At 34.8% G+C, this 71,206-nt stretch overlaps 1 protein-coding gene across 1 annotated transcript; it reads left to right on the forward strand.

Moving 5' to 3' along the window:
• The first annotated feature begins 10,238 nt into the window (after positions 1-10,238).
• Positions 10,239-44,333, forward strand: LOC110037841 (G patch domain-containing protein TGH). Its single transcript, XM_020742569.1, has 16 exons — positions 10,239-10,624; positions 15,890-15,980; positions 16,075-16,169; positions 16,514-16,617; positions 24,785-24,846; positions 24,941-25,015; positions 25,196-25,344; positions 31,364-31,439; positions 31,540-31,646; positions 31,714-31,834; positions 39,754-39,892; positions 40,801-41,284; positions 41,406-41,693; positions 41,876-42,004; positions 43,035-43,274; positions 43,366-44,333. Exons 1-16 carry the CDS (start codon positions 10,493-10,495, stop codon positions 44,131-44,133), a joined length of 3,060 nt encoding a protein of 1,019 aa, XP_020598228.1. The 5' UTR covers positions 10,239-10,492; the 3' UTR covers positions 44,134-44,333.
• The last annotated feature ends 26,873 nt before the right edge of the window (positions 44,334-71,206 follow it).

Consider the following 71,206-nt stretch of genomic DNA (forward strand, 5'->3'; position numbering starts at 1 on the left):
TATATATATATATATATAAACTTGATGAGTATTATTTCGAGCCAAAACGAGCCGAAAACGAACGAACACATCTTTGTTCGTGTTCGGCTCGTTAACTTATCGAACGAAATTAACGATCCGAACACGAGCTTCTTAACGAGCCGAACACGAGCTGTTCGCGAACAACGAGCCATTTTGACAACCCTAGTGTAGGGGGGCATTTTGGTGATTTTGATGATTGTTTGGGGATTTGGCAATTGGGGTATTTTTAAGTGGTTGAATATGATTTTTGGTGAAGAATTGGGAGTTTGGGCACTTCTGAGAATTTTAGGGTTTTAGGGGCTTTTTGGTAAATTTGAGAAAAATTAGGGGTAGAAGGCCAAAGTGAGATGTTTCAGTGGGATTGTAATCGACTAGACATGGTGACCATGCAAATCAGGGAAACCCCCCTAAGGCTATAAGACCAATGGGAGAGGTCATTTTGGATCCTCCACCTGATGGTCCTGAACATCCTAGCTAAATGTTAAGGGCTTGGGACCACCCACATGAGTTTCCAAAAGAGGCCCAAAAAAAGGAAAGTACAAGAGATTTGTAGTGTTAGGATGGGTGAGGAATTGTGGTGAGCTCAAATGTGTGTGCCCAAGACCAAGACACCCAGGGCTACCCTAAGGCTTGTAAGTCCTATGGGGACTCTCTTTGAGCTTCCTCATATTGGTTCCAATCTTCTAATTGCTAGAGGTTAAAACCATACATGTGAAACTCTAAAGAGAGCAAGGAAGTAGTTTTGATGTGGTTTCATCACTGGTCCTCTATGATAGTCAACATGAAAGTCTTATAGCTAGATCCTAGGCTCCTAAGAGAAGAAAACTAGATCTCATCAAAAGTGAGGTCAACAAATATTTATTAGGTAAATTAATTAATTTAATTAATATAATTATTTCAGTTTTATTCATTTATTTAATAAGTTAATCTTAAAGAAGGGAAAGTTTGGTTTCTTTCATTGAACTCCATTACTTATTTAATGAAAGGAGATTTGGATTTCTTACCTTGATGAAAGAAAGATTTCTTCTTCTATTTTGTAGTTGCATTTTAAAGTAAAGTTTTAAATTTAATTAACATATGATTGTGTATATAGAGCATGACAATTATTCAACACACCAACTTTGAACGCCCTATGGATTTAATAATAAAAAAAAGTATATCATTTAATATATCAAACATATTAGTAAGTGAAGCCTTAGGATTGCATAAAAAAATAATAATAAATAAAAAAATAAAAACACTCACACACATGCAATGTATAGAACATTAACATAAAGTTTGCACGTTAAAAAAGCCAAGCGATTTAAACAAAAAGTTGGAAGATTATTTAAAGTACATGAAGAAATTTCAAAGAGTAACATTTAAAATTGATGAACACATATGTCACTTTTAAATCCATGAAAAAATTTTAAAAAGGGAACATGAACATTGAGTAACATTTATAGCTTTGAAAAGAGATGATGATGAATAAGAAAGAAATTAATTTTACCCAAGCATATAAATTTTAACATGAAAAGGTTTCAAAGAGTAATATTTAAAATTGATGAAAGCACACGTCACATTCAAATACATTAATAAAATTTGAAAATGGATCATAAACATTGAGTAACATGTATGGATTTGAAAAGAAAACAGAGTGAATGAGAAAAAAAATAAATTTTACCCAAATTTCATGTTCAAAAGGTTAACATCGATCAAAAGAAGCAAGATAAAATAAGTTAGGATCCTTTACGTTGGCTCGCGAGATATGGGATTGAGATTTTTGGCCTTGAGAAAAAAAAGGGGAGGCAATACATTTCGGCTTGGATCCAAGGGGGAGAAGAGGGAATTTTTTTTTTGAAGAGGTGGCCTTGGGATTTCAATTTGGGGGGCAGAGTGGATTTCAAAAATTTCTGTTGTGGGGGCTAGTTATTTTCTACCAATGGAGTTTGGAGGGAAAATTATTATGCAAGGGGATTAATGCGGAGAGGGATTTGGGGAGAAGAATAAGGGATTTAAAAATATTCCCTCTTGGGCTTTAATTAGAGAGAAAATAGAAAATGAAACTATTAAAGTGGGCCTAGTTCGGTTTTGGATAGTTTAAAGGAGTCTAATGGGAGGGGAGGATGTGGATTGATGGTGAATTGATGACATAGGACAAGGAAGAGACTTGAATGGGGGTCAAATGGAGGGCTAAAATCAAATGGGTCCAAAAATGCTATTTTAGGCTTGTTTTCAAATATTTTGGCTAAGAAATTTATGGCAGGTGTAAAAAAAATGAAAGTTTATATCATTTCAAAGAGGACAAATCAAGGAATCTAATGGTTCAACCAATTTCAAAATTAGAGGTCTGTAGCTCGAGTTATAGTCGTTTGAAGTGACGAGCTAAATTAGGCAGGTTCTGAGCCTGTCGGGGGTCAATTATGGTTAAAAGTAAGCTTAGGCTCATTTGATAGGGAAGGACATGAGTATTTAAATGTTACAAGTGATTTTGATTAGATCAAGCACCTCGATGAGATATTGTCGGTCAAATTAGGTATAAATTCTGAAAGAGCAAAAAAAGGCAGGTTTTAAAGCTAGAAATTTTAATGGGTTTTATTGGATCAAAATATATATTTCTATATTCCAAAAGTCTCGAGCTTGATTTGAAGCCTTTTTTATGTGGTTTTAGCCAAATTGTTTTTTCTCTCTCCAAATTATCTACAGCTTGACATGTACCCAAACAAAGTTGGAATTGAGCATGGAAGGGCTCGTTAGAAAGGTTTTGATGAGAATAATGTAATGATTTTTTTCTTTTTTAAAAAATATAGGTTGTTGAAAGCTTTTTTACATGGGCCCACATTTCATGCACAGAAACCCTAAATGTACATATTGATATAAAAATGGTGTTTAATGACCACCGAGCTAGTTTACATGCTTCTCACATGTGATTGTGAAAGTAATGCACCTATCCAGATGTAATTTGGATCATCAGAAGGACTCGTCAAGAAAAATGATAAATTTTTTGAGTTTCATGGCAATGTTCGTGCATAAAAACTTTAAACTGAAGAATTTCATATAAAAATTGTTTCAAACCATCTTCAAAATTATTGGCATGGTCTTTAGATGTATCAATAACTATCATCCAATTTTCCAAGTGACATTTGAAACTCATGTAAGCACCATTGCATATATACATTCCTACGTGCATGCATGTGTGTCATTCACTACCTGCTCCACAAGTCAGTTACTTTGACTTGATCCTTAACATTTCGGGCCACAAAATCAAAATTGCCTACTGCCTGATACAACCTGACCAACTTTCCAACCACCACAAAAGTCCTTTATGGCCCGACTTGAACCAGTATTGCCCCCTCATCTATTGCATATCAAATACAAATCATCGCATGTTGCCGCTTGCCAATACTCAGCACTGCTACACTGTCGCAATGCTGCCTACCAGCCCCTAGCCACATCATTGTTGCTGCTACTCACTACCCACAATGCAAGCTTCATGCACAGTAGTAGGCATGTGCCCACACACATAATTGTACCATGCATGAGATTGTGTCTGTATGCCCTTATACATGCCAACTCAGCCCCTCACATGTTGTTGCCATCTTATTCACATTCGTGCTTACCTAGGGACCCCATTACATCTTTTAACATGTATTTGTGCTTATTTTCTTGCACGTACATCCATGTACACTCAAGTATGAATGTATATCCTCCAAAACTCCGAGTCGTCACTATTTGACTGCCACAAATGATATGATCTAGTATTTTTTTCAAAAAATATTTACTCACAATTTTTTAATATTTTAAATTCAAGTTAGCTATTTTGGAATCTCCACAAAGCATCAATATTAAAAAAAATTATTTTAATTTAGTGTGAGAGTTTTTTGGGGAATCAGGATGAAGTTTTTTATAGCGACTTAGACACTAATACCTAGAAATAGAGGGGCTATTGATGCAACATTAACTAATTTATCATTTAACATGAATCACCAGACATTTGACACAGATCTCGAGATATTTTGAGCAAGAATAATTCTAATTTATATCTATTCAAATCTTTAATTGTAAGTAAATGTATATTTAAACTAACTCACTCAATGATACAGACCAAATGATACCAAAATTGATCCAATCCAAGTCAAAGCAACCTTGAATTGAATCATTAAACCACTTTAAGAAGCTCTAGTATATTATTTGGGGGGGTTGGGGGGGAGGGGGGTCAAATGAACTCTAAATCTAATGTGTTTAAATTCAAATCATGTGTTTTAATGACTGACATCTAACAAGCCCAAAACCTTTGATTTGAAGGTCAACAAGGCCATCATATTATTAAAAAAAAATTTGATGATTAAGAGAAATCAATGTGGGCCATTAGATCGTGCAGTTATTGTGGCCATTTGCTAGATGATTTAAATTTGTGTCTTTTAGGGCCTATAAATTGACCACATCTCTTCACTTGGAGGAGAAAGGAGGAAGGAGTCCATTTCTAGTGTTGTTCTGGACTGAAAACCTAAATCTTGAACTCTATTGCTACCCATTGCCACTCGTTGGCCTCCTTTGACCACTGTCGGCCACCTCATGCTCACCATTATTGGTGGACTTTATGAATAATGAAATACCTTGCATAGTAAAGATGCATATTGCAGAGTAAGGAAATACTTTAATTAGTGACTAAATCTCATACATATTGAGTAATATAATGTTCTAAAAATTGTGCAAATACGTACCCTAAGTACGATGTATCAGAGACCGAGTGATAACTTCTAGTAGCAACTACTTTTAATTGTTATGAAGTGAACCTTTATGAATATGAACATTGTACTTGGAAAAATCTTGCAACCCTTTATAGGTTGTGGGATAAGTGTATCTTTGTATTTACAAACTTATATTAGATCATTTCAAGTAAGCTAAACCTCATAGATTTTTAACTCTCTGGGCTTTTTAGGTTTCGTGATTTTTTTCTTTTTCTGGGTTTTTTCACGTAAACATTCTCGGTATCTCCTCTGGTTTTGTTTTATTATCTACGTATGATGGATTTTGTACAATGCTGAGTTGTTAAATTATTACTCAAGCACATTAATTTTTTTAGCGTGCAACAAATACATTTTAGTGTTAACTATCTAGTACATTCTTATGTTTTTATTATTTTTATACATTGTGATTCATTGAAGTTGTAAAAGTGTGTTCAAATAAGTGATATAACTTTTATTTTAATTTGGTATAACTTTCTAATGGATTATCTATCGATAATAGTTGATAAATGCCATCAAAGAAAGAGTAAACTTAGCTTTGTTGGAAGATAATCTATTGATATATTTGATATATTATCTACTAGTAATATTAGGCATTCACCAAAACTTTTAAATCAGCCTTTTAGAATGACCTTTAACATTTTCTTAATAAATTATAATTTTTCTTTTCCAGAATTATTAGGGAATAACACTTTTGATTTATTATTTACTAGTTAAAATTTATTATCGGAGATTTTTTATGAATAGAAATCCACAAAAAAAAAGTATCTATAATTGAATTATTGATGTATTTTCCACCAAAAAGTAATTACCTTTTTATGTACTATTATAGAATTGAGATAAAATACATTTTAATTAAGTGTGATGATATTAATGATATTGATGCAATGATAAATGCACATGTAATAATATGAGTTCATACAAATATTAAAGTAGTGAATAAGATTATTGACCCATAGAGACTGTGACACTAATTATTAAAATTGCGTTAATTTATCTCTATTCAAAATTTCAAAATAGGGATTATGATCAAATAAAACTAAAATATATCATACACTAAAACTAACATAGAATAATTATAAAATGGTGAAAACTATAAAGATGGATTTTAATTAGCCTAAGGTGGAGGGACTAGGCTTTACCAATATGCATAGTTTAACTATTCTATTTTAAATTTATATCATAATACATACATATATATTTACTTCCTAGCCCCAGTGGGAGTAGTGACTAGCGTTATAGGTCGTTGGGCGGCCGGAAGGTTGCCATGAGTAAGGTTGGGAGACCGAAGGCAGTTTTCCGTCCGGACACGTAGCTTACCGAATCAGTTGCGACACGGATGGGAATGCATGCTACGAAAGACAGGGTCGAGTCTGATACATCAACCGTCGACTCCATATCCTTGTACGAGTCCACAATCACTACACGAGATGAACCTAGGTTTGGTGAATTGAAGTTGGCCTTAGGTGTAATAGGACTCCCAGTTACTGCGCGCGATCGTAGACTGAGGTGCTCCCCGTCGGTTGTTGGAACGACGCGAGCCGGGCGAAAGATGAAGGGACAGAGGCGCGAAGCGATTCCCCATCTCATTTGGGGCGGAAAACGAATCGACATCTCGATGTGATACAGCCCTTTCCATTTTCGTTGGGAAAGAACGGCGAAGTCCATCCGAACCGTCCAATGAAGAAATAAGAGGAGAGCAAAGCGCCAATGGCGCGCGAAGCGCATGCGGAACGGGCACGGAGACAAAAATCCAGAACAGAAGTGTGGAGGAGCCATTAGGCCACTCGACTGAAAGGAGAGGAGACCGAGCTCATTCCCTTCGCTTCCTGGGCCCAAAGCAGTGCTTTGTTTCCTGGCCAAATCAAGGATTTTGGGCTTCTTGCTGAATCTATATTCATCGAAAGATAGATCCATCCATCTATCCAGATATCTCAAAACAAATCATTCCACGTTTGATTCAAAGAACTGCGCTGAGCCCCCCCGCTCATGAAACGGCTCTGCTGCAATGGATGGCAGAGGGTCCGTAGTACCCGAAGCACTGGAGTGATCCAGTGGCCGGGAAGGGGCCTAGAAGTGCCTAATACTACACCACACTACACTTGGCTCTACACATTGACCCCTATCCAGCAGAACGTTGGGGGCTTCAATCCTGACTCCTTATCCCCATCTCAGCCCAGGCTAACGGAGCCTGACTTATTCAGGGGAGAGAGTGGAGCCTCGAGAAGTACTCCGGAGAGGAAGATCCTTGGCCCCTCTTCATTCTCTACAGGGGTCTCTGGCCACATGGAAGCGGGGCAGAGATGGAAAAGAGAAAACACGGGAATAAGAAGCAAGCTTGCCTTGATCATTTTTCTAGAGGGGGATGGATAAAGTGGACAAAACAGACTCACATTTTCCAGTCTGGGTTCCGTCTCGACAAAGAAATAATCATCTTGAAAACGCTCCTAACCCCTTCGTAGAGCCGTGTATTGTAAGTGATCCGAACCTGCCCGGAGCGAGCCCCTCTTAGAGGCAAGTTCAGTTGGTGAGCCGTATGATGGGCAACTATCTCCTGCGGTTCGGAGAGGACTCAGCTGTTAGTTAGTACCCGTTTCGGGGGTGGACCCTTTCACTCTATTTTATTATATACGCTTAGCGAAAAGAATGTTTTTTGATAGACCTAGGACATGGATTCTCTATGAACCAATGGATCGTGACAAGTCGTTACTACTAGCAATGACTTCCTCTTTCATTACTTCATCCTTTCCATATCCCTCTCCCTTGTTCGATCTTACTCATCAAATGGCACTCAGTTCATATCTTGAAGTTCGATCATTGACAAGGTTCAAAGAAAGGGTGGGCCATTCACCATGAAGGCTAAAAACAAGCGATATAGGCTTGACTGGACCACTACAATAAACTCCTGCATCAAATGCTCCTGTCAGTCGCACCTTGTAGTTTTTCAGCATCTAAGGCCCCATAGGTTTCACTTCACTCCAGTGTTTCAGCACACGTGCACGCTACTGGCCCAGCTCCGCCTAAGAGGACTGCCCCATTCCATAGAGTAAGGGCTCGTAGAGATCGCACATGAACACATGATCTTAGTGACCTTAACGGCTTACCGGTTGGTTAATTGCTTACCGGCTAGAGCAAAAAAGAGGGAACTGTACCGGCTTCAATAAAATTGACGAGGACTTAGGCCACTCTCTCCAAAGATTCTAGGGTTCGTTCAAAGCTCCTTTATTTCTTTTCCGGCTTGCTATTCAATTCGAGTTTCACGACCCGGACAAGACTTTTTGGGCTTTTTCTCGCTTGATGCCTTACTTACCGCGTTTCCTCCCCGGGCACAGCTTCTGAAAGAGAAAGAGAAGATTGAGCCTCCTGGCTAAGAGGTACTTTTGACTGGTTTTCTCACAGGTTGCTCCCAAAAGTCGCACCTTGACTGGTTTGAACTTGTCATGGAGTTAGTCTGACTTCGTCTTACTAGACTTTCAGAGTTTGAGAATAGTGAGGAATGGAGCTATAGACTTTCGGAAAAAAAAAACTACCATGTAAAGAAATCGATCGCTTGAAGAAGGCCTAAATGGTGAAGGACTCAAAATCTGACAAAACTCGCCTAGAAGCAAACTCCCTCGAAGTCATAAGAAGCTAGGTTTTTCTTAGATAGCCAGCCCTCAAACTCGAGGTAACGAATCTTCAAAAGGGAAGTCCTACTCGCTTCAAGTAGCAGATGTACTCTTTCTCTCACTGGCTGGACTGGATGAAAGTCTAGAAACTACTTAGAAAAAGGGATTTGAAAAGTCTAGTTTCTAGCCTGCCTTCAAACTTATCTTAGACTTAGACTACTCCTCCTCTGTCAGCTAGGAATTACCATATCAAAGGCGCTAGTTAGACTTATAGGACGGACTCAATTCAAAGCACATAAAATAAAAGGGCTTAGGCTTAGCGGGGGCACTCCCAAGCGAAGGCGCTAGGATGCAAAGAGAAAAAACTTTCTTTCACTGACTGTCAAGAAACTTGCAAAGCATTGAACCTTACACTACTGACAAGACTTCCAAAGAGACGAAGAGATTACGGGCTTATAGAAGGAAAGAATGGAAATCGCCAAGCAAGAGTCTTTACATCGCGATGTGTACCTGGTAGACTGAACTCACTCAACAAGCGGGGAAACTTACCGCATGATCGGAAATGGGACTTGACCCGGAAAAGGCACTTTCCGCTTACATGAGAAAGGCAATTGGCCAAGGAAGAATCCCACTACCACTTCAGTCAGACAATAAACCATCGGGAATGGTCCTCCACACTTGAAGCTCAGAAATGCAGGATTTGATAGATTCTAATACTCTCCCTTAGAAATGCAAGACTAGGGGCAGGGGAATTTGTCAAAGACTAAGAAGGAAAGCGCAGAACCTCCTTTGCTCGTGACACACGAACTGAACTCCCCGAAACTGATTATTGACTGGAGGAGGATTGAAGAAAGAAATCGACTTTCAAGTGTTCGTGACACACGCCCTGGAAGCACTTCGATCACTCAAGGAAGCGAAACTAGCGCCTTATTTTTTTTTCATTGTACAACGAAGAATCGTGAAAATCTGAAAGTCAAAGAATTCTCAGACTTTCCAATTCATGAAAATTCTTTCTTATTGAATCTTGAAAAAGAATGAGATAAGAGAACTTGTACCTTGTCAACCGATAACGGGAGAACGAAATCAGGATAAAGACCAATTCCTATTACAGGTAGAAAGATACAGATCGAGACAAAGAGTTCTCGTGGCCCAGAAGAAAAAAAAATTCGAGTTTTGAATATTGAATAGCTTGTATCCATAGAAAATCTGACGTAACAGAGATAAGAAAAAAAGAGGAGTGAATATCATTCCAATTGCCATTCAAAAAGTCATGAACATTTTTGGCATGAAAAGAGATTTTAGGCTGGTAATTCTTCCAAAAAAGACTAAGAATTCTGCAACAAAACCACTCATTCCCGGCAATGCAAGAGAAGCCATCGAGAAACTACTCAACATGGTAAAGATTTTTGGCATTGGGATAGATATCCCCCATCTCTTCGAGAGAAACAAAAAGTCTTCTATCACAACTCGTTCCTGCTAAGAAAAAAACCAATCAATCCATGAGAGAGTCTTTGTAAAATGGCTCCATTGAGTCCCATGCCAGTTATCTAACCAATTCCTAGAATTCTCATTAGGAAACCCATGTGAGATACGGAAGAATAGGCAATACATTTTTTTCAATTGCGTTGACCGAGAGAGGTTGAAGCTGCATAAATGATTTGTCTTATTCCTACTCTAAACCAACCATGGAGAGAATCTAGAATGAGCGTGAGCTAATAATTCCATATTGATCCGAATCAATCCATATGCTCCCATCTTTCAGAAGATTCCAGCATTTAAATAATTTGTCAAGTATTATTATTAATAACTACCTGAATTCCGGTTCTCGGCTCCTAAAACCCTCGATGATGCCGCGATCAAAGCTAGCAGGAAGGGGCATTGACGGGACAACAGGCGTGTGAAGATTAGGAGCTCGTTAGATCCGCGAATCTAAATTAATCCGCCGGATGCCAGTATTTACTGAATCCAGGATTTTAGGCAAAACGGAAGAGGAACGGGACTTAAGATTCTGTAGGTTTTAAGTTGCCATTTTTGCTGTTTCGCAGGGTTTTGGTTAAATCCTGCTTGTACTCTACTCCGATTCTGCTACCAAACAGTCTCTAGGATTTCTACTCCAATATCGGATTCCAGTGATCAATGGAATCTGACAACGAGGATTTTGTCTTTTACGGGACGCCAATCGAGCGGGAGGAGGACACCTCGGTTCGCAAGAGGAGGGCAATTGCTGGTGCGGGCAACCTCAGAAGCCTTCCTGCGTGGAAACAAGAGGTGCGGTTTCCTCCTTCATCGATTGCCCAGTTCTTCGTTACCTTGAAGTCTTTATACCTTTTAGAGGCTGTTAATTGGATACGGGCACTGAGCGCCTTGCATGATATTCTTACAAATCCAACCAAACTCATAGTGAATACAATCAATAAGAGTTTGCAAGGATTTCCATATTAAAAAACCGGAAGATTCATCAACTGGTGATAAATCGAGCAGCCAGTCTGCCACCAAAGCAAGCATGCTAATGGACCTTGCTGCTCGTTCATTCATTTGGTGCAATTGGAGCTATAGGCTTAATCTTCTCGTTTCCCTATTTAATGTTCATGATTGAGGTTAAACATCTTTTTTGACAATTGATTAGAAATATAAGATGAATTTGGCGCAGATATGATTATCTTATTCATATGGTGATTTATGGTGCTTGATATTAAGTTAATTTTTGGTAAGTACTTTAAGGGTTTCTTTGGGATAGCTTTTTGGCAACTTTGCTTTTTCAGACCGCTATCACAGTTATGTTTGTGAAACTGCTTTCTTGCTTCCTTTTAGAAATTTTTGTGGTAGAAGATTGTTTTTTTCAACCTAATCTGTTAAAGTGTGATGGTTTCCAGAAAACTACAGTTTAACTTTCTGAAATTAAATTAAATTTATAATAGTCACTACAACTTTTTAAACAACAGTTTATTCTGCAGAATTTTTATAGCTGCTTCTTCAAACAGCTGCAGCTGCCCCAAATAAACCCTAAATATGGTTTGTGTTTGATAGCATGCTCTTAAGGTTAGATCAAAAGAATGTCCAACAACAACAAACAACAATAACAAACCTTTATCCCACCAAGTGGGGCCGGCTACATGAATTCTTTTTCTCCGTTGTGTCGCATTGAGTGTCAAATTTTTATTTAATTCTAATAGGTCCGAGGTCTTTTTAGGTTTGCCTCTGCCTTTCTTAATATAAATCTAATCTAAAATATCTGCTCTCCTAACCAAATCATGAAATAGTCGACGTTTAATTTGTCCAAACTATCTATGACGACCCTCTCTAAACTTGTCTGCCACTGGAGCTACACCAACTCTATCATCTCAATAACATTTCACTTTATTTTATGCTTCTCTTTTAAAGACCAACATTTTGCGCCATAAAGCACCACCATCTTATAAAATTTTCCTTTCAAAACGGTACTTTTCTATCACACATTAGGCTCGATGCATTCCTCTACTTCAACCAACTTGAATTTTACTAATAACATCCCTATCTATGTCACCATCACTTTAAACAATATACCCAATATATCTAAAACATTCACACCTCTTAATGATTTGATCCCCCATAATTACAACTTTGCCACTAGAGCTACTACTTTGAAATTACATTCAATGTATTAAGTTTTAGATCTACTCAAATGAAGACCTTTAAACTCCAATGTAGACCTTTATCATTTAAGTTTTTTCTGAACTCTTTCTCTAGTCTTAAGGACACACCAAGGTACATCCTTCTGCAAATGTCTAGTTAGAGAATCCATAACTAAAGCAAAGAGATATGGGCTTAAAGAAGATCCTTGATGTAATCCAACTAAAATAGTAAAATACTTGTCAATATTTCTTCTGTTTGAACACAAGTAACAACTATAGTATATATATCTTTAATGACTGAATATAAGTCATATCAACATCTTTTTTCTATTTAACTCTTCAAAGGACTTCTCTTGGAACCTTATTGTAAGCTTTTTCTAAATTAATAAAAATCATATGTAGATCCTCCTTACTCTCTTTATACTGCTCCATCAAAACTCTCTATAAATGTATGGCTTCCATATCAGTCCTGCTCGACATAAATCCAAATTGATTATATTAAATATTTGTATCACGTCTAAATCTATGTTCAATTTCCCTCTCCAATAATTTAAAGTATGATATATCAACTTAATTCCTCTATAATTTGTACAATCTTGCGCATCCTCTTTATTATTAAAAATGAGGAGAAAAATACTCTTCCTCCACACTTTAATTTTGATATCATCAGGTCCTATTGGTTTTTCACCCTTAATTTTCTTTAAAGTTTCCTTCAACTTCTTTTTATTAATGTAATGGTAAAAATAAAATATTTAATTATTATTAACAATATTAATTTCATTAAGGTCGATTATATTTTTAGAAACTTAATTGAAAAGTTTATCAAAATAGCTCACTCATTTTTTCTTTAAAAAAACACTTTTAATTTTTATCTTTAATACACTATACTTGAATTAAATTTTTAATTTTTTTTTCTTTATTTGACTAATTTATACACATAATTTTCACCATCTTTAGTATCTAATAAATCATAAAGATCACTAAAAGCAACATTTTTTAGTGTCATAAATTGTTCTCTTAGACTCCCCACGAGCCACCTTATATTTTCTCAATTTTCTAAGTTTTTTTATTTAAATTAATTTTTATAAGACTTGTTATATTTCATCTTTTCTGGCACATTATTATTCCACCACCAACTATTTTTATTTTCTAAGTATATCTTTTGTCATTTGTTTAATAGTTTTTGTTACTTTATCCTACATAGAATTAGTTTTATCATAAACCTCTCAAATCTTAAAATCATGAAGTTTACTAATAAAAATAGATTTATTTGTGTCTTTTAGACGCCCCCATCTAATTTTATGATAATGTTTCATTGTATTATTTATCTTACAACTCATATCTTAAAATCCAGAACTAATAATTGATCTTTGGTAATTAAATTTTCACTTGGAATGATCTTACAATTTTTACATTCTCGATGATATCTTTTTCTCATAAGAAAATAATTAATTTCTGTTTTATAAGATCCATTCTTACAATTAATAATATGCTCATATCTTTTCTTAAATAAAGTACTAGTAATGAAACGATCATACGCTAATGTAAAATTTAATATAGTTTTACATTCTTCATTAATCACTTCAAAATTGCAGTCATCATGATTATTTTTAAAATCTTCAATCAATTTACCAACATGTCTATTTAAATCTCTTTCAATCAAAATTCTTTCTTCAAGAGGTATCAATTGTATTAACTCTTCTAGGTCATTATAGAATTTTTCTTTTGAAACTATATCTAAACTTACTTGAAGAGGATAAACACTTATAACATTAAAATTTTAGTATCAAAAACTATCTTTAGGACTAGAATTCTATCTTCAATGCTATCAATTTTTACAGCATTATCTTTCAAACTCTTATTTATAATTACACTTATACCATTTCTAGTGCGACTCTTACCTGAATATCAAAGTTTAAAATCTAAACTATCAATCTCCTTATTCTTTTCTCTAATCTCTTAGTTTCTTAAATATATCATATATTTATCTTTCTATGAACTATAATATCTACTAATTTTATTAATTTACTTGTGAGAGTCTAAAAAAGAACGTCTAAAAAAAAAATTCAAGTGGATTAGTTACCACAACACTTGTCTAAAGTAGAAATGATAATTGTCGTGTTTGACTTAAATGCACATATAGGTAAGTGTCTGCAGTGTTAACTAGATTTATAAATGCAATAGGATAAGTGGTGTTTGATCTCACATCTATTTTTTTTAATAATCAATGTAAGAGACTAAAACTTATAACACTTTTGTGTCACTTTATCTTTTAGTAATATTGACTTAATTTATCATTATCTACATTTTCATTCTGTTTGTATAATTAATTCAAAATAACCAAATCTATCTTACGTTTGTTTTACTTTTATTAATTTTTAGTGTTATAGATTGATAATTATTAATATCACACATCCTAGATCTTTGTATCATGTACACCAATGCCAACAAGCCTTTATCCCACTACATGTGGTCGGCTGCATGAATCATTTTTCTCCATCATATACTTATAGGATTCACATCAGTTTTTCGACAAAATTTTTACGCGGGCTGCTGACTACCTAATATACCATCTACTTTTCACATTTGAGGCTTGGGATTTGACAATAACAATGTTAGATTTGTGTATCGTATATATATATTTCTATTTATTTAAACCTTTTATTTCTATAAAATTTTGTCGAATATTTTAATTTTCCATAATTCAATACTTGCTTCATTGATTAAAATCTATCAATTGTAAAACGCATGCACTAATGTATATAATTGTGATTATCTTTTGCATGCAACTTCATAATCACTAGAAAATGCAAGCTTAATATTAATTTGTAATCTTATGGTAGGAATTCTTTGGTGGCTTGACAATATTTTTAGTAACCTTGATAGCAAATTGATTCTTGTAATACTTGATTACAAGCATCCTCAAATCAATAAAAATTATAAAGAGATATTCTCTCCTTTACATACTCCATCATTAATGCTCTCAATGCAAAGTCACTTTTATAGCTGTTCATTGTAGTATGAAACCAATTTTTTAATCTTGAAGCCAACACATCTTTTAGGTTTATACTTTATTATTCTCCCATAGTTTCATTATATGACACAAGTTTGGGTCCTCTATGACTTGTAAAATCTTAAAAAGCTCTTTTGTATTCGGTATATTTCTCAAAAATCTTTCTTCAAATCATTAGACATGCTCCTATTTAGTGGAAAGATTTTTTAACATGATATCACCAATGACTCTCCAAATCTTTGCAATATCTTGTTTGGATCTAAAGTTATATTATATGCATCATCATTTTATGAAACTTCATTTCATAATTTTTTGATTAATTTTTAATATATCTTCTTATTTTATTGATTATTATCTTTTAAAATAATTTTGTCCTATAATTGTAACAATATATGTCATGTTATTTTTTTTTTTCTTTAAGCTTCCTTGCATCTTTAAGAAAGGTAGAGGTAGACCTAGAAAGACTTGGGCTTATTGTATAAAATATGATATTAATTTATTAAAAAAAATGAATATATGACACTCAATAGGATACAATGGAGAAAAAGGATTTATGTTGCCGACCCCACTTAGAAAAAAGGCTTGTTGTTGTTATTGTAAGCTTCCTTGTATCTTTAACCAATATTGTAGTCTTATTTTCTCTTCATTTATTATCCTATAAAAAATAAATGCTAATTTGCTTGTTTTAAAAAGCATGTTTGCATATTTCTATGTTATTAGTAGGTTATGGTTTGCTGTTCTCATGTTGATAGGAAATTTTCTTCTTTAATATTTCTTCGAGAAAGATTATGTGTGCAATAATATATATTAACTTATTTCTCCATTTAGTTTGTCCTCTTTCTCAATATTATTCTGATTCTTGTGCTTCATTACTTTTACCATACATTTTATATTTTTTGTGAGATACAGGTGACAGATGAAGAAGGCCGTAGACGCTTTCATGGAGCCTTTACGGGGGGTTTCTCTGCTGGCTATTACAATACTGTTGGTTCGAAAGATGGTACTTTTAACTAGCATGTGGAATTTTCATGTTAAAATTAATATTTGTTTGGCATTTATTTTTGGTTGCCCATCTTTTTTTTTTAATCTCGTAGGGTGGAGGCCACAGACATTTACATCTTCAAGAAAAAATAGAGCGGAAGTGAATAAACAAAGTATCTATAACTTTCTTGATGATGAAGATATCAAGGTAGTAGTCATGTTATGCATGCAGAAGTGCTTTAAAAATGGTTGCCCCTCACTTGTCTTTTAATCGGTTCTTCTAGATTTTTTTTTCCCGTTTCTTTTACTTGGTTCAGTTTCTTTTTTCTGGATATAAGAATTTTGGTTTGAGCTCTTTTTCCTGCGCTTCTGCCATAGGATTTGAGAGGGCAAGCATTAGATACTCTCAAGTTTTATCACCTGTCTTATACATATATTCTTTTCTTCTAGATGTTTTTTATTTTGTGTTTATTATGCGTTGTTCTGTTTATGTTTTCCGTGGTAAAAAAAAATTGTTTTTGAGTTCCTCTTCCTGTGCTTTTACTACTGTAGGATATGGGAGGGCAATCATTGGAGACATCTCTAAAGTTTGATACCTTTGGATTTACTGCAGCAGAACTTGCTCGTAAGCAGGCAGAGATGGAACAAAAGGACAGGTTTCATTTATTTTTCACACACATATTGGTTAATGAATAATTGGATAGTGCTTTTAATACTATAATATACTGTTTTTTATTGTATTTTGGTATCTTGTATTTATTTAAGTGTTTATATTTGTTATTGCTGATTAATAGAATCAAAGTTGTATACAGTTGCCAATTTCATTTGGAATTGCAATCATTTGGATGGATATTGGAATCAGAAATTATTTTAATAATATGCTCAATCTCTCACTGCTTTTTGAATTAGAGCCATGTGAATGTTGTAAATCTTTTGATGGAGCCCCAAAAAAATTCATTAATATGAAGAAATCATAGCAATTGACGGAATAACTCATAGCATGATTAAGACAATGAAAATTATCCGCCAATTCAGACAATTTATAAGAGAGCATACTGAAAATGAACTATCTATATGCATTAACAAAGGAATAGTTGTTAAATGTAATAATAATAATTTGCAATGAACTTTCAGAAAAACAGACCATAGAAAGAAAATTCAGTAAAAGAGATTGCTTTACTTATCTTTCTCACATGTAAAGATAGAAAAAAAGTTGATTAGCATAAAAGGATCAAATTTATGGATTTTCTTTCTCTGGCAATAAAAGTGGATTTTGTTTGAGAAAATCAGTACAACAACAACAAAAACAATAATAAGCAATTTTCCCATTAAGTGGGGTCGGCTACATGAATCCTTTTTTTCCATTGTGTCCTATTGAGTATCATATTTTCCCTTAATTTGAATAAATTACTATCATTTCTTATACAACATGCCCAAATTTTTTTGGGTCTAACATCTACCTATCTTAACATAAGTCAAATCTAAAATATTTAATCTTCTAACTGGGTCATTAGATGGTCGGCGATTAATATGACCGAACCATCTAAGACGGCTATCTCTAATATTGTCCGTCACTGGAGCTACACCAACCATTTCACATTTTATCTTTAAGTGTAAAGCCATTGATCTACCTAAGCAGTCTCAACTTTACAACACTTAACTTAGTTTTATGCTTCTTTTTTATAGGCCAACATGCTGCACTATAAAACATTGCATTCTCCTCACCTTCTTATGAAAATTTCCTTTATGTCTAACCGATACTTTTCTATCACACAATATGCTTGATGCATTCCTCCACTTCAACCATCAAACTTGAATTCTACTATTAAGATCCCCATTTATATCACCATCACTTTGAACAATAGACCCGAGTTATCTAAAACATTTAATTCTTTTAATGACTTGATCACCCACTGTTACAACCTCGTCACTTGATATGCTACTACTAAAATTACATTCTATGCATTTAGTTTTAGATTTACTCAGACAAAAGCCTTCGTACTCTAAAGTTGACCTCCATAACTTCAGTTTTTCCTAAACTCTTTCTCTGGTCTTATCGATAAGAAAGATACCGTCAGCGAAAAACATACACCAAGGTACATCTTCAATAAATACCCAGTAAAAATATCCATAACTATAGAAAGTGATATGGGCTTAAAACTGAACCTTGATGTATTTCAACTGAAATTGAAAAATACTTGGTCAATCCTCATTCTGTTTAAACACAAGTAACAGGTCTAGCAGACATATCTTTAATAACTTGACTATAAGTCATATACACACCTTTTTTTTCCTAAAACTTTCTAAAGTACTTCTCTTGGAACCTTATCATAAGTTCTTTCTAAATCAACAAAAATTATATGTAGATCCTCCTTACTCTCTATACTTCTCCATCGAACCTCTCAATAAATGTATAACTTCCATGGTAGACTTGCTCGACATAAATCCAAATTGATCTTGAGAAATCTTTGTAACGCGTCTTAACCTATGTTCAATGACTCCTATAATTTTAATGTATGACACATTAACTTAGTTCCTCTATAATTTGCACTCTTGTGCATCCCATTTATTCTTAAAATAGGGACCAAATTACTCTTCCTCCACTCTTTATACAACTTTTTAGTTTGTAAAATAATATTAAAAAAATTAGTAAGCCAATAAATTCCCAAATCTTCTTAACATTTTCACACTTTTATTGGAATACCACCAGATCTTGTTGATTTCTCACACTTCATTTTCTTTAAAGCCTTCTCAACTTCCGTTTCACTAATGTGATGATAAAAATAAAAAGTTTTATTATTCTCTACTATATTTAGATTACTAAAGTTGATTGTAGTTTCAAAATCTTCATTGAAAAATTTATCAAAATATCTCATCCACTTATGTTGAATATTGTCATGTAAGAAAGTTATTTTTTAATTTTCATCGTTAATACACTTAACTAAACTTTTGCTTTTCTTATTTCTTTATTTGGCTAGTTTATACATGTCTTTTATCTTATTTAGTATCTAATCTATTTTAAAGATTACTAAGAATTTTTAGCAGTAATGTATAAAAGGGTGCTCGTAGAAGACACATGTTTCGTATTTCAAGGTTTCTTTGAAGGGCTTACATATTTGACATGCGTATCAGACCAACCAAGTTACTTAGGTGGCACCTTGCTTTATCTGAAGGTTGGAGGAGCCAAATCAATACGTACTTACTCCATTCTTAATTTATTTTTCGGGCTCCAAAGCTTAATTTTGATTTGATGGAACAATTAGGTTTCTCACTTCCCCTTGGCTTGTAACACACTATCACACTAGTAGATGCAGTCAATGTTTGATGACTCTGGAATCTTGTCTTGGAACTGCAGGGCAATAGCATTTATTTAGTTTGCAAGATTTGTTGGTGTTGGTTTTGAATCGCTATAATCGCCGTCATGTTTTGCAATTTGATGTTCCAGAGTGCAGAAAACCTTGGCATATTGGTGTTGGATACTAAAGCTATATGTTGTGGGTAGTTTTTTATAAACTTGGATTATGTTGTCTGTTTAGAGATTAAACCTGGGCATTTATTTTGTTGTGTTGGCAAACTGATCCTCTCAATAATTTTCTTCTATATAAAAGTTACAAATGCTAAAAATGATTCCTTAACTAAATTGAGTTAGGAATAATGAATAGCACTTGTAAGTTAGTACATAGAAATTTTTTTAACTGATCCAATATTGATTTAAGTATGCTAGAATTTCAAATGTATTAAAACATCAGATTAGTATACAAATATTCATATATTACGCCTAAACTTTAGTAGTTTGTGTTAAATTATCTTTTAAATTAAATGCAATATATTTTATATCATGTTAAAAAGTTTAGGAGAGTTTAGAAACTTATTGTAAAGTAGTAAGGAGGCTTAGTGGAGTGAGGAGTTATAAAACAATATCAAGGCAATGTAATTTGCTTTTAAAATTTAGTAAAAGTTAAGCAGTATTGAGCTTTAAAATGATGATAAAAAATTTAAAAATAATGTTAAAAAAGGTTGTTAGCGAAGCAAACACTCTTTTTTTTGATAATTTGTTGTGCTAAGAAAGAGAAAAAAGAGATTTATAAAATATTTAAATTGGCAGATAAGCGAGATCTGGACACTCTAATGAAGTTAGGTGCATTAAAAGCAGTGATAGTGGGTTCTTAGTTAGATATGAAGATATCAATGAATAACAAAATGTTATTTTGAAAAAAATTATTATTCAAAAATTTAAGAAAAAAAATTGAAAGATAAGAAGAGTCAAAATAGTTGAGCATGCTGTGATTTGGTTCGAAGAAAGTGAAGTAGAGTTACACTGTAGAAGAGCCATATTGGCCAGTTGTAAGTTTAGATGCATGGGTAGAGTGAAAATTGCATGGTTAGGTTAGCAAATTGTTTAATGGAATTTTGAAGATTAAAAGTTGCCAATTGATTTGAGAAGCAATATTTTGTACCCATAATTATGAACATTAGCGGAAGAGCATGATAGTCATAGCAAGATGAAACTTTTGAGTCATACAATTAAAGTATGATAGAGAGAGAGTAATGAAATGTAGACTTGAAAAAATAACATCTTTTTTCTAAGAATAAATTTGTGTCAAGCTAAGAAGATATATAATGTATGCTATTGTGTTAACACAAGTATATTATGTATAGAGTGTAGAGAGAGATATATATGATTTTATTGGTCAAAAGGAATATGGTTGATTATCATAAAAATTGATATGATGCATATGAAGTAACGTATGTGTCAAAGATATATTTAGTTATTATGTATAATGGATTATTTACTGGTATTCGTAGATGTGGAGCGACTATCGTGTTTTCAATTATTGTATGGTTGCTTCAAGGATTATGATTGAATTAATATATTTTTATGTTGTTATTGGAGCTGTTTATATAGGGTTTGCAAAACGAGCTTCATTGGTGTAGAATTTTTGTAGATGACATAAGTCTAATTGGTGGATATCTACTAATAATTAAGTGAAAATTTAGTACCATGGAAATAGCTTTTAGAAGATAAATGGCTTGAATTAACAAAAAAATGTTTCATGACATGCAATTTTACCGGGTGTGAAACTAACAATTCGTAGATAATATCATTAGAAAGTAGAGTGATAACAATATGTAATAGATTTGTGCATCTTGCATAAATTATATATGAAAAACAAGAAGATATAGATTAGGTATAACTTCAATTGTAAAGGAAATCAATATATTTTGTGATGTGCTGATATAATGAAGATTTAAAGGTACAATTTATGGAATGATAATTAGATATCCTATGTTGTAAGGGTCCAAGGTCTTGATAGTAAAAGAAAGCATTGATGGCTAAGCTAAGTGTGATGAAAATGAGAATTTTAAATGGATGTGCTACACAATTAGGATTGATAAATTAATAAATGTTTATATTAGATGAATGATTGGAGGGACATTGGTTGAAGCTAACTTGGTCGAAATATACTTAAGTGGTTTGGACATCGCATTGAAGCGTAGGAAATGAAAGCAATAGATGGGTAGTTAAAATTAATGTTAGAAGACTAGGAAGGAAGAGGCCAGCCATATGACATAGATAAGATTGTTAAGATGATCTATTAGAAGATTAGGAGGGAAGAGTCCAACCATATGACATAGATAAGATTGTTAAATGATCAGCAAAGAATATGTATAAAATTTCGGCCATGCATTAATGATAAATAAGGATAAATAAAGCCGCACCCAACTATGTGAAATATGGTTGATGGTAATGGTGATGGCGATGACATACATGTATTAACAATGATGTCCTTTTATGAAAGCTGCAATCTTTTTGTTATTTTTTTTAAGATTCATCACAATACGATCAAGTGATCTTAATATCGTTAATAATGATAAAACGTTTCATTTTTACCGTCGCATTAGTAAAAAAGAAGTTGAGGAGGCTTTAAAGAAAATCAAGGGTGGAAAGTCTGTAGGACCCGATGATATTCCAATTGAACTGAAAATATTTAGGTGATTTGGGAGTTTCTTGGCTTACTAAACTCCTTAATATTATTTTAAAAACTAAAAAGATGCATGAGGAGTGGAGGAAGAGTATTTTAGTTCCCATTTTTAAGAATAAAGGGATGCACAAGAGTGTGCAAATGATAGAGGAATTAAGTTGATGTGTCATACATTAAAATTATGGGAGGGTAATTGAACATAGGCTAAGACATATTATATAGATTTCTCATAATCAGTTTGGATTTATGCTGGGCAAGTCTATTATGGAAACTATACATTTATTGAGATGTTTGATGGAGAAGTTCAGAGATAATAAGGTGAATCTACATTTGATTTTTATTGATTTAGAAAAAGCTTACGATAAGGTTTCAAGAGATATCTTTTGGAGAGTTCTTGAGAAAAAAGGTGTTGATATGATTTATATTCATGTCATTAAAGATATGTATACTGGAGCTGTTACTTGTGCTTGAACTGAAGGAGGATTGACGAAATATTTTCCTATTTCTGTTGGAGTACATCAGGGATCGGCTTTAAGCCCATATCTTTTTGCTTTAGTTATGGATGGTCTTACGGGACATTTACAAGAGGATTCACCTTGGTGTATGTTTTTTGTTGATGATATCCTTCTCGTGGATAAGACAAGAGAAAAAATCCAGGAAAAACTTGAATTATGAAGGTCTACATTGGAGTTTAAAGGCCTTCATTTGAGTAGGAACTAAAACTGAATACATAGAATGTAATTTGAGTGGTAGTAGCTCTAGTGACAAAAGTGTAATTTTGGGTGATTAAATTATTAAAATGCGTGAACGATTTAGATATCTCGGGTCTGTTGTTCAAAGCGATGGTGATATAGATGGGGATGTTAATAGTAGAATTCAAGTTGTTTGGTTGAAGTGGAGGAATGTTTCGGGCCTTTTGCTGATAGAAAAGTACTACTTAGATTAAAAGGAAAATTTTATAAGACAGTGGTGAGACCTCCAATGCTCTATGACGTTGAATGTTGGCCTTTAAAAGAGAAGCATAATACTAAGTTAAGTGTTGCTGAGATGAGAATGATTAAGTGGATTAGTGGCTTTGGATTAGTGGCTTTACACTTAACTTAGAGACAAAATGCAAAATGAATTATCCGTGACAGGGTTGGTGTAGCTCCTGTGACGGGCAAAATTAGAGAGAGTCGGCTTAGCTGGTTTGGGTACACATTAAGCGTCGACCATCTGATGATCCGATTAGGAGAGTAGATGTTTTATATTCGACTTATGTTAAGAAAGACTGAGGTAGACCTAGGAAAACCTGGACTTATTGTATAAAAGATGATCTTAATTTCTTAGAACTAAATGAAAATATGACACTAAATAGGACACAACGAAGAAAAATGTTTCATGCGAAATATGACACTAAATAGGACACAACGAAGAAAAATGTTTCATGTAGCCGACCCCGCGTAGTGGGATTAAGGCTTTGTTGTTGTTTTTAAGATTCATCACAATCTCCTATTTTGAAGCTTAGGTCCTTAGTACTTTTTTGTGCTGTTGGATTTTTGGCTATAGATACTCAAACTAAAAAAACACCGAGATAATCAATAATCAAGTGCTATTTCCAAATATGGAGTTATTCAAGTATAGTATATTCTAGTTTTGCTGCAATTTTATCTTCTTTTGGGATATTCATCAGTAATTTGTTCACTTGCATGCCACACTAGCATAAATCATTCCCTTTATTGTCAACAAGTTAATCAATGAATAAGCTCATTTGAGTTCATCTTTTTTTGTGCTCACTGTTGGAATTTATCTTCTTTGAGCTTTTCTATCACGTGTCATTCTCTTCTAGATCTTAATTAGAGAAATAAATCGTTTTCTCTTATTGTTGTAAACTCTTTATTTTTACCTTATTCATTAACTTATGATAATTATTTGTTTTGTTCTCATATGATGACCTCTATTTCTGGATCGTATTGAACAAAATTAGTATAAATAGTCTCAAAATAGAAAGAAAAGGTAGAATACGAGCATAGGCGAGATTTCATTTTACTATAATTTATTTTCTATTAACTGATTTTGATCTTTTTGCAGAAAAATGTAACCTTTTGTAAATAGTTTCGTCTTTCTCCATCTTTGTTTTTACCTTATTCATTACCTTATGCTAATTTTTTGTTTTGCTCTCATATGACGACCTTTTTTTCTGGATCGTTTTGAACAAAAATAGGATAAATAGTCACAAAATAGAAAGAAAAGGTAGAATGCAGAAAAAGGTAATCTTTTGTAAATAGTTTCATCTTTCTCCATCCTTTGTTTTTGTGGATATGAGAACTTATATCTTGTGCAAAATATGGAGCTTCTTTGTTTTGGCAATCAAGAAGTCATTGTTTGCTATGTTGAGTGTAACGACGTGGAAAATATTATAGTGAATGTGGCAAACTTTGGAATGATAGATTGAAAAATAATCACATCATAGAGATATTGGGCGTGCACCTATTGATTATTAATATAATGGAGAACAGACTTGGTAGTGTTGGTATGGGCAATCAAGGTTGATGATGCACCAATAAGATTTGTTTATGAAATGAATGTGCAAGGAATAAGAGAGTGCAAGACCAATGGTAGCATATGTAGAAGTTATTTGAAATGTTTTTTATTTTTGAAAAATAGAGTCAACCCCTCGTGCAACTCTATGGGTAATGGTTATAATAATATGTATATCTAACACCAAGTAGTTGGGATAAGGTTAATGATGATGATGGGGAATATCAATCTCTTCTAATGCAGTTATTACATATCTCAATCAAAGTACATGTGATGCTTTTCTTATTTCCTTGCCATCTCTTTGGTTGTTGTTTTGTAGGCCTTCAATAATTCCTGGTCCTGTTCCATATGAAATAGTTGCCCCTGCATCAAGTTCTATAGGTGTGGTTTGGTATTTTTATTTCTGTAAAATCCCTTTTAGAGCTAATCTTTTAGCATTTCAGTTTCACTTTATGATTTTTTAATCTGTTTACAGGAGTCAAGCTGTTGTTAAAAATGGGATGGCGACGTGGCCATTCAATCAAGGAGACTCGAGCTAGTTCCCTGCATGGTAATGGCTTTTTCCTACACCTTCTTAGAAGATTTTCAATAAAATGTTTGATATTTCGACTTGATTATATGTACATTCATCATCAATTGATGATATGTCATTGCTTGTTATTCCATGCGGTAGCTAGTCCTCTTGGATTTTGGCTTAGATTTCTATGTTGAATATGCTATCTCCTTTTAGATGCCAGGAGGGAAGCCAGAAAGGCTTTATTTGCTTTTTCTGGTAATGATCAAGGAAAAAACCTCTCACATACCAAATCCAGTCAGCATGATATGGGAGATTCCTTCGTAAAGGAAAATGATGATTTCTTTTCACCCCGAAGTCCTCATGTGAGTAACTCATACTTTGCTTTTTATTTCTTTGCATCTTTACCTAGCACATACTTGAGTCATTTTCTCTTTGTGTAAATAAAAGATCTAATGTTTAAATAAATTTTGGGCTTTGCATAGATCAGTTTAATTGTTTAAAATCTTAATTTTCATATAAATTTAAACCTTTGGTTCATTTTTCCAACTTGTCTTGTGTAGTAATTGCCATATCATCACTATTTATTATGCTTCCAAGATTTTGCAGAGTACTTTTGTAGCATTATAATTTATGAGCCTTATGATTAGTTAAGCTTCTGTGAACTTTACTTAATAGACCATTAGCTCCTGAATTGGATACCTTTAAGCTTTGAAATGATTTCTTATGCTTTATTATTTTTTATTAAACTTTTATAAATAATTTTTTTTTATCTTTCTCCTTTCTGTTTAGATTTCCATTTTTCTCTCTTAAATGTTGTTTGGTGGTTTGATGCGGAGTTGGATTGGAAACAAGTGGGATGGATATGATGTTAGGAGTGTATATAAATGCTAGTGAACTTTGTACTTGATACTGGAACTAGTTAAATGTAGCGAAACATAAAAGCAAACTTTATTAATATAAAAATATGATTACAACACGACTAAAACGGGAAGGGAATGCAATAATAGACTAATCTCCGGTGGGCACTTCAGGAAGAGATCTGAATGAGGTGGCGGCGTCGGCGGGGTGGTAAGGAAAGGTGGGAAGATCGGGAGGCTCTTTGGGAGGGTAGGGTTGGTGTTTGGTTGGTTGTAGGTAGGTTGGACAACAAGGGTGTGGAGGGAGTAGAGGTGGCGGCAGAGTGGTGGAGGGATATGTGGTGGTCGGCGGCTAGGGGAGAGGGTAGGAGAAGCGGTCGGGGAGAAGAAGTGGAGCTTGGCAGGATGCAACACCACCTCGGAGCAGGATACAACTGGAGCACTACCTGTCGTCGGATACAACCCTAGTAAGAGGAAAAAAAACTTCACATAGGAGATTTGAATACAAGACAACCAGAACTGACTCCCCACACATAGAGGATATCAATTTTTAGGTTTCCGCAGGGCAAAAGAAACTTGTACACAAACGAAGAGGGTGGGAAGGCAAGAAGAACCCCAAAAAACCCTTTCCAAAAGAAGACAGGTGTGGCACATTCCTTGATCGCAAAATTTCGCGGTCCGTTTCTGTCTACGCTTGAAATGGTGATCCCACCACGCTACAGTTCCTGCGAAGCTTTGCGGGTCTTCTAGCTTGCGGGATCAAAGTGTCCCGCTTCGGGGTGCATTTCAATCCCCAGACCAGAGCACTGTAGTTTAGCGCGTCAGTCTTCCTTGAAATTGGGGAAATTTTGACCTCGTTATTCGAAGCTCCAGGCTCTTCAAAGTATGGTGTCAGGTCGGCGAAGTTGAACATGGTTGAAATGTTGTAGTTCACCGATAGGTCGATCTTATAAGAGTTGTTGTTCAACTTCTGAAGTACTCTGAAAGGTTCATCTGCTCCTGGCTTAAGCTTCCTGAATGTTTCTACCAGAAATCTTTCCCTTTTTAACCGAATCCATACGAGGTCTCCTTCCTAAAATGTTACTTTCTTCCTGGATTTATCTGCATGTGTCTGATATTAGCAACTTTGCTTAGCAGTTTCCTTGCCAACTTCTTCATGGAGCTTTTGAAACTTGTGAACTCATTCTGTGGCATCCTTGCTGGTTTCTGAAGATGATAGGAGCGACACCAATTCTAGTAACGTGAGCTTATTTTGTCTGTACACTATCTCGAAGGTAGTTCATTCAGTAGTTTGGATGATGGATCAATTATAGGCGACCTCAGCTTGGGCTAGAATAAAATCCCACAATTTTATTTATTTTTCCCACGAAACATCTTAGGAGATTATCGAGGCTCCGATTTACTACCTCTATCTGTTTTAGCACAAATTGAAATGAGGCTAGAAATTTTAGCAAGTAGAGTATCGACCCTTCAGTTTGTTCTAGTTATTGAAAAATTTTAAGGCCTCGTGATTCGTAAATTGTGTGGACTTGTTCATTAATAGATAATGACTTCAGTGCTTCAGGGCCCTAACAATGGCATATAATTCATTGTCGTATGTCGAGTATTTTCTCCAGGACTCATTCAACTCCACACTGAAGAAGGCGATGGGGGTATTCTCCCTGGTTCAACATTGCTTCGATCCCAACGCTAGAAGCATCACACTCTACTTCGAAGAGTTGGTTGAAGTCTGGTAGTGCTAGCGCGGGTTCTTGGTCACCTTTTCTTTTAGTGTGTCAAAACTGTCTTGGGCCACTGCTATCTTAACAAACTCCTTCAAAAGTTCAATTAGAGGGGAGGTGATAGTGCTGAAGTTCCTAATGAATCTCCGATAGAATGATGCTAGCCCATGAATTCTCAGCTCTGTAAATGATTATGGTACGCCCCAACTGATAATGACATCTATCTTTACGAGATCCATCTGAATGCCTGCACGATGTAACCCAAAAAGCATACATGACTTGTCATGAAGTGACATTTCTTCAGATAGACATACAATTGCTCGGTTCACAGTACCTCGAATACTGCCTTCAGGTGATGTAAGTGATTATCCTCTGACAGGCTGTATACTAGAATATTGTCAAAGTAGACAACGACAAACTTTCCAATGTGAGGTCGAAATACCCAGTTCATTAATCTCATGAAAGTGCTAGGTGTGTTCGACAATCCGAAATGAATAACGATCCACTCATAAAGTCTGTCCCGCATCTTGAAGGTGGTCTTCCACTCGTCTCTTAGCCTCATCCGTGTTGGTGATATCCACTGCGCAGGTTGATCTTGGAGAAGATAGTAGCTCCATGTAGCTGGTCTAAGAGATCATCCATGTGGGGTAGGGGAAATAGGTACTTAATTGTAATCTTTTTGATGGCTCCGCTGTCGATGCTTATCCGCCACGATTCATCTTCTTTGGGCACCATCAGGGCATGGACTGACACGGGTTGGTGCTTTCTCTGACTAGCCCTCTTGCAACAATGTCCTGCACTTGTCATTGTAGTTCTTCATACTCCGCAGGTCTTAATCTGTAGATTGGTTAGTTTGGCAATAAAATCCTGGTATAAGGTCGATGACGTGTTGATTGTCCCTTAGTAGCAGTAATCCCTCCGGTAGGCTGTTGGTCATAACATCCCAAATATCTTGTAGTAACAGCTATAACAGTGCTGGTATCTCTCTTTTCTCCTCGCTTTCTTCTAGGACTAATGTGAGTGTTACTGGGGCATCACTTATGGACTGTTGAAAAGTGGTCCGGGGAACTTATGCCGCCTCTGTATCATTCTCGTCTTTTGTATCCTTAGCAGGTAGCAAAATCATATGTTTCTCATCCTTCTTGACAGAATAAGTGTTCTTGAACCCGTCATATTGGGTCTTGTGGTCGAACTATGAAGGCCTACCTAACAGAATGTGGAAGTCATCCATAAGTACCACATCACACCATACTTGTTGGTGTAGTTGGTATCCGATGGAAAACCAACTAGGCATTGTTGGTCCATCCATATCTCATTTCCCATTTTTAGCCAGGTAAGGGAATATGACTGGAGATGCTTCTGTGTGCTCAATCCTAACTTTTTCATCATGAACGTGGACACTACTACGTTCTTGCAGCTTTCATTATCGATGATCGGGCTGCAAACCTCTCCCTTAACAACACACTTGGTGCGAAAAATGCTATGCCTTAACCAGGATGGGTCCCGTTCTAGCTCGAACTATAGTATTCACTGAATGACTAACACTTCTCCCTTGTCTCCGTGGAGCTGAAGCTCTTCTCTTGGACTCTCCTCTGATTCTTCATCAATTTCCTCAACGACGCCTTGACTTGTGAGTGTGACGACTCGACTTGTAGGGCAGATGGAGGCTATGTAACTGTAGCCGTTGAATCAGAAGCACTTTCTGGCTGGCACGGTATTGGAGGAACCACCTTTCTATGGCTTATTCCCACTCTGATCTGTCTTATCAGTTCCCTGTCTGTTTCTATTGTTTCCTTCCGAGGTACTCTTGTCGGCTATATAAGTCGCAGGTGACTGCTTGGCTGAAGATGGTGGTCTGAAGGATGGTTGTTGCCTGTTTTGCTTTTGCTGCCTTTCCACTTTTATGGCTAGTGTCTGGACATCCCTCAATATCCAGTATGATTGTAGCTATACCACATTGCTAATGGAGGGCCTTTGACCCCTTGAGATATCTGACTATCGTGTGCTTCTCTGACTCTGTTAGTTCGCACTTCAGCTACAATTGGTCGAACTGGGCTGTGAACTCCTCAACTGAAAGATCCCGTTGCTGCAAGTTGTGGAGTTTTAGGAACATATCTCGACGATATAGCGATGGGAGGTAGCCTTCTTCATCTTTTCCAACGTAGTTATCTTCTCACTTGCTTCTCTTATCTTCTACCTTTGTAGATTTTCTCACCATAAGGAGGTATTCTTCATTAGTTTGATGACAACTAGCTTGATTTGCTTGTCTTGTACATTTTTATACTTGAAAATCCATTCGACTGATTGTAGCCAGTTGAGCCAGTCTATAAACTCATCGGGGTCCATAACTCCTTCAAATTATGGGAGGTTCATTTTGATGCCAAAGTCCCACTGACCTCATAAGGAGCTTCCTCTCTCGGCCTCCTTTGATATTGGTTGCCAAAACGACGTGGTCGATATTTCTCGTCGTTGTAATCTTCCATGTAGAACGAATTCCCCTCGTCCCTGTTTTCCCCTGGACTCTCTCGATCATGGTAAAATGTAATCTCTTCCTGCTTCCCGTCATCCAGCTCGGTTAGTCTTAGTTGTAGATGACAAATTTCTTGTTTGATCCCTTCCCGAGTAGAGCCTGATGTATCTTTCCGCAGTGACATGGTTAGAGTGGGAATTGGGATGAAAAAAATTGGGTGGATGTGGTTTGGGTAGTGGTAGATGCTAGGAAACCCTAGGATGGGACTATGGTCGGGCTAGCTCTGATATCAAATGATACCTGAACTAGTTAGATTATAGCGAAACACAAAAGCAAATTTTATTAATATAAAAATAAGATTACAACACTACTCAAACGGAAATAGAATACAATAATAGACTAATCTCTAGGGAGCACTGTATGAAGAGATTCGAAGGTGGTGGCGGCGTCGACAGGGTGGTAAGGAAAGGTGGGAAAACAAGGAGGCTCTTTGGTTGGGTAGGGTTGGTGTTTGGGTGGTTGTAGGTAGGCTGGACAACAAGGGTGTGGAGGGAGTAGAGGTGGCCACGTAGTGGTGGAGGGATATGGGGTGGTTGACAACTAGGGAAGAGGGTAGAAGAGGGTTCGGGAGGAAGTAGTGGAGGAGCTTGGTAGGATACAACACCACCTCAGAGTAGGATATAACCGGAGCACCACCTGTCGTCGGATACAACCCTAGCCCTAGCAAGAGAAAAAAAAGGCTCCACACAATAGATTTGTATACAAGCCAACCAGAGTTGACTCCCCACACACTAAGGACACTAATTTATAGATATTGGCTGGACAAAGGAAACTTCTACACAAAGGAAGAGGGTGGGAAGACAAGAAGAATCCAAAAAAACCCTTCTCAAAGAAGATAGGTGTGGCGCCTTCTAGGATCGCGAATGTTCGCGATTCACTTCGGTCTACGCATGAGATCGTGATCCTGCCCCGCTACAACTCCTGCGAAGCTTCGTGGGTCTTCTGGCCCGCGGGATCAAAGCGCCCTGCTTCGGGGCGCATTTAACGCCCACATCCGGGTGCTGTAGTTTAGCGCCTGCGTCAGTACTTCTCCAGCCCATGGAAACAATCATGTCAGTTTCTATTAGAATCCTATATATCTCTTGCATATAAAATGTTTATTTTGCCTCTTGTCCAATCGTGCATATTACAGGAAGATTTTTGTAGTTTGATCTTTCATCTAGGACGTGAAATTGATTTCAAATTTTTTCCCCTTTCTAATAACATGAAATGGATTTTAATCTTCTTTGTGGTCTATGAGAAATTGTTTTTAAACTCCAATTCTCTTGTTTAGGCGTATGTTGTCAATCCGAAGCAGGATTTATATGGCTTGGGCTATGATCCTTTTGAGCATGCTCCTGAATTTAAAGGTGACTGAAAGCTCTTGAGAGGGTAGAATTTTTTCTAGCACAATTTAATATTTTGTGAAATGTTTCTACTAGTTTGATAGATTTCTTTCATTATTCTCAGAGAGGAAAATGTTGCATGAATCCCGAGATAATCGAGGTGTCAAACGAGATGTTTTAATGAAGGGAAATCATTTGGCGCCAGACTGTAATATGATCTTAGATTCCATTGTTTGATAAAAATAGTTTCTCTTTCTTTTGCGAAGTGGAGCACTTATATCACGAATTATCGTTCTAGAAAAATTTTCATTTCCTTTTGATTTTGGACTTAAACTTTCATTCAATCATCAGCAGGCCTGGCTTTGGGATTGGGGCATTAGAGGAGCTTGACATTGATGATGAGGACATTTATGCTTCTGGTGAGAATTAACAATTACAATTACTCTTTCATGCTAATTTTGTTAGGCTACTTTTTTCATAATATCACTTGTCTAATGATTGTTTACTCTTCAACTTGAATTTAAAACCAGGAACTGATCCTCTTGGTAGCTTAGTTAAACAACAAAACTCCAAAATTGTCTGGCTTCAAATTTGTATGAAGTTTGAGTTGGCGATGTGAAATAAGCTCAACTATACTGTAGCTGAGCTTGTTTGTCTAACTTCATGTTCCAGCCCTTCTTGGTTCCATTTTTTTCTTCTATAGTTCTGATCAAGGGCACAATTAAGAAAAATGATTGATGTAGCCGACCCCACTTAGTGGGATAAAGGCTTGTCGTCATTGTTATTGTTGTTGCTGTTGTATAGTTCTGATCAAGCTCTGGCCAGGAAACTTAGTGCTGAGAGCCATCTGTGGTTGCGTTGGTAGAGCAGGTTAAAAGAAGATAGTCTGCTAGCCTAGATGGGAGAGTGGCCTAAACAAGGAGAGATGTTTGGGTCTTAGGGGGATATGGAAAGGGTTAGAGACAGTAATGGATGTAGAGATATTCGGGCTTGTTGATGCTGACTGGAAGGTAGAGTAGGATGTTTCTGTGGGAGGTGCAGTCTTGGTTGGTGGCTGGATGAATCCTTGATACTTTTACTATTTTTTTTTTCAACTTCTAAGAAATTGTTTTGCAAGAATACTGTTGATTTAAAATCTGTTAAAAAGAACATCAAAGAATTACCCGCTTGTATGGTTCCATTGAAACGGCCTCGTCATATACCGCTTTATAAATGATGTTTTGAAGATACTGAATGGACAACATTATTTTTGGGCTAATTAGGCCTGTTAACTTACCCACATGAGAGGGCTTTTCTTAGCTTCTTGTTTGCTTATTTATCATTGGTGAACTTTTTGGAATGATTGTTAGTGTTGGATGGTGGCTGTATGAATCCTTCATACTTGTACTATATTTTTTGTCACCGTCTAAGAAATTCTTTTGCAAGAATTCTGTTCATTTAAAATCGTTTAAAAATAACATCAAAGAATTACCCGTTTTTATGATTCCATTGAAACTGCCTCGTCATTTACTGCTTTATAAATGAAGTATTGAAGATACTGAATGGACAACATTTTCTTTGGGCTAATTAGGCCTGTTAACTTGCCCACATGAGAGTGCTTTTCTTAGCTTCTTGTTTGCTTATTTATCATTGGTGAATTTTTGGAATGATTGTTAGTCTTATATCTTTCATTTGCTTGTGTTTTTTTAGTGCTTTAGCTGATCATCAAATTTTATTTGTTGATCATACCATATGATTACTTCATTGTAAGTTATTTTCTTGTTTGAGGTGCGAGCATCAAAGTGTGGACGCGGGTTTTGGGCATGTGGGACAGACGCGGCAGCCGCATGTTTTTCTCCTGGACCAAACTAATCCAGGGCTTCCTGAGAGTTCAATCTGACAGAGGAGCTTTTCCTGCACAATTTTCTCTTGGTACTGTAGCTGATACAGTACCACGAGGAAAAAAATTGTGGAAGACGGGAGTTGGGCTGCCTAAATAGTCTCGGTTTCCTTTCTATTCTTTCTTTCCTATTATCCTTTGTTCTTTCTTAGTCCTTCCCTATATATGTGTGTATTAGGATTTATCTTAGGAGTTTTTTTTTTCGTTTGATGTGTTTAGGACAGCGCTGACAGCCTTTCTTCCCTCCTTGAGTGCTGTATCCAACGGATTGAGTGGTGCTCCGGTTGGATCCTTCTCCTGAGGTGGTGATTATCTTCCTCCTACTCCCTTCTGCATCCTCCCACATTGCCACCGTACCTTTCTGTAGCTGCCCACAACAACACTTTGCTGTTTTCTACAGTCATGTGAGTAACTCATTTGTAGCTAGATTGGACTCCTAATTAAGCTAACATTGATATTATCACACTTAATTGGAATGTGCTGTTCTAGTTTAAGTCTAAAACTTTCTATCTATTATTTTAACCAAATAATCTGTGCAACATAACAACGTGCAACTATGTACTCAACTTCAATAGTGAATAAATCGATAGAATCTTGTTTCATAGAAAATCAAGATATAAGTGATGATCCTAAAAATTAACGTATGTCTGAGATAATCTTTCAATCAACTCTGCAGCTAGCATAATCTACATTATTAATTTAGAATAGGCAATTATATCACATGACTTGAAAATTTTAGGATACCACAAGCCTAATAAGGATGCACATAAAAATGACTAAATATATGCTCTATTGCTGTTAAATGTGATTCTTTGGGATTGGCCTGAAAGCAAACCTACGAAGGCATACATCAAAAATAATTTCAGCCTTACTAGCAGTAAGGTATAACAGTGAAACTCCTATGAAGTTTTTATCTGCAGATTTTCCTAATTCACCAAAATCTAATTTTGTAGTTGGGCTCATGATTATCTTATTATATTTAAATTTCTTATGTAAAATCTTTCAATCAATTCATTTGTATGCCTAGTTTAAAACGGAAGATGCATTTTTTTATTGTTTCACTTGAAGATCTAAAAAGGTTGAGCTATCTCATCATACACATTTCAAAATTTTTAAATATTATAGATGAAAACTTGTGATGCAATGATTTATTATTACTTCAAAGCAATATATCATTTTCATACATTTATAAAATGGTCAAATCATCTCCTATAATCTTAATAAATAAAATAGTATCATATTCAACCTTTTCTAAATTTTTAATCAATTAAAAATTGTTTGGATTATCATATCATGCTAAAGGAGCCTATTTCAAAGCATATCAAACATTCTTCAAATTGAATGTTTGATCGGGCTATTCGGTGCTTTTGAAACCATGAGTTTGTTTTACGAAAGCATCTTGATCAATAAACTCATTTAGGAATGTGCTCTTTACATCTATTTGAAAGATTTTAAAGTTTCAAAAACATGCATAAGCAATGAATAGTCTAATGGCCATTAATCTTGCTAGGTGCAAAAAAGATTCAAAATCTATACCTCCAATCGAGTCTAACCCTATGCAATAAATCTAACCTTATTTCTAACAAAACAATCTGAGTCATCTAACTTGTTTCTATGGACTCATTTTGTTTCAATTATATTTTTATCTTGGCATTTAAAGATCAATTCTCAAATCCTATTCCCTATAAATTGATTCTGACTCTTCTTTCAAAGTAATAATCCATAAATTATCTTTTATTCTTTAGACAAAGAATCAACCACTTTATTTTCCAAATTCGTTTTCTCAATTTTATCAACTTCTTCTTCATTCACATAATCTTTAATAGGATCAACTGAAATTTCATAAAAAATGATATGTACTGATTCTTCTTTATTTTAATTTTTTTTTGAAAACTCTCTAAGCTCTTTTGAAATTAGAATAGCCTAAGAAATTTCATCATCACATTTACTATTAAATTTTTCTAAAGATTCTTTTTAATTCTTTAGAATAAAACACTTACATTAAAAAATATGCAGATGTTCAATCTCAAATTTCTTTACCAAAAAAAAAAAAGAAAAAATAGGAGGTCTTTCTTAAATAAATTCTCTTCATCATTTAATATGCTATATTAATAATTTATGGATAAAATTACTTTGGTAACTTATACTCTTGAAGGATTGATTCTTCTAATTAAACAAATATACCATTCTTTTTTCGACAACTTTTTAGTAGAGAATTTTATACAACAACAACAATAACAAGCCTTTACCCACGTCGACTACATGAATCCCTTATCTCCGTTGTGTCCTATTGAGTGTCATATTTTTATTTAATTCTAATAAATTAAGATCATTTTTTATACAATATGCCCCAAATCTTTTTAGGTCTATATCTAGCTTTCCTAACACAAGTCAAATCTAAAACATCTACTCTCCTAACTTTGTTATCAGATTGTCGACGTTTAATGTATCCAAACCATCTAAGGGACACTCTCTAGTTTTGTTTTCCACTAAAGCTACTCCAACCCTTTTACTGATATATTAGTTTCATATTTTCTCTCTAAGTGTAAATCTACTCATCCACCTGAGCATTCTCATCTCAACGACACTTAGCTTAATTTTATGCTTCTCTTTTATAGACCAACATTTGTACAATAAAGCATTATAGGTTTCACCATCATTTTATAAAATTTTCCTTTTAGTCTGAGTGGTACTTTTCTATCACATAATAGACCCAATGCATTCCTCCACTTTAACCATCTAACTTGAATTCTACTAATAACATCCCCATCTATATCACCATCACTTTGAACAATAGACTTGAGATATCTAAAATATTCACTCCTTTTAATGACTTAATCAATGAGTGTTACTACCCCTTCATTGGATATATTATTATTAAACTTACATTTCATGTATTCAGTTTTAAATCTACTCAAATGAAAGTCTTTAGATTCTAAAGTTGACATCCATATTTTAAGTTTTTTCTTGAACTCTCTCTAGTTTTATCCAAAAGAAGTATATCATCAGCGAAAACCTTACACCAAGATACATCCTCTTATAAATGTCCTGTAAAAACATCCATAACTAAAGAAAAAAGATATGGGCTTAAAGCCTGTCTCTGCTGTAATCCAATCGAATTGAAAAAAAATACTTGGTCAATCATTATTGTGTTTGAGCACAATTAACAACACTAGTATACATATCTTTAATTACTCGAGTACAAGAAATATCAACACCTTTTTTTTTAGAACTGCTAAAGTACTTTACTTGTAACCTTACTATAAGTTTTTTCTGTATCAACAAAAATCATATGTTGATCCTTCTTACTCTCTCTGTACTACATCAAACCTCTCAATAACTGTATAGCTTCCAAAGTAGAATTGCTTGGCATAAATCCAAATTGATTTTGAGAAAGTTTTGTATCATGTTGTAACCTATTTTTAGTTCCTCTCTCCCATAACTTTAATGTACGCCACATTAACTTAATACCTCTATAATTTGCCCACCCTTGTGCGTTCTCTTTATTCTTAAATATTGGAACCAATAAACTTTCTCTGCTCATTAAGCATTTTTTTTTAGATTTTAAAGTAATATTAATAAGTTTAGTCAACTTAAAAATTCATAAATCTCTTAAATATTTTCACACTTCTATTGGAATATCATCAAGTCCTACCACCTTTCTATACTTCATTTTCTTTAAAGCCTACTTAACTTTTATTTTGCTAATGTGAACGTTGAAAAATAAAAGTTATGTTATTATTTATGATATTAAAATCCTTGGAGTTGATCGTATTTCACAATCATTATTGAAAAATTTATCCAAATATCTCACTCACCTATGATGAATATGCTCATATTAGAAGAATATTTTTTCTTAATTTTCATTCTTAGTGCACTTTATACTTGAATTAAATCTTTATCATTTGACTAATTTTTATACATATCATTGATTTTTTTTAGTATTAAATATATTATAAAGATCACTAAAAGCATAATTCCTAGAATCATAGATTGTTCTCTCAGACTTCCTGTGAACCACCTTATATTTAAATAACTATTATAAAAAAAAAATTTATTTATCTTTTCTTTCACATTATTATTCCACCACCAACTATTTTTACTCATAAAAATTGATCTTTTAATTCCCCAAGAACATAATTTACAATTTGCTTAATATTACTCATTACTTTATCCTACATGATTATCGCCAACTGTTTGGTGGTGTGCAAGGTGCTACAGTTTTTAAGTTAGTGGTTTTTCCTATGCCGACCTTCAACTCCTTTAAGGAAGCCGTCAAGCATTTTGCTATCATTAATGAAAAACGGAGTCCGATGGGCCATCACTTGCAACATTGGGACAATGGCTTTGTGCAGCTCTAGGCTATTCTATCTATTCACAATATCTTCCAGCCTCGGATTTTCAAGACCAAAGGTATTATTTTGGAGGGTCATAACATTAAGGTCATCAATCACATAAGGAGATCGATGGATCATGGAAGCTGGAAGGACAACTTGGATTAATGCCACATTTTTGCCTTTCTTACTTTCTTCATACAAGTAATTTTTCATTTTATACCTCACAAGCTCAATAGAGCTAACCATTTGTGTGCCCAAAGGGCTCTTATTCATAGTTTTTCTTTTGACTCGGTTCCGGAATCCTAGGAGATTTTTGCCATCCTCCGAGATGATAGGGCCTCTTTTGCACAAACCTGAGGACTTATTTTTTGTACTTTTTGATACTTCTTTTTTAAGTTTAATGCGATATACACACCTTTCGGATGCAAATGGGTGTTAAATGCTAAGTACAAGACAGATGGGTGCATTGAGAGGTTCAAGGCGAGTTTGGTGGCCAAAGATTTCCCTCAGTCTTATGGGATAAATCATCTAGAGACTTTTGCTCCACTGGTCAAATTAAACATATGTTCTTCTTTCCTTGGCCGTGAATAAAGAGTGAGAACTATATTAACTTGGTGTCAATAATGCATTTTTGAATGGAGATCTTAAGGAAGAAATGTATGGAGATCCCACCAGAACTAGAGATGACTTAGATAAACATCATGTTTGTAAACTAAGAAAATCACTTTATGATCTCAAACATTCTCCATGGGCTTGCTTTGACAAGTTTGTCAAGACTATGAAATCTAATGGATACATCTAATGCCAAGCTGATCATACACTGCTCACAAAGTATATACAGGGGGGGGTAAGAAAGTTGTACTCATTGTCTATGTAGATAATATGATCTTGACAGATGACGACAAAGAGGTTGTGAAGCTTAAGGTGGTTCTTGCTACTGAATTTGAAATTATGGATGTCGAAGCTATGAGATACTTTCTAGGCATGGAAGTGGCCAAGTTCAAGATAGATATTATGATATCCCAAAGAAAGTACATCCTAGACCTATTAAAAGAAAGAAGAAAATGTTGTGGTGCAAACCTACTAAGACTCCTATGAATTTCAACGAAAAAATTATAGCTAGGGACGTAAAAGACACTAGTGGAAAAAGATAGATACTAGAGATTTGTGGGAAAGTTTATCTACTTGTCATACATTTCTCTATTGGTATAGTAAGTCATCACATGAACAATCGAAATGGAAAAAAATTGTAGATGGTTTACAGAATTTTGATGTTTCTTAAAAAGGCTCCTCGTAGTGGGTAATTGTTTAAGAAATCTGACAACAAAGAGGTAGATGTGTATACTAATGCTAGCTAGGCAAGAAAACTCACAGACAAAAGATCATTCTCTGGGTATTATTCTTATGTCTTCGGGAAAATCTTGTCATATGGAAGTGCAAGAAGCAAACAGTGGTCTCTAGAAGTAGTGCATAATCTGAGTATCAGACACTTATGTTAGGAATTTATGAAGGAATGTGGATTTAAAGTGTACTAAATGAGTTGGGATACTATATAGTCAATCTCATAAAAGATGTTTTGTGACAACCAAACCGCCATTTAGTATTGCAAAGAATCCTATGCATCATGACAGGACCAAGCACATGAGATTGATAGACATTTTTTCTCTAAAAAGATCAATGGAGGGATTATTCACTTAATCTACATTCCAACTCATCTTCAAGTTGCTGATGTCCTTACTAAATCTTTACCTCCAGGTAGTTTCACTGATTTGAATACCAAGTTGGGTCTTTACAATTACAATATCTATGACCCAACTTGAGGGAGAGTGAGAATTATGAGTTTCCCATTTTAAATTTATTCTCGTTTAGTCCTTTCTTATTAAGTTATATTTCTTTTGTTATTTGTTGTGTCTTTGGTATGTTGTAATGTTAGACTTTTTTTTATTCATTATATGAGTAGAGTTGTACTTTGATCATTAAAGAATAAGAGAATTCTTACTATCACGTTTTCCTTCACTTATCAATCCTGAAGCCCTGGCAATTTGATCTGCTAAACTTGTATTTTGTATTTACTTTTTTTCTTAAACTTTTTTTTTTTATTTAAAAGTATTTTGTTCTTTAGGTTTTGGACTATTAATGAATGAAGTAGAAGAAGATCAACCTTCAAAACTAATTGGAGATGATAAGCTCATGCTGGAAAACACTAAGGGAGGTCTACCTAGTTTTAAAATTGCATCAAGCTCTGACTACAGTTTAGAACGGTAACTGCCAAATTTTAAATTTTAATGGTAGTTTTTACATTTCTGTCACTTATATTTGACCTTTGAATATTTGCATATCAAATATCAAGCTGTTTAGAATGAGCTGGTTTTGCGTTCCAATCTTCTTTTTCATTTTACTAACTTTTAATATTTTTGAGAACCTAGTAGTGTTTGTAATGTAGGCAGTAATCTATCTATTTGATAAGAGTATATTGTTTGAAAAATAAGAGTCAATTAAACATGGCGAAGAAGAAGAGAAGTCTCGATGTTTGTAAAGAGGATATCAGCATATAAAAATTGTGCAATATTGATTATTCTTTTTTTCAAAATTATGTGTTTCAGGAATTCCATGTATGAAAATATGTTTGGTTCTATGATCAAATTCATGGATAGTAGTCGTCTTGATTATCATAATCATAACCAATACCCTTATGCCACCTATTTTGAGGCGAGTTTTATGAATAATCATTCTCCATTTTGTCACATGGGCTATGGATAATATTGAAAAAAAGAATTACATTGATTTCTCAAAGGAAATTATGGTGCAATGTAGTGGGATATTTTTCTTTTTTATTAAAACAAAAATTGAATTTGTTGAAATGGAACATTTGTCCAGGAAAAAAAAGAAGATGCATTTGAATGAAGAAATAAGAATGTCGTCAGTGGACCTGAGGTGCTATATAATTAATAAAAATAAATCTAATTGGCATCTTATGTAAATTAGATATAAGCACCTCTGCAGTATCTCACATAGCTTTACCTGCACAGTATATTTGAATTTATAAAAAGCAGGCTTAGCCTAGTATCTGGTATTAGCCTGGTCTTTTAGTTCTACACGCAAAAATCCAATATATAGGTGCCAAGCTCAAACTATATTAACATTTTTATGTGTCTGAATTGTTTCACAGATTTCAGCCTCCTGTCATTCCGCCCGACTTTGAGCCTTATCACAAGTTTGCGTCTCCTCTTGAAACTATTGAAAAGTTTTTGGAGCCACCTCCTCCAGAAGTCCCTGCACCAGAAGATGACAATTCAAGATTATTGATTGATGGGTTTGCAAATCTGGTTGCTCGCTGTGGCAAACTATTTGAAGATCTTTCCAAAGAAAAAAATAGATCGAATCCAATGTTTTCATTTCTTAATGGCGGGAGTGGTTATGATTACTATGCAAGGAAATTGTGGGAGGCAAAGCGTAGGCTGGCGGATCAGGAAAAACAAGCAGGCGTGGAATATGTTGTATCCGTACAGATGTCTGCTGACAACCGTGGAAAAGTACTGGGTGAAAGACCACTAGAAAGGAGTTCAAATGAATCTTTAAAATCTGCAACGCGGACTGCAGTTGTCCACTTTCAATCCAACCTCTCTGATACATTCACAAAATCTTCAGCACTTGTGAGTATCTTGGGTTTGATATGGTTTAAAATGCAATTCCCCTGCTCTCTTTTTTAGTTACATGTTTAGTTCACTTTATGTGCTAGTTTAGATTTGAAAAATTATTGCATAACTTTCACAGGTTGGATCATCAGAATGTGCTAAGACTTTCAAAGAGGATCCTGCAAAACAAGAGAGGTTTGAGCTATTTCTTAAAGAGAAGTACCAAGGAGGCCTTCGTTCAACATCTTATAGTGGCAGTGATAAGTTCTCAGAAGTGGAGCGAGCTCGTGAGAGATTGGATTTTGAGGCTGCAGCTGAGGCATTAACAAAAGCAAAACAGAACACTGAAGATTGTCTGCAAACCAACCAGCAGTCTATTGATTTTTCCAAAACTGGAGATGAACATTTTATGTCATTAGGTGGACTGGTATGAAATACATCTCATCTTGCTCACCTAAAATGCTGATATTGTATTCATCAACCATTAACCTTATGCTAATTACTTAGGTTGGCTTTATGAATCCTCCATTTATTTCTCTTGAGTGATAGTAAAGTATATTATTTCTCTAAATTAAACATATTTTGATGGTTTCTGGCATGTTAAATAAGGCACATCGATGTTCTCAAGATGAAGAGATGCTGACAAATAACATTTTACCCAAGAGGGAAGAATTCCAGTGGCGGCCTTCACTCCTATTGTGCAAGCGCTTTGATATTGTTGATCCATTCATGGGCAAGGTACTTTATGGAACTTACTTTCTTTGGGCATCTTACTTGCTTTAGGTGATTAGAATTTTCAGGTTGAAGTGAGCTTTCCTTGTTTTTATGGATGGAATGGAACTTGAGTTGAGAGGGAATCTTGTGTATGTGATGTATCAGTGAATGTTTAATTGTCTGGCATTTGTTCTGCGCAACTTATTATTCTTACTAACGGATTAACTAATCATCATTCTTGAATTTTTAGTATTTAATTGTGTTTTGATTTGAGTGCGACTTTCAATACCATTTTATATTTCTGTTATGAGGCAATTTTTTTCGTTTTGCTCTACAACTCACATCATTTTGATACAAATACTTATGGGCCGTTTGGGATCATTATTAGTTTTTGTTTTTACTTAAATTGAATCATGTTTGATATGCTATAATATAGTGAGTTGTTTTTAAAAGCACTTGAAACAAATGTTAGATGTTTTGAGTGTTTTTAGTAGTAAGATAATTTGTTTTAAAAATAAAAATATGTGAAAAATATACTAAACAAACTTGCTTTTAAAATAAATATAATAGCAAAAACAGAAAACAAAAAATAAAAGTGATCCCAAACAAGCCCTTAGAAATCGAGAAAAATGTTTTGAAATTTTTATGGGGTGAAAGTAGATGCATATGCTTTATGTATTTTCATTTTGTGACTGGCTAGCGCCCCCTGATCTTTAGGTTTAGATGAAAGTATAGATCAAGATATTGCTATTTTATTTCCTAAATTATCTCTGGAATCATAGATATTGTATGCGTCATAATCATTACAGTACAAATTTTATTCTTGTCATCATGTTTTAAGGGTTATACACGTTCCCAAAAGGTTCCTTCATGGTTTCTCCATATGGAGCCTTGAAATTTAATTATCCTTTGTCATAGCTTCCATAAAGAATTGATGGATTTAAAAATTATTAAGCCTTTCTGGTTCAAATTCTTGTGTCTTGTCTTTGCACTGCCTTTGAAATTGTTGTCATGCTTCAGGCTTTCCTCATATGATCTTTTTTTTCACATTTAGCCACCTCCGGCACCAAGGCCAAGAAGCAAAATGGATGCTCTAGTATTCATGACAGACTCCATTATTGAAGCTAAGAATGAAGGAATCAGCTCCGCAAATAGCAATTCTTCTTTTGTTGCAGCGAATAAAGAATCTTTGGCTTCTGCCCCAGTAGAAAGACAGGAAGAACATGAACTAATGGCACAGCAACGTGATACTGATCTGAGCACAAGTGTGCAGAGGCCTGTTGATCTATACAAGGTACTTAGTCTTCGCATACTAAGAGATTAATTGTTGAGTTATCTTGCATTTCAATTCCAATTTTCATTTTCTTGTAATGTTCTTTAATCAGGCCATATTTTCTGATGATTCTGATGATGAAGATGATTTGGGTTTCAATTCAATGGTTGAAATGGAGAAGAGGTCTGAAGGGGCAAACACAACTTTGAATCGCATTATTGCAGGAGATTTCCTTGAGTCCTTAGGTAAGGAGCTGGGATTGGAGGTTCCAACAGGTCCTTCGCTCTTGGACAAAGCAAATTCCGCCTGTTTAACCTTACCAAGAAAGAGCAATCTCACTCCAGCTTTTGAAGCATCAACTTCTGTCATGAATAACATGGAAGTTAGAATTCATGAATCTAGGATACCTGAAACTACAGGAATCAATGCAGGTCCAAACAAATCATGGAAATCCAAAGACACCGAGTCTGTCTATTATGAAGACAGAAGGCATAATGATTCTTGCTCTTGGAAGGAAAATATGATCACTATTTCCAAAACTGGAGCTGACGGCGCTCTTTCTAGTCATGAAAAAAAAAAAGAACAAAATAGAAAACATCGGAGCAGGTCACAGCGTCAACAGAGTAGTTCAGATTCTGATTCTTCAAATAGTCGCGGATATCATAATCGTCCCAGATCAGAAAAGAAGACTTCATTAAAGAGAAAACATACAAGGCATACAAGAAACTACAAGCACAAAAGCAGCAGATCTCGAGGTAGATATTCTGATGATGAAAGTGTTTCTGATCTCTCAGATATTGGAAGAAGGGATCGTAAATCAAGAGATCGGAGAGGACACTCTGATCATTCAAAATCTGATGGTGGCAGCAAGCACCATTGATTGTTTATTGAGGTTTGAATTCTAATTTAAGCATTTGAGAATGCATAGTTGAATGCCTCCTTAAGATAAAATTTTGTATTTAGTATCTGTCATAGAATGAATCCCTATTAGATATATGTCTTTATTTTCTTAAATTTTCAATGTTTCTAGAGTTTAGGGTGTATTATCCTGCTAGTTTATGAAATGATGGGTTATTGTCATGAATTGTGATTTTGATCGGATTGTGCATCTTATTAAATGAACATGCATTTTTCTTTGAGGGGGTGTCAATTAGCCATTCTTTAAAGCATAGGTTAGATCGTTTTAGCCAATGCTCAAGTTAGTTTTGTTGCTTATTGTAAATATGATTAAGAATTTGAATCCTGGTGAAGCATGATGCATTATCCAATCACATGATGAATGAAACAATGATACACATAAATTAATATACATATATAATTATTAAATATTAATCATATAAATATGCATAAAATATTCAAGACCTAATAAAACATTTTCTTAAATTAATTCTAATCAGTTTATGAGATAAAATTATCACATTAAGAAGAAGGTGAAGTCTGTGAAGTATTATGGTTATGCACCAAACTTTGAAATGATATTGCATAAACATATAAAATTGTTGCAAAAAATTAATATATGTTTAATAAAAACTATCTGTATATGATAAATTATAAATTATTTTTTAATATAAGTTTTTTTTAAGAAAACTCAAACATATGTGGAATACCCTATGGGATTTTTAAGATTGACCAAACAAAAACACATTTTTCAAGCTTTATTCATGATCTACCTGAAATAATGGTGTGCTTAAAATTTTTAAACAAAATTTTAGTGCATCTAATCTTATATTTGCTATCAACAATATTCAATAGTGAGTTATGGAGCTAATAATTTATCCGTTTTAATGATAAAAAACCTATTCTGGCGATAGATATATGAAGATGCAAAGTCATCTTGTATCATATTTTTGAATCATATTCATTTTATAATCTTGTTATACTCTCCCTTACAAAAATACTTTATCAATGGGTGTCATTTTAATTTCGGGAGTGAAAATATATAAAGTAGACAAAAATGTAAATAAGTTACTATACATGTATGCAACAACAACAACAACAACAACCAACCTTTATTCCACTAAGTGGGTGTCGGCCATTAAATTGGGAAAGAGATAAGAGATTTAATTATATATAGATCCCATATAGAAGATAATTTAAATAAACGAGCACAACACTACAAGTGACAAAGCTATCCTGAGAAATAGACGTATCACTTATCTGTGAGGTTCGATCAAATAAACTAAAGAATTTATGACATCCATTTTAGTCTGCGAACATTTATGTTGACCAACAAATTCTCATACCTAATATTAAAAACTAGATAAGGTTTATTTTAACTGGGCTCTTAAAACTCTCTATAGAGGCAAACTTCCTATAGTTAATTACCTCTCAAATGACTGAAGTCACTTAAGAGAACTCTTGATGATTATCAAAGATATCTATCTTCATGAATTCAAAGTTTACGGTTTTCAAGGCTGGACATAGAAAGTTCAAGTGGGAAAAGGACCAAACGGGAACATTTATTTCTGAAATCAAAGGAAAAAAAGTAGGGGATGTCATGGATCTTAAGGGAAACCTCGGTGACTTCCCAAATTATCCTACTGTTTGGCTTCAATTTCAAGAAGATGTTATTTGATGTTTCATTCTGCCAATTTTTATTATTTAGGGCTTATATTTGCTTGACACGGTCATACAAATGACCTGGAAGATAGAAGCTTTTACGTCGTATCGAATGACAACCTCAGAACCTAAAGCAAGTTAGGGCTTAGTTTGCACAACCTAGCTGTGTAATGACCTAAAAGATAAAGTGAGGATTTATGTCGCGTTAGGCAAACTATCTCGAAATCTTATGGCTTGGTATTTAAACTAGGAAAAGATATGCTGTTGTAGATCTGTTTTCTCTTTTGAAGTTGTTCTTCCATCGTGCTGCCCGCGAAGACTTGCTCCAAGCTCCAAACTGTAGCGACTCTAAGTTTAGTTTATCTTTTGTATTTGCAAGTATAATTATTGTTGGGTCTCAAAGGTCTGGTGTGTCTCCTAGCATATGTCCTACTGTTGTCTACCCAAGGAGTTTAGCAAGTGCATTAAAGTAAATAGTGCAATAAAAAGAATAACAAATTACACAAAACTTAAACAAATTGCTAGAAAATCAGGTATAAGAAAATAAAAAAAAAACAAACGAGTAAAACAAAACACGATGTCACATATAAAGAACCTGGAATATGTGACTTATATGTGACATTAGGAATGTCTCCAATTGCCAGAAGAATTTGAGTGTAAGACTTAAGCTCAAATCTCAGAGCATTGAGTTTCACTGTAGGTTAAGTGATGGCGGGAATTTCACTACTTGATTTAATTAAAAAGAAGTTATAAACCACATCTTGGTGTGGTGTATCCTTATGTCTATCATTTGTCTATCATTTTAACTAGCTTATGAATTAAGGTCAAATGCCTAGTTTCATCATTCATTTGAAAATTATGTAGAAGATCTCTCACCTAGAGTGTGCTCATAAAATTTTGAAAGCCTACACTTTAACTTGTGCTTGAAGTGATATAAGGTGTTTTACTCTCAGGTAAGTGTTTTCCAACTAATCCTCAAATATTTTTTTAAGTGTTTTCCAAATAATTAAATCAGAAATTCTCATTTTTGACTTAACCATTGATAAGAAAAAATATAACAAAAGCAAATCAATGAAGGAGGCCCAAATTGATGTATAAAAGCCCTCCCCTAAATCTTCCAAAACAAGTGCCAAAATGCCAACAAACTTCTCTTAAACAAGTGCTCAAGCAATTATCAAAACAGTCCACAAAACATCCGAATTGCCTTTAAAACAACTCAAAGATACAACTTAAAGCTAGACTTCAAGTAAATATTCAATCATCTGAAAGCATTTTGAACGCAACATTATAATATAAGAGTGATGCTTGACAAAAAAGAAACCCAACAAATGTAATCCCAACAATGCAAAAATAAATCCAACAAAAGAAATATACCCAACAACTGAAAACGAGTTCAGCCATAGACCCCGACTTTAGTAATGATAAGTAGAACTTCCAAAATGTATTAGATGCAAGTTAAACCTTAATGAATAAAGCCTCAAAATGCAACTCAACATCACTAAATAGAGCCACAAGATGCAACCCAAAATCACTAAAGAGGGCCCCAAGACTCAACCCAAACATATCACTAAGACACGTAAAAACTGCAGCCCAGATTAGTGCCAAAACATCTTAAAAACAACCAACAAACCCCCTCATAAACACAAATTAGCCCATGAAAGTATTTTTAAAAGGCTCCAAACAGCAGCCAACTCAACCCAAAAGTTGTGTTTTTAAAAGCACCAAAATGCAGCAAATTTAGCCCAACATATGCATTTTTAGAAGCCTCAAAGCCATGCATATAGACGACCCAAAATAGTGCTCAAAACCTTTTCAAAACTGTTCTTAATTCAACCTAAAAACAATATTTAAACCCGTCCAAACCATAGAATAAACAGCTTTAAAATGATGCTTAAATCTGCCCCAAAATCATGCATATGTCCCCTCCAAATCGACAAAAGTTCAGCATAAATACACACATAAACTCCAATAAATGTAACAACGATGTTTATAGTCAATCAAATGTACCATAAATATGTCTCCAAACCAATAAAACGCAATATTTACGTGCCTCCAACAAGTCGATATCGAGCAACAAAAAACATAGTTAGATTTCCCAAGTGCATCCACATGAAGGTCCAAGCTCAAAAATAGAAAGGAACCCCCTTTTTTCTTACAACATGAACAAGTATATATTGCACTTTCCTTCACATTTACCAATCATGCACAAAAAGATGCATTCTATCTTTTCAAAACCATCCAAAAAGAATCAAGAGGAGCTCTTAAACATCTCTTTCAAAATCTGCATGAAGGGCAAAGGAGAGCTCCAAAATCTTTTCCAAACCATCAAAAAACTAAATTCAACAAGCATTTTAAACACGTGTTCTTCAAAATCAGTGAAACTAATAATAAAGAGAGACTCTAAATATTTTCTCCTAAGCATGATAAAGATGAAACCTAAGCATAGCCTCAAACAAACATTTAAAAAAAAAATAGTGAGGTGAAGAGTAAGTGAGGAGCAAGAAAGACTCCAAAAATAACATCCTAAGCATGCTAGTATGGAATTTTCAATGTACTTAAACATAAGTTTCAACAAAGTAGCATGTTGAAGAGCAAGTAAGGAGCAAGAAAGGCTCCAAAAATAATATCCTAAGCATGCTTTGAAAACCATTCAAGTATGGAACAAATAGAGAAGGAAGATTCCCAACTGCCATGCTAAGTGCAAGCTACAAGTTCCATCAAACATCCCTCTCTTTTTTTCTTTTCCTTTTTTATTTTTTCCAGAGAACCATTGAGGCTAGAGCAAGCAACCGAGCAAAAAACCAATGATAATGAATAGTTAAGGGAGGAAGGGAACAGTGAATACCTTACTCGATTTTTTCAAGAGAAGAACAAGAAAAAGAATATCACCCAAATAACACCAAACACACTAAAGATGAGGCGATCAGGGAATCCAGAAAAGAAAATGAAAACACCTCTCTCTTATTAAAACTTGTTCAAGCTTCTCCAAAACATAACATAAAACTTTCAAGAAGACCTCAAGAACACACAAGATGAACAAAGCAAAAAGAAAAATCAAACCAAAGAGATCAGAGAAAATTTTTGCAGCACCACCACCCTTTCTAGAATTTTTGCCCAAGCCTAAAGACCCCCCCCCCCCCCCCCCCCCCAGGGGGGTTTTATAGGAAAAGAGGGAGGTGCTACATATCTTCGACTCACCTGGGTGGTGAACCGAGCGCAATCGAGATGGGGAAGAAGCGACAAGAATCGCAGGGAGCATGGCAAGGGATAAGCCAGAGCGCGACAAGGAGTAGGTGGAAGCTTTACCAGAGCATGGGGGAAAGGGAGGACCTCGACCAAAGAGTAGAAGAGTAGCGCTCGGGCTAGAGAGGCGCGACACAAAGAGCTAGGACACGGTATGGTTCACAAACAAGAAAAAAGGAGCGGACGGTTGCATGAGTTTGGGTTAGGGATTTAGGTATTTAACTGAAAAAGAATTCTATTTTTTATTAATTAATGTTGAACATCCCTCAATTTGCCTTCTCGTGCATGAAACTGCAACAAAGTGGGTATCCCTCCTTCCATTTGTTGACCTCATTTTTAGTGAGGTCTAGTTTTCTTCTTAGGGTTTAGGGTCTAGCCTTAGGATTCTCCCTTTGACTATCTTAGAGTCTTAGAAATATTACCCGCCTCATTTTAGAAATCCAAACTACTTCTTTACTCTTTTAGTGTTTCGCATGTGTGGTCTCAGCCTCTAGCACTTGGGAGGCTGAAACCAGCATGAGGAAACCCAAAAGAACTCCCTATAGAATCATTAAGCTATAGGATTGATTGTCTTGTGCACAATTTAAACCTTCGAGCCCACAAACTTCACGATTCAGATAGCCAACATGTTAATTATCGCAATTTATGTGACCTGTAACTTTATATGTTGCATAATTAATCAAAACTGAAATAAAATTTTGAAACGATCAATTGCAAGCCCAAAATTTGAAGAAAACTGAATTTGACATGTTTTTTTGACCCGATCATCGAAGAGGTTTTTCTATTGACCTCAGATGATGAAACAGACTGCGCTGTCGCATCTGGAACGTCAATTTTAGCTAGGAGGGACACTCACTGTGTTGTAGTTTCGTGCACAAGAAAATAACGCGCAAATCAAGGAATGTTCAATATTAATTAATAAAAAAAAGAATTCTTTTTCACTTAAATCCCTAACCCAAAGTCGCACACCCGTCCGCTCCTTTTTTCTTGTTCGCGAACCATCCCGTGCCCTAGCTCTTCACGTTGCGCCTCTCTAGCTTGAGAGCTCCTCTTCTACGCTTCACGACACTTCGGTCGAGGTCCCCCCTCTCCCCCGTGCTCTGGTAAAGCTTCCACCTACTCCTTGCTGCGGTTCGACTTTTCTCTCATCATGCTTTCTATGATTCTTGTCCCTTCTTCCCTGTCCCTATCGCGCTCGATTCACCGTCCAGGTGAGTCGAAGGTATGTAGCTCCTCCCTCTTTGCCTATAAAAACCCCACCTGGAGGGGGGGGGGGGGGGGGGGGGCTAGGGTTGGCCAAAAATTCTGGAAAGGGTGGAGGTACTGCCAAAATTTCCTCTGATCTCTTTGATTTGATTTTTCTTTCTACTCTGTTCTTCTTGTGTGTTCTTGAGGTCTTTTTGGAAGTTCTGTGTTCTGTTTTGGAGAAGCTTGAACAAGTTTTGGTAAGAGAGAGGTGCTGTCATTTTCTTTTCTAGATTCCCCGACCGGTTCTTCTTCAGTGTGCTTGGTGTTATTGTGGTGTTGTTCTTTTTCTTGTTCTTCTCTTGAAAAAATCAAGCAAGATATTAACTGCTCCTTTCCTCCCTTAACTATTCATTACTATTGGTTGTTTGCTTTCTCTAAATAAAAAAAAAGAGGAAAGGATAAAAAGAGAGGGATGTTTGGTAGAACTTGTAGATTGCACTTAGAATGATAGTTGAGAATCCTCCTTCTCTATTTGCTCCATACTTGAATGGTTTTTGAAGCATGCTTAGGATGTTATTTTTGGAGCCTTTCTTGCTCCTTACTTGCTCTTCAACACACTGTATTTATTGTTTTGCTGAAATTTATGTTTAAGTACATTGGAAGTTTCATACTAGCATGTTTAGGATGTTATTTTTGGAGCCTTTCTTGCCCCTCACTTACTCTTCACCTCACTGTATTTTTTTAAATGTCTTCTTGAAACTAAGCTTAGGTTTCATCTTTACCATGCTTAGGAGAAAGTATTTGGAGCCTCTCTTTATTATCAGTTTCGTTGATTTTGAAGATCACATGTTTAATCACTTGTTGAATTCACATTTTAGATGATTTGGGAAATCTATATATAAGTTTTAGAAAAATATGAAATCAAACTGACCCCATATTTGTCATAGTTTAAATGAAAGAGCACTATATTTCAAACCTTATATCTATCCCGAAGGTTAAACACAAGATTTGAGAATGAGGCTCGATCAAATAAACTAAGAAATATATGAAGTCCGTTTGGTCTGCGAAATCGTTTTATTTGCCGACAAGTTCCCCTATCTAATACGAAGAATTAAATAGGTTTTATATTAAGCTGGGATCGGACAAGCTTCCTATAAGGGCAAACCCCTATAGTTAATTACATCTTAAATAACCGAAGTCATCTAAGAAAACTTTCGATAAAAATCAAGAAAATATTATCTTCAAGAGGTCAAAAGGATAAAACTTTTCAACGAGATCGGACAAACGAGGTGTGAAATGGAAATGACTCAAATTTGAAATATTTATTGTAGAATTCGAAGGAGGAAGAACTAGGGGATGCCACAGATCCGAAGGAGAACCCCGATGACTTCCTAGTCTATCATATTATTTGGCTTTAGTTTTGAGGAGAAATATTTAGGTGTTGTATTATCCAATTTTATTTTTTAGGGCTTACATTCGTGTGAAACGATCACACAAGTAGCCTGGAAGATGTGAGAGTTTAAGTCATGATAGACGACAACCTCGAAATCCTAAGACGAGTTAGGGTTTAGATTATACAGCAGAGATTGTACAACTAGATTGTACAATAGAGCTGTACAAAGGCCTAAAGATGAGGTGAGGATTTATGTTGCATAAGCAGACAACCTCTAAATCCTATGGCTTGGTTGCTTGATTCTGAAGGAAATTGGTTTAGCTGGGGAAGACATGTTTTGCTGTTGAAGATGGTCGTGTTGCCCACAGTGCTATCTCCAAGCTCCTTGCTGTGATGAGTATGAGTTTTCTAGTGTGTCAAGTTATGGTGTCAAATCAGACGGCACTATGGTTACAGTTCTTTAAATATTATGGGGCATGTTAAAGTTGATTAGAGCAACACCGGTTAGGATCCCACTGTTTTCTCGTTCCGGTACCACTATTTTCTATTGGCTTTACTTAGTCCAAATGAATTTATTAAACTTAACTTAATGAGTTCCATACTTTCATTTAGACCGTGGGAAGCCTTGTTAGCAACCGTAGGTTACCTCCTCCGAGGGATTCCCAATCATCCAATAGAGACGTCTTAATTTAGTTGTAGTTGTGGTTTTTGTGATGTTTATGATTAAATTTTGAGTTGTTTTATATTTGAATGTTGTGGCGGTAAATTTTATCTTGGTTTATTTTAATTTGGTTTTGGTTTTACGGCTATCCTAGCAGTTTTGGTTTTCATGCAGGGTGGCATCGTTGTTTAACATGCAAGTTTGTAAGCATGAAAGTACGGTGCGGAAAGTAAAAGAGAAAACGGTACTATAAACTGTAAAAACGTACCTGGCGAGTCTTCTCCTTTCCATCTCTTGAAAGGTCAGTAATTGCAAGGCATGTATATAACATTGCAAGGAATTTAAATTGCATGAGTAGATGAAGGTTTAGCTACCAAATCTCATGTTATGATTTAGTTGAATCTTGGAAGATCCTAGTAGATGATTTTAAGACAAAATACGATAAGTTCAATTTGTCATTCAAAACATCCAAAAGATTCCAAAGTGCTCGGGATATAACCCTGAACTACTTTGAGGCTCTCTTGAATTATTTCGAGTTCATTTTGAACTTATCATATTGTTCCATCAATCATCCGAGGTTGAAGTGTGATTACACCGTTGCTCAATGAAACTTAACAATTTAAATATCCCAAGGATAGTGTACTTGATTAATGAATTGATGTTTCATTTAAGAGTTATGTGAGTGAGTGCCCCTAAAGCAAGTTTGAGTTATTTAAGATTGTGGTGCCCACAACTAAAGTTGGACTTGGAGTGTTTAGAGATATTGATTATCAACCCAATTATCTTCTAAATCAAATTGATTGAGCTTAGATATCGAGTCTAGGTCACTACCAAGCCCTTAGCAATCATAATGGGGAATTTGGTGAAGGTTAAGATTTTAGTTTAAGTGATGTGTATTTTCATTTAAAGATCACATTATCACCAATTTTTAGCTTACGGAAAGTAAATCATCATTCTTTTAGCTTAAGCCTCTCACTCGAGAATCTTTTGATATTTGTTGACTTCTAAGTCATAAAGATTAGGGGAGATTATTATCTGTTGATGTTGTGCAAAGGTGGTGGGTCAGTTTCTACCTTATAATCCCATTGTATTTCAATCATCCAAACAAGTTTATTAGGATCAAAGTTACCCATTTATCCCTGGTTAACTCTAAATTTTGATTAAGGCGCCAAAGTTGAAAATGACTACCTTGCCTTTGGGGGACTTCACCTCATAACTCTTTAAGCACAACTCAAATGACTTTAAGGATTTAAAGTGTTATACCCATGAGGTAATTAAATTGTTAGAGGAGGATATGTGAACCTCTCAAATTTAGATTTAATTTAGATAATTATTTAAATTTAGAAAATAGGATTTTCAAAAGTTAATTTATTTAATTATCAAAAATAAAATTTATATTTATGAAAAAAATATTTTAGAGGTTTCCTAAGGTCAGAGAAACATTTAGACAAAATTTTATGATTTTTTGAATCAAATTTCTATTTTTATTATTTAATTTAAGATCAATTTTCATGATTTATTCAAATAAAAAATAGTATTTTAATTAAAAAAATTATTTTTTATATTTTTATTAGACTCCTCTGAGTTCAAAAAACTCAAAGAATCAAATTTTGTATTTCTGTGATTTTTAATTTATTTAATATAATTATTTTAGTGAGAAAATATGAAAAATTCACTTTTAAGCCTTTAAAATTTATTTTTAACTAAGAAAAAAATAGGAAAAAGGTTCTAATGAATTCTAAGTGATCATGGTACATTCCCACTCATTTTGAATAATTTTTTGTATTTTTGAAATTTTTGATTATTTTAATTATTTTTAATTCAAAATATATTTGAAAAATGAAATATTTTCACAAAAATGGATTTTATTTTTATAAAATGCCCCTGATTACAAGGAACTCAGAAAAATAGTTTTTATAATTTTTTTAAGCATATTTAAGTTAATATACTTATTTTTATATTAAAAACAAGGTTTCTATAAAAAATCCATCTTAGTGTCTAGACTATGTCAAATAATTTTGATATTTTTACAGTGGGTAGACATGATTTTTATGAACAATGTGAAGTTGATTTTGTTAATTTTTATATGTATTTAATTTATAAAAATTAACACAAGTTATTTATATTTAACTAAGTATAAAAATTCACAACATGATTCAAAGCATCAAAGTATTTTTCCTAGATGCCTCTGACCACAGGAAATCTGTTAAAATTGTTCTCATAATTTTTCAGGTGATATTTTGATTTATATAATTACAATAAGCCAAAATGGTCACCTTCACATGAAAATTAGGGTTAGAAGCATAAATATGCTCTCTGACCTTAGAAAATCAAAAGACATGGCCTCTGTCATGAGGAATAAACCCTTAAAATTCCAAGCCATTGTGAAATGTTTTAAGTCATGGAGAATTAAAATACTGCATAGGGTATTTAATTAATTAAAAATTAGGGAGTGAAAAAAATAATTTTTGTTTTTAGTCCACATTATTCTCCTCTATTCATTGAGCAAGTGAGTATTTTTCTTTTATTTTTATGATTTTTCTAGAGAAAAATATGAATTTTTGAAGTTTAGGCATTTAAAATAATTCAAAAATCCATATTTTTCTACTTATCCACGTGGCGCTGACTGGATCCTAGGCAGCTCCAAAGGCTCAACGCGTAGCTCTGCCATTTGACACCGTCAGCCACGTAGCCTCCATGCGGACAGCGCTTTATGCACCATGGATATGTCCGGCTTGATCTCCTTTGTCCATTGGATACACGCGAGATCGGACGACTCTTCGTTATCATCCCCAAATGCCTAACACGTGAGCCGTTCACACTAAAACCTTAAGATCTTGGCCTAGACTCAACCAAATCGCATGGGGTTTGTTCCCAAACCTTCATCTACTCAAGACGAACCTATCTATATGGATTATACATTATGAAATACAGTGCATACATATGGAGAATCAAAACAAGCTCAGTTTAGGGTTGGAGTTCAATACCTTTGTCTGAGAGGGGAGGCCTCAATCAAATGGTTTTTGTAGCTTCTATTGGTCCCAACGAACCTCTAGATGAAGTCCCAATCCTTGGTGATTGGTCTATGTATGATTTCGACCAAGCTCAATTTCAAGTGTTGATTGAAGTCTGCACTGGAGGCTGTTTGAGAGGGGGCTTTTGTGGGGGATCAACTTCTCTCATTGTGGGGATTTGTGGGGATGGTGTAATTGAGGTTTAGTTCAGTGTAGAGCTATGGGGAAATATGTCCTGGTTTCAACTGAAACTTTGAGCTCAAAATAACTGAAACCTGGTTTCAACTGAAACTTTGAGCTCAAAATTGAACTCTCACAGAGGGAACCATAGAGGGAAAATGGTGGGCTTGAACTTAGGGGGTGCTAGGGAGTCTCTGGAAGCAATTTGAAATAGTTTCCTTAGAAAATTTTTAGCTCTCCCCACTTGGCCATGGAGGTGAGGCCAATTCGGGGTGGAAAATATTGCTTAGGTGGAGGGTATTGAAGTGTTAAAACCAATTGGAATTGGCCAGCTCAGATGGGTGAGTTTGGGTTTGAATTTGAGCTTGAGGCTCTCAGTTTTGGTGTTTTCCGGTCACTAGACCAGCCGGTAGAGCCAGGGGAGGTGGCCAAGAGGTCAGGTGAGCCAATGGGAGGGTTAATTATAATTAACCCTCAATGGCAAGTGATGATGGGGAAGATTTTTGGTTAAGGCCCATAAATGGGCATAAATCCCTTAATTTGGGGATCCATTGGTCCATAGCATGCCATGGGGTGGATTTAGGGTGGTTTAGCCTGGTCCTTAAGAGGAGCTTAGTGGCTATGGAGTCATAAATTTGGTGACTTTAGGGTGGTTAGGACAATTTTGGTGTATGGGTTCAATTTGGGTCGAAATAGCTAAAAGTTGGGTTCGATTAGGCTAGCCATAATTTTGAGCCCAATTGATTGATCGATACTGTGTAGATAATTGTAATGAAGATTTTTTGTGAAGGATTGATATGATTTTGAGTTCAATTGGGGGTTCAATTTGAAGGATTTTGGAATTTTGGCCAATTTGGGTATGTTGGGCTAGACTTGTATGTTGGGCTAGACTTGGGGACTTGGGCCTAGGTTGGGCTAGGCTTGGGCTAAGTCCAAATTGATTGTTGAAAATGGTCTATAGAAACATCATGAAGAGTTTTTCAACCTAAATTGGGTGCCAATTTTGGGGTTAGGGCAATCAATTTGGTGGAATTTGGAGATAGCCAATTTGGAGAAAATTTGAGGATTTTTGGATTTCGGTTGAAATTAAATGAAGTTGAGGCCTCACCAAGGCTAATTGAAGGTCAAGATTGATGTGTAGGAATGTTATGAAGAGTTTAGGATTCAAATTGAGGCCAATTGAGTAGGCCATAGGGTTCAATTTGATAAGATTAGACCATAGGACCAAAATTGAGGGTTTGACTTAGATCAAAATTGGGCTCAAAGCTTGAGCCAAGGGCTCAAAGCATGAGCCAATTGAGCTTTTATTTTGTTTAAATTGGTCACATGGAAGGTGAATTTGACTTTAGGTTTGAAATTTTGGGAAATCAGTACCAACTTGATGGACATTTGAGGTAAATTTGGGGAATGGGGCCCTTAAAGGCAATTTGGGGGTTTTGGTAAAAATTGATCAAATTGGTCAAAATGGGTCCAATTGAGGGGTCCAAATGGGTTTTGAAGACATTTGGAGTGTTTTGGAAAGGTTTGGGCTGCCAAGGGTATTTTTGTAATTTTGGCAATTTTGGGGGTATTTTGGTAAATTTAGAATTTTGGGTGGTTTTGGGTAGGTTGGGTATTTTCAAAAGATTTGAAATGACTTTTGAACAAGTTTGGATGTTTTGGATGAATTTGAGGATTTTGACCAAATTTGGGATTTGGGGTTGTTTAGGTAATTTGGGTAAGTTTGGGAGTAAAAGGCAAAGTTGGATATTTTTGGTAGAATTGGGAAGTTAACCACCACAGATGAGCTATGGACCAATGGAATCCCCTTTTGGGTCCTCTATGTACTGGTCTTAGCTAAACCCTAGCCTAGGGCCAGTGGGTTTAGGGGACCATCTACGTGAGTCTCCCAAAAGGATCAAGAGATCATAGTCAACAATTTTGGGTTTAGGGTTGTGAGTGGGTATAAGTGATAATGGGTGAAAGTGAGTCCCTTAACTCTAGACCATCATCCAGAGTCAATTCTAAGGGCAAGCAGTCCTATGAGAACTCACCTTGAGCTCCCCCATATTGACCCTACCTATTAAGTGCTAGAGGTTAGGACCAATATGTGAAACTTCAAGTTGAGCAAAGAGGAGTGTAGAATTTCTAATGGTGAGGGTTCCTTTTCTAGTTTTCTAGGAATAGTCAATAGGAAAGTCCTATGGCTAGACCTTAGGCTACTAAAGAGGAAAAATTAAACCTCAACCAAAAGTGAGGTCAACAGTGTTACATTTGTTGGAGTTTATGTATATTTATGCTGAACTTTTGGCGATTTGGAGGGGATATATGCATGGTTTTAAGTCACATTTAAGCATCATTTTAAAACTGTTTATTTACTATTTTGGACGGGTTTAAATACTGTTTTTGGGTTGAACTAAGAACTATTTTGGAAAAGTTTTGAGTACTATTTTGGGCCATCTATATGCATGGTTTTAGGGCTTCTAAAAATGCATATGTTGGGTTGAATTTACTGCATTTCGGGGCTTTTAAGAACACGTCTTTTGGGCTGAGTTGTCTGTGGTTTGGAGCCTTTTAAAAATTCTTTTGTGGGCTGATTCAGGCTGCAGTTTTACCTTGTTTAGAAGGGGTTTTGTTGACTGTTTTTAAGATGTTTTGGCACTAATCTAGGTTGTGGTTTTGCCATGTCTTAGTGATATGTTTGGGTTGTGTCTTGGGGCCCTCTTTAATTATGTTGGGTTGCACCTTGCGGCTCTTTTTAGTGATGTTTGGGCTGCACTTGGGGCTCTTTCTAGTGATGTTTGAGTTGCATTTGAAGCTCTCTTCAGTGAATTTCGGACCACGTTTTTGGATCTTTATTAGTTAAGGTTTTATGCTTCATTTTGAGGCTTTATTCGTTAAGATTTAAGTTGCATTTTGAGGCCTTTTTTATTTAAGGTTTAAGTTGCATTTCAAAACTTTATTCGTTAAGGTTTTAAGTCGTATTTTGAAGCTTTATTCGTTAAGGTTTAAGTTACATCTAATACATTTTGGGAGATCTACATACATACCATGCAATTCTTATGTGTTTACATTTCCAATACATAGCTAATATCTATGGTTTGATATTTTGACATACAGTACCGTAGCCACATATACTCAACTATAAAAAGAGGTTTCTTGCACTTGTTAAAATGTAATATGGTGGAACTTTTTATTTGAAATAGTGTGAAAGATATTTGGTGGTGTGAATGCAATATTCAAGTGTAGGGATTAGGGGTGTCCACACATAAGCGTTGTGGGCTATGTATGTAGCCGTCGCGTTACCACATTTCCTTTTTTGTTTGTTTAGAATGTGGGTTTGGAAATGATGCCTGTTGGGTTGATTCATGGATTGTGGTGCCGCATTTTTGTGTCTTTTCGTCAATTGTTTTGAATGTGGCTTTGGAGGGTAGATCCATCCTTTATAATTTTCGTATTTCAAATGGATCAATCCCTCCTCTCTCTCACCCTATTTTTCTTCTTTTCTTTTCTCGCTTCTTGGTTTGATTTAGGTGCTTATGTCCAAAACATAAGCGCACATATATAGCTCCCGCTATATATAAACCATCAAGCAATGTTGTAAGTAGGTCAGTTTCGGGGTTTGGGGACAATGATGAAAAATGCATCTAGGTATGTGTGAGAGGTTCTAGCACAATCGTGACTCAATGACCTTGAGAGAATGAGGGATTGCCATTTCCTCATCTCTAATACATAGTAAATAGTTACTCCTTTCTTTTACAGACAATGAGAAGTTCCAGCCTACCAATATGACAGACTTATTAACTTTCTAAAGTATGAAATTTTTTTTAAGTGATATATATATGTACACACATAATCAATTAAAAAAAAGATCTTTCAAGTGCATGATAAATCAAAATTTCTTTTGAAAAATGAAATCCTTCCTAAATACTTTTATGAAAATTTCACGGGTCAGCCATATTAACTAGGTTAGGAATTACCTCTTTCTGCGACTGTTAGGCCGGTGAACTTTTACTTAGTGTTGGATCGCACATGCATGGTGTTGATTATTTTGTTAGGGCCCTAGAGTCTTGATTTTGACCCAAGGTCTTGATTCTGAGTCCACCTCGTCTCGAGTGCTTACGGTTTTCTTTGAGCTTTCATGAGTCACTCCCAGTTTTTCTTCGAGTCTTTCATGAGATGCATTCCCACTTGTTATTTTATATGCAAATGTTTGCTTGCCCCGCTAGTTAAATTTTCTAGTATACTTATTTATCTTCTACCTGCAACACTAATCCCACTTGCAGGAGCAGCAGACCTGTCAAATACACAATTTTATTTTATGTTACAACATTTTATTTTCTTTCCTGTACATTATGTTGCTTTCCTTTATTGTACATTTTTACTACATTTTCTTTTCTAATGCTTTCTTTTAGTACACCCATACTATTTCTTTTATGTATTATACCTTTTAGAATAGGAGGACAGTAGTCTGGTTTTATAGGAGGTACCCAACAGCAGATCACCGACCAAGCAATTGCATGTACATTTAAACATAAACTAAACTTGAAATTTCTACGACGTAGAGCTTGGAACTAATACCGTGGGCAGCACAACGAGGATATATAGAAGAAAAACTTCGACAGATCTGCAACAACAAACCTCTCCTTAAAGTTAAACAACAAACCATAGGATTTCGAGGTAGTCTGCCTAATGCGACATAAATCCTTTCTTTATCTTTTAATCCTTTGCACAGTCAGGTTGTGCAATTTAAGCCCTAACTCACTTTTGGTTTCAAGGTTGTCATCTGATAAGACGTAAACTCTCATATCTTTCAGGCCATTTGTATTACATTGTCATGCAAATATAAGTTATAAATAATAAAATTGACAGGATGAAACATCAAATAACATCTTCTAAAAATTACAGTCGAACAATAAGATAGTTTCGGAAGTCACTGAGATTTCCCTCAGGATCCGTGACATCTCCTACTTTTATTTCCTTTGAATCCAAAAATAATTGTTCCCATTTGGTTTTTTTTCCCACTTGACTTTTCTATGTCCAACCTTGGAAACCTTAAACTTTGAATTCTTGAAGATTGATACCTCTGATCATCATCGAGAGTTCTCTTAAGTGACTTCAGTCATTTGAGAGGTAATTAACTATAGGGGCTTGTATTTATAGAGAGCTTTAAGAACACATATAATATAAACCATATCTAATTCTTCATATTAAGTAGGGAAACTTGTCGGTCAACATAAAAGCTCACAGACTAAAACAGATGTCATAAATTCTTTAGTTTATTTGATCGAGCCTCACAGATAAATGTTATGACTATTTCTCGGTATAGGTATGTCACTTGTATTATTGTGCTCGTTTATTTAAACTATCCTCTATATAAGATCGGTTTGGTCTCGTATTTTCAAAATTAAATAATTACATTGTCAAAACTATTTATATATATCTTATTAAATCAAATATCTATTTCTCAATTTAACGGTCGACTGTGAGGTCGGCTACATGAATCATCATCCTAATCCTATTGCCACATTTATGCATATAAAAAATGTAAAGATTAACATACATACTTCTTTCCCTTTTAGCAAAGTAAAAAATAGAAACTAAAATGAATTAAAGAAATATGAATGCCAGAGAATTCATGATTTTAATTTTTACGTTCTAACATGCCAAGCTTCTGTGGTAAATTATAAAATCTTTCATCCAGTAATGTTTTTATAAAAATGTCGACGATTTTCAATTCAACAACAATAAATTCAGTATAAATCAGATTCTCTCCCATTATCAAGTGAATAAGTATGTGGAGATAAAAACAATTATGGATAAACATGCTTAATATATTATTTACCATTTTATAAGTAAAATGACACATTCTTTATTCAATATGAAAATCATTACAAAGGAGCATTTAAGAAAGATAAATGTAAAATATAAAAGACATGAACAATTAAACACAAGGGATACAAACTTGTCTCTAATAAAAACATTAATAATTTTAAAATATTTATTTTTAAGATATTAAAAAAAATATTTTGTAAGAAGTGTGTGACGCTATCATAGGATTTCATATGTAAAAACTAGATCTAAACTTCAGATCAAATTTATTATCATTACATAAATAATGTCATCATCAAAATCAAATCTTAGCATTATATTTATAATTTCAAGTTTGACGATCAATTGAAATGGTAGACTGTTTGTAGATAATTAGTTTAACATATTTTTAATTAAAGAATCAGTTATTTACGTAGATAATCAGCATTCATTTGCACAAAAAAAAAATGATGGAATACCATTCTATTCTTGTAAGTTTAAGATGCTTAATGTATGCATGCAAGTTTATAAGTTCATGCTCATTCAGCATAAAATTATAAAATTCATAGACTGTAAGAAATATTCATGTTAAAATAATCTAAATATCTAAAATATAAATTTCATTTGAATTATAAAATTATTTTTAAATCATAGTTTAAAATAGTTCATTAACTTATTAGATAGAATATTGAGTATATATAGATTAGTTAGGCATGAATGAAACTTTACTAATATAGGGACCTAAATATATGTGAAAAAAATTTTAATTGGAGATAAGTTACTGATTACCATTCCTTCTGCACATGAATTTGAATTTGTACCTTTAGATAGTTTAATGTTATTATTGTATATATTAGTTACTGACTCATCTCTGCTTAACCTTTATGAAGACTAACCTACAACATTAATTATTTTCAAGATTTTGCATCCAAGTAAGCTTGGATCCAATAGCATGACAAACACTCTAATCCTGTGAATGTAATGCGCATTACATTATTGCATAACAAAAAAATGAAATATGATAATTTCTTTCACAAAAATTACATCATATATTTGATAAAATGTATTTCATAACGTTTGAACTTATGAGTTTGATATGCATGTACATTTGAAGAATGGATAGAGTAATTGTGATTTCTAGCATGCATTCTGTCAGTTGAAGTCACATGATAGCTTGTGATTTTAAGCATACATGCAATCTTGCCCTTAGTTCAATATTATTTCTAACTTAATAACAACCAAAAATGGATCTACTAAAGATTTATTCTTTTTTTTTTTAATTCATCATATTCACTTTTTAAGCTAGAAAAATGCATATCAAGACTTCTATGTTCTCTATTTCGTACCTTATATTTTCTTTTTGATTCTTATATTCAGTAAGTCATTATAAGCAATATCTAAATCTTCATAAGTAATTTTATCGTATAGTCCTTATGAGTCTAAAATCGAATCCCAAGCTGCTATAAGACATAAGATGACTTCATCTAATGAGTTTGAGCTAGAGTCTTTGGACTTCAGATTTGCTCACAACATTTTTGTTTACTTTTTTTAGTAGCTTCTTTTTATCCTTTCTCTTGTTACTTTTTTCTTTCCATTTGTATTAGTGGTTGGATTTAGACAATCACCGCTCATTCGTCAAATATTTTTGCAATTGAAGCATATGATTTTTTTCACCTGAAAACTTTTCTTGGCATGCAATTTATAAGTTTAAGACATTCCAAAACTTTTGTGCTTCTTTTTGAGCAAGCTACTAAGCCTTTTCAACATCTTCACTTCATCACTACATATATCAAAGCTTGAGGTGCTCTCATCAAACCGCAAGAAAAGCGATGATTTCCAGCGGATTATTCCCAGCTAGCAAAATTAAATTTCATCTAATTTACAAAAGAATTTGAGGGCCGAATATCCTTAGTATGAAATGCTTTATGATGAAGAACTTTCACTGCAAATTATTCCCGACAGAAATTTGGCGTGTTATCAACCAAAAAATTTAGGCTAAAAAAACTACAAAAAATATCGGTTGGAAAACGATCTCTTATACTAAATCGGAAAAACTAGTGGAGTGCTAGCTAATGTCTGTTTGTAATAAATGATTTAATTTTTTGCTATATTATACATTATTTAAGCTTGTTTCGAGGAACCGATTAATAATTGTGTCAGTTAAACTTTACTAGCTGATATATCATCACCAGACTCGATCTTTAGTGTTATTTGTGGAGACAGGTCCGAGCAAGTGTTGACCTCATTTTGAGGTCATTACTCTTTTCCTTAGGATCCTGAGATCTTGCTCTAGAGGTTCCTCTTGACCATCTTAGAAAACAAGTATTGAAATCCATCACCTTAGAAATTCCTGCCACTTCCTATTTCTCTTGTGATGTCTCGCATTGATGATCTCAAAACCATCGCCGTATGGTCGAGTGGTTAAGGACTATGGGACTATGATGTGGAGTTAAGGACTATGATGTGGAGACTCTAGGAGAAGTTCCCAATAGGATCTCAAGCCCTAGGAAAACCTCTTTAGGAGTTTATGATCACACACACACACAAAATGCACAAAATTCACTAAGTTGCACAAGATTGAACTAAAATTGAGCTTAAATGATGGATGAAAATGTGAACTTCTCCGGATAACCTCCGATGATGAAATGGACTATGCCAATGCGTATGGGACATTAATTGTAGCTAGGAAAGACACCCATATTGCCATAAATCCGCACACGAGCAAATTGCATGCAAATCGATGAATTCATCAAAACGACCTCCAATGACGAAACAGACCCCGCCAACACGTCCAGAAAGTCAAAATTACCTAAAAAAGATATCCTTTTTGTTATGCTATGACACACGAATAAAAATGTACAAATCAAATTTTTTTTTTGAAATATTAAATACTTTTATATTTATATTATTACTTATAATATTAATTTTAATCCTAAACCTTATTTACCCCCTTTCCCGCACACTTAACCTTCATTTGACTCCTCGTGGCTCGATCAGGTGTTTGGCTCGCTCTCTCTCCGTGCCCTAGCTCCCTTGAATGATCCATGAGGCCTCCTCCCTTCTCTCGACTCTTCTCCTTCCTCACATGGCCGCTCGACCTTTCGGCTCTCCAATCGCAGTTGGGTTGGCCGACCCTTCTCCTTCTCGAGGCTTTACCTTCTCCTTCTTTATTGTGATGACTCCTTCCCCGTCATTTGATTCAACCACAAAGTTGTGGTAAATATGGTTGTCCCCCTCTCATTTCTACCTATAAAAAGGCTTTTTAGGGTACTTTTCTGAGTTGTTAAAAATTTTCTGAGAGAAAGCAAGGCTGAGGTTTTTGCTAGTTGAAGGCTCTGCCAAAATTCCTTCTCGGCTAGGCCCTTGTGTGCTGGGTGTTTGGAAGCTTGGTGGCCTTTTCTCTGTTGTTTTCTTTTAGGAAATCTCGAGCAATGTACTTCTTCCTTCTCTTCTCTATTCTTTTTCCCTGCTCGACACATATTGGAGATGTTAAAATAGGGAGTGCATATATGAGGCTTTATTTTGTCTTAGCTGGTATTTCGTAATGACATTGATATCAAGTATTGGGTCTTTAATACTTTTATTGGATCTGATTTAGAAGTTCTATGTTGATTAGTTGAAATAGCATTTTAGGGAAAACCTGTTTTGATCCATTGTTACATGCAAATCTTCTTCTTACGCTTCTATCATTTCTATACCTGTATATTGAAAGCTGCAGCCCTCTTTCTTTTCTCCTTGCTGAATCAATTTATTGTTAAAGGAAGAGTAATTTTAGGGGAAAGGATTGCTTGCGTTTCTTTTCTGCTCAAAATATTTTGGAAGCCACAGTTATGAATTCTAAAATGATATTTGCTCATATAGAATTCATGCTAAAATGAAATATTGATGCTTTTAATTATTGTTATTCCTGTCCAAATAAATGATGGAAATTCTGCCCTGTTTTGACCCATTTGGTGGGCTCGGTTTTGGCTTCTTTTGGGATTAAATGTTAGCTGGAAATTTTGCTCTGTTTTCCCTATTTGGTGGCTCGGTATTGGTTGAATTTTAGCTGGAAGTGCTACTTTGCTTTCTTACCCATGTATTGGATTCATTTTGGTTCAAAAGTTTATATGTTGTTGGCTCTCTTTTGTTGGGTTTAGTTGAGCTGAAATCATTTTTTTTTTATTTTTTTCCATTTGTTGGACTCATTTTTTTTGGGCTGAAACTCTATTTGTTTTGCCACTTTGTTGGGCTCGGGTTTACCTGTTACGGTTTTGCTCCTTTGATTGGGCTCGGGTGTATCTGTTATGGATATTTCTGTTGTCCCTCCTGCTGGGCCCGGTTTGTCTTTCATGGTTTTTTTTGTTTCCCTTTCCTGCTGGGCTCGGTTTACCTTTTACGACTCTCTGTTTTATCCTTCTTGTTGGGCTCGGTTTGCCTGAGATGTTATGCTGTTTGCCCTTCTTGTTGGGCTCGACTTGCCTAACATGTTATTTTTTTTGCCCCTCTTGTTGGGCTCGGTTTGGTTGGAGATTCTCCGGATAACGTTCCTCCTGGTATTGTTGTTGATAAACAAGTTTGTCATCCAAAAAAAAAAAATTATGATTTCAGTATGTGCTTCTATGTGGGAATGCTTGATATAAGCAGACCAGCTCACTATCATGTTTTATTTGATGAAAATGGTTTCAGTTCGGATGATTTACAAGAGCTTGTTCATTCACTCTCTTATGTATATCAAAGGAACATAATAACAATATATGTGGTGGCTTTCCCTTTTTTTCATATCTAAAATTCTACTCGTGAGCTTATATTGGGGGGTTGGTTGTGCTTTTTCTGGTCTCTACTCGTGAGCTTGTTATGTGGTTTTGGTTGTGCCTTTTCTTGACCTTACCCGTGAGCCCCTGTCTCCTTTCTTATCCCTACCCATGAGCCTTTTAAAGTTTTATTCGGGCTCATTTTGCCCTCTTGATTTGCCCTGGCCATGAGCACTTATATATTCTTTAAACTGGTGTTTTACTTATCTAACATGAGAAGATTTTAATGAGGGTTGGAATTAAATGGTTTTGATATTGGCATGATTTTGGAAGTTTAGAAGGTTTCCCTCTATGGATTTTTTTCCTTTATTTTGTGAAATATGGAAGGCTCTTACAACTTCATTTCGGGAAATCATAAAGTTGATATGAATCAGATTCATGAAGGATTTAAGAGCTCATAAAATTGTCATTCACGAAAGAGTTTTTTTTTTTGAAGTTTGACATTAATGTTTGGATAAATGTCACATTTGAGTTTGAGTTAAAGCTTGGGTATGTGATTATGTAAGTGGTGGTGGAGCCGTGTATACAATTGCCACATTAATTCGGGCCCGTTTCGACCTGTTCAAAACAAGATTTGAAAGGGATACCCTTCTTGGGTTGATTCATTCATAAAATTTGAGAAAATGATATCCTTCTTGGATTGATTCAAGGACATTGGGCCCTCCTTTTTAGATCTTTTCATTACAAGTTTTGAGGGTTGATTCACCCTTCGTTTTTTCAACTTTTTGGGTGGATCAGTTCCTCCTCTCTCTCATCCCCATTTTTATTCTTTTTTTCCTTGTTTCTTGGTTTGATTTTCAATTCTTATGTCAGACACATAGGTGCCCATATATAGTCTTCTGCTATATATGAAACCATGAAGCAAGGTCGCAATTAGGTCGGTTTTGTTTTTGGGGCTTAGGGCAATAATGACAAAGACACGCCGACGATAGAGCGAAATGATATTCCATTCTATGACTTCAGGACCCAATCCTGGGACTTGATAAACTGTAGGAGATTAGCGGGGGACTCGTACCTCTTAGGTTATTGACAGTCCTACGCTCGATGGCGTGATCGACTCGTGGACAATCATAACTTTTTCTTAAACTAATAACAAAACATGATAATAACAGATACGATATTTATAAAAATATTTTTACTACAAAAATTGATACAACTTCCTTTTGTATGCCTGAAATCCACGTGCATGCTAAAATATACATTTTAAATATATTGTAACTTAATTGTCCACTTGTTGATCACCAGTATCGGGTTAAGGAGTACCCTCCTAAGTTAAGTTTAGTAGGACACCCTTCTAGTTGAATGATGGGCTTTATACATCCGGGTGACCGATAGTAGATTTCGACGTCCCTCAAGTACAAATATATAGTATTTGAGTCTAGCCTCGACCCGAGTGCTTGCGGTTTTCTTTCTTTGGATTTTTCGTCGGATTTTATTAGAATTTTTGGTAAAGCACTCATGGTCTTCTTCCGGGATCTTCCCGTGTTTTTAGTGATTTTTCTTTGAGTTACCATTTGATGTTTTTTTTTACTTCAAGATTTCCGTCGTGAGTCATTTGCCGATTTTTTTGAGTTTTCTTTCATCACGCTGCTCTTTCTTGAGTTTTCTAGGTAATATTTCTTTTGTTGATACAGTTCATGCTAGCTCCTTTCTTAAATTCTGACACTATACTTATACTTGCTGACCAAAGGAAAATATGTTGACATTTTCATACCTGTTTTAAATTGTTTTTGATGATATTACACTTTAAAGAAGGGTATTTTTGATTTTTTGTTGCAGGTATGATGAATTATGGTCATTGGAGAAAAAAGATGCAAAAACGGTGCAATTTGGAGCAAAAACAAGTGCAATTTGGAAGATGCAAAAACGGTGCAATTTGGAGCAAAAACAAGCAATAAATGAAATTTTGTTGTCACCTTTCGATAAGTCTTTTGATGCTTAAAATTTTTTACACTTCTTTCATATTTTTGAATGAGATTACACTTTAAAGGAAGGTTGTTTTCCTACTTATTTTGTAGGGCTATCTGTTAGGAACACAACACAACTAAAATGGGGCGAAACAGAGCTAAAACGGAGCCAAACAGAGCAAAATGGTGGAGTTGCGCAGTCTGCTCGCCGACGGCGGAAAAACGGCGCTGACGGTGAGATTTACCCGAGAAGACAAAAAAATGACAGAAAATCTCGCCAACGGCGCCCTCAAGCCCCCCGACGACGCCCGGGACGACTATGGACTGACTTTTGACAGTTATGGGACGAAATTCAACTTATTTGGACGTTTTTTGAAAGGGTTCTAGTGACAACTCTTCAAACTTCATCCCTACACTTTTAAAAAAACAAATTTAGGTTAGAAAAAGGGGTTTCATCATTGTCGAGGATTTAAACTTTCTAGTAGTGGTGTCAAATCTTGTATTTTTAGGTATATAAAAAGTCACTGTCAAGTTTTTGGCACCATTGTCGGGGAAGCATCAGTAAGAACTTTAGGATAATTTTAGTTGAAGTAATTAGACTTAGACTTGGAAAACTATAGTGTCTTAAAAAAAACTATTTTGTGTAAAAAGTGTTTTTGTATGAAAAAGTGTTAAAAAAAACTGTTTTTGTGAAAAAATAAGGTGTTCGTGAAAATGTTTTGATGTGTTGAATATATTTCATCTATTATTTGTTTAATTATATTATTTGTTTAATTCTATTATTTGTTTAATTATTAATGTATTGTTTGTTGTGTTACGTATGAGAAACAAAGGATCTGTAGAACTTATGCCTTATGATCCCGAGTTTGAAAAAAAATAAAAAAAATAAAAATACAAAGAGGACTCGGAAAACTAGAAATGGAAATTGAAAATTTTCAAGATAATAACTTGGAAAATCATCATACTTCATTGAGGGATTACGTAAATCCTACGACAGATGAAATTCACTCAAATATACAAAACCCTGTCGTAGAAGCTGATTCATTTGAAATAAATCCTGAGATTATCCAACTGGTGTAGAACAATCAGTTTAGAGGAACTCCTTTGGAGGATCCTTATTTACACTTATCAAATTTTATAGAACTTTGTGCTATATTTCATTATAACGTTATGTCAGATGATACTGTCAGACTAATGTTTTTTCCTTTCTCACTCATTAGCACCTGACTCTTTTAAAAATTGGGAGGAGTTAACTCAGAAATTCCTAACTAAGTATTTTCCACCTTCAAGGACTTCTAAACTTAGAAAAGATATTATCTCATTTTGTCAGTATGAAGGGGAATCAATATACGAAGCCAGAGAAAGATTTAAGGAACTCATAAGAAAGTGTCCACACCATGCTCTGCCCGATTGGTTAATCATTCAAACTTTTTATAATGGGTTACTAGAATCCCTTAGGTTTATAATTGATGCTGCCGCTGGTGGATCATTAATGTCAAAATCATTTGATGAAGCATATGCATTAATTGAAGAAATGACTACAAATGAATTTCAATGGCCCTCTACAAGGGTAAATAAAAAAAAGTAGCTAGTGTTCATGATTCAAATGTGATTACAATTCTTGCATCTCAAGTTGCCGCAATATCAAGGAAGTTGGACCAATTTGGAATGAACCAAACACAATTTACTCCAGTAAGTGAGGAAAGTTCATTAGGGCATAAATTGATTCTAACTTATCATATGATACTTTAAATACCATAAACAACCCGTGCTCTAACTTTCACAACCCAGGTTGGGAGAACCATCCTAATTTTAACTGGAATCATACTACAAACGGTGGAAACCAAAAATGGGAAAATAATCATGCAAATTCTAATTGAAGTTGGAATAATCAGAGGAACACAAGCTATAGACCTTCATATCCACCGGACTCTAACAATATTCAACAATTTGAGAATAAGAAGATGTCTATGGAAGAAGTGGTATTTCAAATGGGAAACCACTTGCAAAGTCAAAATGATGTGATTAAAAACATAGAAAATCAACTGGGACAAATTGCTAATTCACTTAGCAATAGACCTCAAGGAACACTTCCTAGCAACATTGAGATCAACCCTAAAGAGAACACTAATGAACAAGTAGAAGCTATCCAATTAAAAAGTGGAAGAGAGGTAGAGGATGTGGTTATAAAAGAGAAAAATGTTGTGAGAGAAACAAAGGAAACTAAAAGACCCGAAGAACATGTTTCTAAGGATCTGGAAAAATTAATATCTCTAACTAAAATCAATTTAAAAAGACCACCACCTTCATTTCCTCGAAGATTTAGACAACATGAGTTGGATAAAAAATTTTCAAAGTTCATGGACGTACTTAAGAAGATTACGATAAATATTCCTTTCGCTGAAGCTTTGAAACAGATGCTAAGTTATGCAAAATTTATGAAGGAGATATTAAACAAGAAAAGGAAATTTGAGGATTACGAGACAATTGCACTAAGTGAGGAGTGCAGCGCTACACCTCATAAAAATTTTCCTCGAAAACTTAAAGATCGTTGTAGCTTTACAATTCCTTGTGCAATTAGAGAAAGATTATGTGGAAAAGCTTTATGTGATTTAGGACTGAGCATTAATGTGATGCCTCTATCTATATTTAGAAGGTTAGATTTAACCAATATTTCTCCCACTACTGTAACCCTTCTGTTTGTTAATCGATCTATTATTTATCCAAAAGGAATTATTGAAGATGTTGCTTGTTAAAGTGGATAAATTTATCTTTCCTATGCTCATAAAAATTTTCCTCGAAAACTTAAAGATCGTTGTAGCTTTACAATTCCTTGTGCAATTAGAGAAAGATTATGTGGAAAAGCTTTATGTGATTTAGGACTGAGCATTAATGTGATGCCTCTATCTATATTTAGAAGGTTAGATTTAACCAATATTTCTCCCACTACTGTAACCCTTCTGTTTGTTAATCGATCTATTATTTATCCAAAAGGAATTATTGAAGATGTTGCTTGTTAAAGTGGATAAATTTATCTTTCCTATGGATCTTTATTGTATTAGATATGGAGGAAGATAAAGAATATCCCATTATTTTGGGGAGACCTTTTCTTGTTACTGGACAAGCTATGATAGATGTGCAAAAAGGAAAGTTAACTATGAATATTAATGACCATGAAACCATTTTGGATGTTTTAAAGGCTATGAAATATCCAGCTGAGAGAAA

Source organism: Phalaenopsis equestris, unplaced genomic scaffold (genome assembly GCF_001263595.1).
Source record: "Phalaenopsis equestris unplaced genomic scaffold, ASM126359v1 Scaffold225779, whole genome shotgun sequence".
NCBI lineage: Eukaryota > Viridiplantae > Streptophyta > Magnoliopsida > Asparagales > Orchidaceae > Phalaenopsis > Phalaenopsis equestris.

Coding starts and splice junctions, on each gene's coding strand:
- LOC110037841 (XM_020742569.1), top strand. CDS start 10,493: ATGGAATCTGACAACGAGGATTTTGTCTTTTACGGGACGCCAATCGAG. Junction 24,847..24,940: donor CCCTGCATCAAGTTCTATAG/GTGTGGTTTGGT, acceptor ATCTGTTTACAG/GAGTCAAGCTGTTGTTAAAA. Junction 31,647..31,713: donor ATATGATCTTAGATTCCATT/GTTTGATAAAAA, acceptor TTATCGTTCTAG/AAAAATTTTCATTTCCTTTT.